Source organism: Theropithecus gelada, chromosome 9 (assembly GCF_003255815.1).
Source record: "Theropithecus gelada isolate Dixy chromosome 9, Tgel_1.0, whole genome shotgun sequence".
NCBI classification, from domain to species: domain Eukaryota; kingdom Metazoa; phylum Chordata; class Mammalia; order Primates; family Cercopithecidae; genus Theropithecus; species Theropithecus gelada.
The window spans coordinates 112,912,769-112,984,857 of NC_037677.1; the positions used below are offsets into that span (position 1 = coordinate 112,912,769).

Consider the following 72,089-nt stretch of genomic DNA (forward strand, 5'->3'; position numbering starts at 1 on the left):
ACAGAATTAACATTTACCTTATTTCACTTAATTTTAAATACATTCTAACAAGTTACTTTTTAAAGTTCAACCAATGTCAATTTTACATTCAGAAATAAAGTCAAATGTTTATTTTATTTAATTTTAAAAACATTCTAATAACAAATTACTTTTAAAAGTTCAACCAATGCCAATTTTACATTCAGAAATAAAGTCAAATGTTTATTATAATGTCAATATTTCAACCTACTAAAACTAAAAATATTTTAATTTTTGATTTAAAAAATCCCACGCAAAAGTCCCAAAGGTGCCTTTCATGTTTAAGCTTTAATTAGCAACCACTTTGGTCTCTGACACATATTGCGCAGATATTGAAGCGTTAATATTACTGCAGCTTGATTACAAAAGGCAATGATTAATTTTAAAGCAGACAAAAAAGATATGCCCTGATTACAAAGGAATGATTAAGGCGGAATGTCAGACATTGCACATTTATAGCAGTCTTTGCCATCGTCAAAGGATAAGACTTTGTAAAAGTTTATATTTAGAATCACAGTTACTTTGTACTTTATAATATTCAGTGTTTGCGCCTTGGATACTGGGCATCCCAACTCCAATTGGGCCTAAGACCTTTGGGGCTCACATGCCCAGGGCAAACCTGCCCACCACAGGATGGTCCCAATGAGCCGCCGTAGTTTAAGTTCTCACAGGTAAGACCCGCCCTGAAGCACTGCGTCTAGCCGTAGGGAAGGTTTTGGCCCTGGGTTTTCTTGGCACGTACCATTTTGTTGAAAGACAGAGCACCCTGAGGACATTATCCCTAAAATGAGAGCGGACTCGGATTGAAAGGTTAACTACAGAAATGGCTGCTGCCCAGACGCCCTCAAAAGCCAAGGCCTTGGCCGCCATTTTTATTTGCCGCCAAAGCCAAAAACAAACCCACGGAGGGACAGAGGCCTGGGTCAGGGGTTCCGCCTGGGAAAAAGGCAGACCTTGAAACTGCCCTCTTAGGGCGTGAAGGAGAAAAGCCGGGTTTGTAAACTGTAACGGGAACCAAAGGCTGAGGGCAGGAAGGGGCAGTCGCGGCCAGCGTTCCTAGACCCTCAGACCTCTCAGACCGCGTCCGGCGTCGGCCTCCATCTTCTCGCTGGGCTGGCAACAGAGAGTTAGAGACAGGTCTAGCTGGGAATAGTTCTAGAAGAAGCCATCTTCTTTATTCTGCTTTCCAGGATCCTCAGGGTTGGTTATAAAATATTTAAGGGCGAGAAAAGGATCGCAGGAGCCAGGCCTTGAGATGAGTTTGGAGTCCCTGTTTCAGCACATCATCTTCACCGAGCATCAGGCGGAGGAGAGTCGCCGTTTAATGCGAGAAGGTCGGGGTATTTCTGTTCTTTGCATGGGGCTTTTGTCTTCTGGTGCTGGGTGCTTGGAGGAGAAGGAAATCCCGAAGGCAGTGGTCAGAGCCGTTAGGGGAGCTTGCTTGCCATGCTGAGGGAAAGACAGCTGAAAGGTGGCTTGTCAGACGGCACCAAAATGGGGACTTTAGAAAGATTGATGTGTTTAAAGATTTAATTTTTATTACAGTGAGGTCGGAAATAACCAGATGTCGTGAAAAAATAAAGAAAGCAACGGAGGAGCTGAATGAAGAGAAAATCAAGCTGGAATCTAAGGTATGGAAATGTAGAGCATGCAAACTATCACTTGAAAAAGCCTGCCTTAACTTGACTTTTGGGGGATATTTCACTGTTTAACCAGTTGTCCTTCAAGTAGGAAGCACATTACTCTGTGCTGGCTGTTTTGGTTCCATGGTGCCTGGTGATGTTTAGAGTTCTGAATCCAGTGACACCTTCAGTTCTAATATGAATTTGCCCTAAATAAACTAAGGTAATGAAGAATTCATTGTCCATTTTGTGGGATGGTTAAGGTTTTGAAAGAGCAGAATGTCATTAGAAGAATCATTATTGTACTTATTTAATAAGTAGTTGGTACACTATATACATTTTGAATGATAAATAATTTGTGTGCTATGTTGATAGGACAATTGTATGTAAATTTCAAACAAGCCCCTGCCTTTCGTTTTAAAATTCTCTACCACATTTTAGACATGCCTTGCGTCCAGAGTATACCTTTTCCATTAGCGTTTCTTTTTCCTGCAGCGTTTGTAATGTTCTGTTATTGTAAAAAGAAGCAGGAGAGTCTAATGGCTTCTTGAAGGATGGGTAGAATTTTGAAGAGGCAAACAGAAGGAAGTAGCAGGAGAAAAGCATTCCAGACAGAGGGAGGAGGCAAATATGTGCAACGCATATTGGGAAAGGAATCTAGTCAAAGCCGAGGGCTGATACCTGGGAATAGCAGGAAACCATTGCAAGTTTCTGATCAGGGAGCAGTAGAAGTGGGTTTAGGTAGCCTAGCATGGTGGCGCATGCTTGTAGTTCCAGTTACTCAGGAGGCTAAGGTGAGAAGACAGTTGTTCAGTTTAATGCCAGCCTGGGCAACATAGCCAGACCCTGTCTTAAAAAAAAAAAAAAAAGGTAGCTTTAGGAGGATCTTTCTGAGCTCTGATTGGGAAGATGGGAATAGACAATTAGAAAGCTAAGAACGTTGTTTAAGTGTGCCACAGTGAAGGCCTCGCTATGGGTGGGGACAGAGTTATTCAAAAATATTTATTAAGTACCCAATGATGGACTAAACAAACACTATGTAATATGAAGTCTGTTTGCTTCAAATATGTCTATTTTAACTTATCACTGTGAGGAATTTTCAGTTTTTGGGACTGAAACAGAGAACATTTCTCCATCCGGCAAATTTCAGCTCTTCTTTGAGGTGTTGCTAAAACATCGCCAATAAAGCCTTCCCATAGACATCTTGGTAAAATTTTAAAATTAAACAATGATACATACTTGTATTTGTGTTTGTATACCCCACTATTGTGTGAGCAGCGTATCTGGAATTTTTTCCTTATCCATCTTTTATTCCCACTGCCTGTTATCTAACAGTATATAGTATACAGTAGTGTGTTGAATGAATTAATGAGTACTAATAGTTTGATAGATAATAAGGAGAGTCTTTTGAAATAGGATTTGTAACTTGTTCAGTGAGATCCTACCTGTTTTGCCTGTGAATAGCAGGTAAACTAGCTGCTACCAGCAATGCTGAAAGCTGGTGGTATGGGCAAAACACTAAGAATGTTATGGTGCAATTTTCTTTTTCTTGAAAAAGAATTAAGACACTTTCAGGATTGGTACCTAGAAGCTAATAGAAGTAATGGGCAAAATGGGCAAAACACTTACTGTATGCAGGGGCACTGTTCTAAATGCTTCTCCTGTTAACTCCTTTAATCCTAACGGCAATCTTATGATGAGACCCCATCATTATCCCCTTTTTATGAGTGAGGAAACTGAGAGGTAAATGACTTGTCCACGATATATAATTCAGAAACAAACTGCCATAATGAAAGTAACAATAACAGCATATTTTATTAAAGTAGATTTCTTAAGCTCATTTTAAACATTTTTCTTCGTGATATTCATGTATAATAATATATCTGAAGTTTTGTATCTTGTTTAGGTTGATATTTTTAAAATGTTGCTTGTACAAGTTTTTGTACAAAATGCACTTTTCCTGGATTGGTGAGGATATTGACCTGATATAACATATTTTTTAATGTTACTCTGTAGTATTTTCTTTGTTAGCAAAGTTTTGTCTGCAAATGGAAATATAATTCGTTGATATATACACATACATTAAAAAATGTTGATTCAGTTGTTTTTGCTAGAAAGAAGACAGAGAAAAGGCCTACCATTGTTTAGAAACATTTGTTGAACTTACTAATTAATATAGTTTCATAAGCATGCATTGCTTTTTAACCAGTTCATATATGTGGGTAATAATACATTTGTATCTTACTAATAAAATTAACATATGAGGGTTACTGTTCATACAATACTGATTTATAATTGAAAGAGTTTGATTTATATTATAGTCAAGATGGTATGTATATGTGCATAAAGATTTTAAAAGTGGAATCACAATTATAATGCAAATGACTAATGGGAAGAACTGAAGAACTAATTCTAAATTGATTTTTTGTTTCTTTTATTCTGAGTTAAATATATGTCTGCCAATGACAATGAAAATATATTTACTTGAATATTTGACTTGGCATTTATTGACCCATTTATCAAACAGTAGCAGCACAAGGAGAAGCTATTAATAGAACATAATTTGAATAGAGTAGTGCTTGTGCTATTGTACAGTGATACATTCAGAAAATTTGGGGGGCATTTATTTTGGATGTTGCTTCTGGTCAATAAATGCATTTTGGAAGTACAGTATTCATTTTTTTTCTTTTATGTAAAACCTGGATAGCATGTAATTAGAACTTGAATGATAGCATTTGCCTTGCAGGGCTCAATGAGTCTTTTAAAATATATGGTTGCAAAAATCTCAGGTTATATAGTATGAGTACTTTATGAATTGGACAGCTACACTATGCCTGGTTAGGTTTGGTAATATGAAAACAAAAAAATGAGAACATGCCCTGGATTTGCATTCGTGCTTACCAATACACATAAAATTTCTGATAGTTAAGGAGAAGTTGTATAGTATTGATGACAGGGCAAACCAAAATTAAGGACTCACAGAACATTGGTAGTTTCTTTTAAACGTCTAAAAGAGGTTCTTCTATTTTTAAAAATGGCATATAGTTAAAATTTTGACGTTTAGTTTTTATAAACATATTACATAAAACTCAATATAATGCCATATTCCCTTAACAGGGAGTAAATGGAGAAAAATCTGAGGTTATTTTGTGAATATTTTGTTTACTTTTTCTGTTTCCAGTTTTAACTTGTTGTGTAAACACCGTAACAATAATAAAAGAATATTTCATGAAATTTTAAAGGAAAATTGTATTGAAATAAAAAAGTAACTTAAGCTGGCCCCATTTGCTTCTACTTCTTAACCTCAGTATGTATGTGTTCTTTTTTTTTTAATTGGTAAAAGTTAGGAAACCTCCAGAACAGCAGGCAAAGTCATATCCTTTAGTACCGTATTACCTAGAGAAAGAACAAAATCACAGATTATTATCATTTATAATATTGAAATGGAGTTTTGTAATTGAAGTACTTTTTTCTTTCTTTAAACTTAATAAAAAAATTTAGATCCTACCTAAATTTAATTTTATTGTCGGCAGTTACTCATTCAACAGACATTCATTGAGCAACTGCTAAATCACAGTATGAATACTTGGCAAATAAATTATATAACATCTGTCTTCCTGAATTACAGGATTAACATCAAGCAACTTCAACTATATAAACCTAACTATAAACTCAAAATTTTTGATGTTCTCATTTAAAGAAAAAACTTGTTTCCATTTTCTCTATGAAATTCTATAGAGAAAGCCTTATCACGTTTGTCATGAGTAATTATCCAAAACTGGGAAATAGGCAAAAGAGGTCACTGAGTGTCCTTTGACTATTGTATTAGGCATTGTCCAGTAGCTCACCTGCCTCAGGACAGTCAGGTTTATAGGGGTGTGAACCTTAGTACTGGGCTGTTTATTTCTTGAATATGCCAATCATTCTTTGACCCCAAGGCCTTTGCACTAGCTGTTTCGTCTGCTTGAAATGCTGATTCCCTTAGCTGTTATTCTGTCATGCATGCTCGCTTCATTTAGATCTCTCCCGGTAGAATCATGTGGAACTTTTAGTGCTAACATTAGGACAGCCCCATGCAAATCTTGATGGTTGGTTAGCCTAAGTCTCTGCTCAGTTGTCACTTTAGAGTATTATTCTTAAAGTGTGATCTCTGAGTTTAAAGGGGTCCCCAAGACACTTTCAGGGAGTTTGTAAGGTCAAGCTATTTTTATGATAATACTATACAAAGGTACCATTTGCCATTTTCACTGTGCTAATGCACACATTGACAGTGCAAAAACAGTGGTGAGTAAAACTGTTAGCGCCTTAACACAAATCGAGGCAGTGGCACCAAACAGTACTAGTAGTCATTGTATTCATCACTGCCGTGCACCATCAGTAAGAAAAAAAAAACGCTAGTTTTACTTAATGCTTTGATTGAATTGTCAAAGATATTTTATTGAAACTGATCATTGAGTATATTCATTTTCAATATTGTGTACGATTACATGGGAAGTATACCTAAAGTACTTTTATATTCCAAAGTGCTACGATTGTCTCAAGGGAGAGCATGTGTGCAGTTGTTCGAGATGCAGTATGAGCTAACTATTCTTTTTCTGAAACATCATTTTTACTTAAATAATTGACAGTCAAGTTGTAGTTATTTAGATTTGGGTGTCTGGCAAAAATTTTCTCAAAAATAAATGAAATAAGCCTAAAATGTCAAGGCAAACATCTGACATTGTTCTTATTATTTTGCCAATGATAATATGCAAGCTTTCAAACAAAAATTAGAATTTTGGAGGATTCCTATCTATCTGTCACCATAAGCTTGGCAGCTTCCTGGTACTTAAAGATTTTTCTGGTGACTTGGTTAGTGATATTAATGAATATGAATGTTACTTTTGAAACAGTGTGTTTCAAAATGTTTCAGAATGTTACTTTTGAAAGCATATTATGAAATACATCAACATTTGGAGGATCTGCATAATTCAGGGAAGCAGTAAGTAATGCATAGTTACAAAACTGTGCATAGAGAAAAGGTAGACTCAAAGTGCAATCTAGACCAATGGATTTTATTATAACATAGAATGAAAAGTTCATTGAAATGGTTTCAGATTCCACATTGCAACTAACCTTTAAGGAGCTGCCACATGGGGAATTTTGATATAGTATCAAAGAAGAATATGCACAATCATTTCCAACTACGTATCTGTGCACTCCCTATTCTGCAATTGAAAAACATACTACAAAAGATTGAGTAGAAGTAGATATGAGAGTCCAGCTATCTTCTTTTTAAATTTTTAATTTGTTTTTATTTATTTATTTTTAAGAGACAGAGTGTCACTCTGTCACCCAGATTGGAGCTCCACGGCACAGTAACAGTTCACTGCAACCTCAAAATCCTGGTCTCAAGTGATCCTTCTGCTTCAGCCTCCTGAGTAGCTGGGACTACAGGCCTCTGCCACCCTACCTCGCTAATTAAAAAAAAATTATTTTCTAGAGACAGGGTCTTGCTATTTTGCCCAGTCTTGTCTTGAACTCTTGGCCTCAAGTGATCCTCCCACTTCGGTCTCTCAAAGTTCTGAAATTACAGGCGTGAACCACCAAACCTGGTCCCAGCTGTCTTCTATTAAGCCAGATGTTAATGAGATTTGTAAAAAATCTACGTGCAACTCCTTTTTCTAATTTGCTTTTGTTTTGGAAAGTCATTTTTAAATACAAATGTGGTATTTAAAATGCAATAGGATTATTGTTATTCTTAAATTAATGTTTAAAAATTTTTCAATTTTAATTTTGATACAGAAAATATTTCTAGATATAATTCATGAAAACAAACAAAAAGAAATTCTCAATAATGTTTTAGACTATGAAGAGGTCAAAAGACCAAAAATTTGAGTCCCCCTCTCTGTAGAGGCCCTTCCCTGACCTTCCTGTGTAAAATAGCATTACCATCTCTCCCTATCTCTATGCTGTGTAATACGTACCACCTCTTGGCATGTTTTATATTGATCTACTTATTATTTGTCTCCCTCCAGTGGAATGTAAGCTCCACAAGGGATAGAAATTAATCTATTTTGTTCACTGCTGTTATTCCCAGTATCTAGAACAGTGCCTGAATAATAGTAGGTATTAAACAGACATTTAGTGAATGAATAAATTAATTTAAAATTTTTATCATAGAATTCTATTTTCTGTTTTCCTCTGCCTTGAATTCTACTTGTTTGATTTGATGCCTTTCTTACATGGTGGTAGATTTTCTTATTAACTTTAAGAATTTATTGATTTTATTTTATTGAACCTATCTTTAGAAGAACTTATCTTTCGTGGCTGTTCGACCTATTCCTTTGATAGAAAAGATGTCCTTAAGAAGCAGTTTCACCCCTGCTGCCAGGGCCTCGCAAGTTTTCCCTGTTAAGGACCAGTTTTTAGCTCAGGATTTCTGCACTGTATGGATAAGAGATTTTGAATCTTACACCCATCCACAGATTAGGCTCAGGGTTCAGATTCACAGGATGTGAGTCCTTTTCCACTCACGGCTCAGTGGGATATAGCTCACTTATACGCTGCATCTCTAGGGCAATAGGTGGAGTTTTGCTATCCATCTTTCGTAACTGGCATAGATATTTCTCAATTCCTGACAGTACGGTGAGTCCAGCCCTGGCTCTCTTTGCCTGTGATTTTTGTTCTTATGTGGGCATTTAAAGCCTAATCCCTAATGCCTGTATCCTTTCTGAAAGATGCTCCTGTGGGCTTGAATTTTAACACACCATCCTTACCCTGAGCTGTCTCTTTGTTTCTTGCATGAAGATTTCCCTCTCTTCCTTTTTGTTTAGCTATGTAAATAATATTTTAAATGTAGTTAGATTTTATCTAGCATTTCTCTGTGTTTGGGGTAAAAAGTAAGTCCTTTCTACTTTCACTTTTACTGCCATATTAACCATAATTCTGCACTATAAAATTCTTCAATGCCTCACATTGTCATTCTTGAGTTCTTATTTTTTGTGTGTGTTTTGATGAGTCTATGTAATTGTTTAAGTAATTTTGTAGGAGGAATTTGTGAATAATAGATCTTCTAAGGTATTAATATCTGAAATTTCTGTTATCCTCACACTTGCATGAAAACTTGTCTATACAGAATTACTGAGTCAAACCTTTTTTTTTGCAACATTTTGTGGATCTAGCACTATCATATTCTGAAATTTGTTAATGCAGAAGTATTGAAGTCAACCTCATTTTTAAAAATCCTTTTTTAAGGTAACCTGTTAGGTTTCGTTTTCTTCCCTGATTGCTTTTATGATTTTAAACAATCTGTAATTCCAAATTTGATACAGATATATCTATTTTTTTTTTTTTTTTGGAACAAGGGTGAGCCTTCCATTTTAACCTCAGCTATTATTTCATAGATTTGTTTTCCTTCTTTTTTTTTTTTTTTTTCTGAGACGGAGTCTTGCTCTGGCACCCAGGCTGGAGTGCAGTGGCGCGATCTTGGCTCACTGCAAGTTCTGCCTCCCAGGTTCACACCATTCTCCTGCCTCAGCCTCCCGAGTAGCTGGGACTACAGGCACCCACCACCATGCCCAGCTAATACTTTTCTATTTTTAGTAGAGATGGGGTTTCACCGTGTTAGCCAGAATGGTCTCGATCTCCTGACTTTGTGATCTGCCCACCTCGGCCTCCCAAAGTACTGGGATTACAGGCATGAGCCACCGCGCCCGGCCACATAGAGTTTGTTTTCAATATACCTATTTCTTATAATTTAGAAGGTCTTTTTTCTCTTTTCTCTGAGTTGAGTCCTCCGAAGTCTGGGAAAACTTTGTATACTTTACATCCCTGATTCTATCTTTTGCAGTATTAGTTTAGTTATTTAATGCTCTCTGCAAATTTAAATCATGTGTTGTCTTCTCTTTTTTTAACACTTTAATTTTCTGCGTTTTAAAAAGTCTCAGCTTGTTTTGTTTTATCTTTTTCTGCTATGTCCTTCCTTGCTCTTGTTTACTAGTGGACATGTCTTTGTTTGCATCCTCTTAAGAACAGTAAGTAATTGATTACAATTTTTTTTTCATCCTGTACTCTTCACTGTAATCTTTTGGATAATTCTCCTTATCTCTTCTATTAACAGTGTTTTTCATAGGGTTCATGTTGTTATTCTGTGAGATTTGTTCAGACCTGCAATTTGCCCATAAATGCAATGTATAAATTGTTTTTCGTCCTGTTTTCATTTTCTTGAATACTGGAAGAATCAACTACTTTCTTAGAGCTAAAGCTGATTGACAAGCTGATGTGAGTACCCCCAGCCCAATTTCTAGTGTTGTTGTAGTATAGCTTTACTTGACTGAGATATGATTATTTCTTGCACATGTGCCAGGTTTTCTTATTTGTTGAGGAAGATGTATGGTTTAAAGAATGTGCGACATTGTGTAGTTCTTCCATTAAAAGAAGTGCATGAATAAACATGTTCTACCTCAGCATCCCTTTGTTTTATATCCTAAAATGTGTGGTGATAGGTAAGGTAAGGTACTGCCACCTGACTTGCCAAATACACAGAAGTTATGTTACTTTAAAGTTGCTCCCCAGGAAGAGTCTTTCAGATTAAAAAGTATTACAAAATGTTCTTGACCGGTCAGTATTTGTGCTTTGCTCATCTTTCCCTAATCAGATTACCCTTTCACTGAGATGGGCAGCTTTGGAGGAATAGGAGTTTTATTTGAGGAAAAGAGGAATAATAATTTTTGCAGTTTAGGGGTTATTTTGAAAAGAGTTGACTTTGGACTTTGGAACAAGAGGTGAGTTCTGAAAAGGTGAGTGGAAAGGATCAAAGGCAACTGGCGACAACAGTTGTGCCTGTGAGCTCATGCTGATAGGAAGACTTTCTCATGTAGGCTTTGCTGCATATATGGTCTCATGGATTGTTACTGCCTGAATTAATATTTCAAGATAAGTTGAAAGGCTGTATACCTTACTTCCCTTTGTTCAGATGAGTTCCATGATTTCAAATATAGTCTAATTTCTTCTGGTTAAAAATTCCTCCCAAAAGAGACAGAGGAAGGAAAGGGAGAGATGTGACCACCACAGTGAGCAAATGGATCAGATTATTACTCTAAAATATTCCTTTCATTCTGAGGTCCTGCTTCTCCCCATCTTTACTGAGATTTCTTGCTTATGTTCCTACTGGAAGAGTGGGTTTTATTCCTGCGAAATTCTGAGACCTTCTACCATTGTATTTGGTAAACATGCAGTAGATTACTTTTCAAAATTAAAATAGTTTTATTGTTTTAACTCTTTATAAAAGTAGTGTTTATTTATTGCAAATTATTCCAAAAATAGAAATTGGCAAAAAGCAGAGTGAAAATCACCTATAATTCCACCACACAGTTAACATTTTCATAGGCTTTCTTTCAAAATTGTTTAAATGCATTTATATTTTTCTTAAATAATTTGCTTTTTTCTATTTACTGTAACCTAGACATTTGAGCAAATATATATATATATATAAGCAATTTTAATTGCTGCATAGTATTCCATTATATGGTATACTATATTTAACTAATTTCCTAGTGATAAGTATTTACTATTGTATTAATAAATTACTATTTCTTTCTGTCATCATTGCAGTGATAATTGTATACGTACATCTTTGTGCACTTATCCTAGCTTTTTAGGGTGAAGCCTTAGAAATCAAATTGCTCTGTCAATGGGTCTGTAATTTTTAAGGCTTTGATTATTTTTAAATTGTCCTCCAGAAAAGTTGTTCCAATGTTATTCTCACAGTTTTACTACTCATACACTAGAAATTAATATGTTTTATAAATATAAAAATGACATCTTTTTAGTTTTAATTTGAATTTTTTAACTTAGTATTTTTAATTTGTATGTATATTTACCTATTTCTATCCTGTTCTAGTCTTTTCTGGTTGGCATCTAGCTTTTTATTACAGATATTCTTTCTTTATCATTTGTTGCAAACTTTATTATTTGTATCTTGGCTTTTTATGACATGATTTCTAGTAAAAGTTTAGAGTTTTGTGTTGCTAGAATTTTTAATGTTTTAGTTTCTGAATCCATTCTAGGCTTGGGAAAGCCTGTCCCATTGCAAGATTTTAAACAGTATCTTTTTCTAATACTTTTATAGTGGTTTTCTTTTTTTAAATATTTTAAAGAAAAATGTTGTCACCTGAGTAAATGTCACATGTTCCCCATTGATGAGACATACACTGTCTTTATGATACAGTGGTATGCCTGTGCATGTGTATGTCGATACTTGTATCTGTGTTATATATTCTATACTACTTTATTAATCTATTTGTTTTGGCACCAGTGTATTATTGGCTTAAATATATTAGCTTTAAAATATCTTTGACTCTCTGGAAGGGTAATTTCTTTTTCAGAATTTTCCTGATTCTTTTCGTGGTTTATATTTCTGGATAAATTTGAAAATCATTTTGTCAAATTAAAAAAGAACCAAAATCATTGGAATTTTCATTAAGATTGCACTAATTTCATGTTGTAATTTATGAAGAATTGATGTCTTTATAAGTCTGAGTCACATTTAAGAATATAACATATTTTGCTGTTTATTCCAATTTTCTTTTATGTTCCTCAGTAGAAGTTTTTCATACAGGTCTCAGATATTTCTTATTTGTGTATTTTGTCTTGGTTTTGCTGTCACGAATGGGATATTTTCCATGCTTTTTTCTGTTTGTTGTTGGTAACTAGAATAGATTTTGGTATTTATTTTGTTAATAGCTTCTTTACTAAACCCTTTTCTTATCTCTTCACAGTTTATCTATATATTTTCTTGGATTAATATATAATAATGGGGCCAGGTGCGGTGGCTAACACCTGTAATCCCAGCACCTTGAGAAGCCTAGGTGGGTGGATCACCTGAGGTCTGAGTTCGAGACCAGCCTGGCCAACATGGTGAAACCCTGTCTCTACTAAAAATAGAAAAATCAGCCAGGTATGGTGTGTGCCCCTGTAATCCCAGCTACCCTGGAGGCTGAGGCAGGAGAATTGCTTGAATCCATGAGGCAGAGGTTGCAGTGAGCCAAGATCGTGCCACTGCACTCCAGCCTGGGTGACAGAGTAAGACTCCATTTCAACAACAACAAAAATATTTATTTGTATATAATATTTAATATGTATAAATATATGTATTATAGTTTATATTATATATAATAGTATGTGGTATATATTATATGTGATATTATATATATTATATATGGTACATATGTAATAATAATAAGGCCACTGTGGCTGGAATGGGGCAAGTGAGGAGGTGACAGGAGAGGTGGCTGGAGAGGGAGTGAGGAGGTGAAAATCAGGTAAAGCCTTATAAGCCATTGTCAGGCGGTTATTTCCTTCCTTACTAACTATATTAGGATTACTATGTCATAGTAAGTTATTCTTTAAGCATTGCCTCTGTGATTTGGAAAAGTATGAAGAGAGATCTTTTTTATAAAAACCTTAATGTCTGCTATCAATACAATATTCATTAATGTACCTTAGTATTTAGAATGTCTTTTATCATATAGTCATAATAATGGTATATTTTTCCCAATTGTTGTGATTTTAGGAATGTGAAATTTTCTACATAACTCTTAGTTTTTTAAAATGTAAAGTTGCCTATTATGCTATGGGGCAGAGTATTTAATCAGCAAAATGTCAGTTCCTCAAGGCTGAGGTTATTTTTAACAACACCAACCACAACAAAGAGGACCTATGTACTTTGCTAGCTTGGACCCTAACATTAATTTTAAATCCTCAGTCATTTTCAATTTTTAAGTTCTCCTGGCAGAAAAATACCTAAAGGCACCCAGGCAGCAAGAGTAGTGAAAAGTCACAAATCATGGCTTTGCTGGAAACTGACCTAGTTGACCAGATAAGTCAGCTCACTGGGAAAACTATAAGTGCCATTAAAAAATCAAATATCCCAAGAGGAATAAAACAAGGAAAGGAAAAACAGTCTTTATTGCTGAGAGAAGCAGAATTAACCAGGGAGTTGGCACTACTGTAAATTAGAATTTCCCAAAACAGTAATATTTTCTGACAAAGCTTGGCTGTTTGATTCCAGATTCTAGAATATAACTTTTTTTTTTTTTTTCTCTTTTTAGACAGTTTCACTCACATTGCCCAGGCTGGAGTGCAATGGCACAATCTTGCCTCATTGCAACCTCTGCCTCCTGAGTTCAAGAGATTCTCCTGCCTCAGCCTCCTGAGTAGCTGGGATTACGGGTGCCCCCACCGACCTGGCTGATTTGTAGAGGGAGGTTTCACCATGTTGGCCAGGCTGGTCTCAAAACTCCTGACCAGGTGATCCGCCCGTCTCAGCCTCCCAAAGTGCTGGGATTAGAGGTGTGAGCCACCGCACCCGGCCTATCACTTTAAGGCTATATGCAAATATATTTTTTCATTTCTAGTAGGAGATTAGATAGAAATGAAAAAGAAAATTTTATCACTGTCATTAGGAACTTCCCACCCTTTTCTTTATATTGTCTGTATTCTTTTGGGATCTTAGTAGATAACTTAGGACACAGAAGCAATGGATTTTTAAGTTTTTATTTACTATAAAATAAATGGTTCAAGCTACATAGACATAAAATATGCCTTAGTTCAAACCTGACTCAGATATGTTTAGAAATATTTTTATATCACACTCTAACATTTTATGTATTATCTCCCCAACTCTGATCTCTACCCATTACCTTTATAACAAAAAAGAGGTAAGAGGATTTTCTGATGATTATTTATTCATCTTTTGATCCTATCAATACATTCAGGGTTATATTTGGAATATTTACTTAAATTTTACATATCAGTAGATTTAGTTTTCAAACACAGGAACATAAAAAATAAATCAGTTGGGACAACAATAAGAACAAAAAGAACCATCTGAAACATTCTACGAATAGGAGACTATGAAAAGCTCTTTTATTTCTGAAGAGTTAGTAACTTATACTTAACAAGGAGGAACTGGGCAGATTCAAGTTTTTTTTTTTTGTTTTCTTAGTTCCACTAAAATATAAAGGCAATGTATTAACAATATAGGCCTTATCTAGCTTCTGCAACCTTGATCTATTGATGTCCTTAACAATGGGAAGCAGTATATTATAGGCCTCTATTCTTGTCCTTCCTGACTTTAACTTTCCCAAACTCCTGCCGCTTTCTCCATCATTCTACTTCTCATACTTACCAAGACTTTTTGTATTAACATTTTTTAACCATAGATCCTATGTAAATTTGAAGATTAATGTACCATAATCTTTCTGTAATTATTGACTCTCTGGGCCTCTTTAGATCTGGATTAAAAGAGGCAAATATGGAAGTAAATGATAAAGACGGAAGGTAAGACAAAAAGGGAATGAAGAGGAGATAAACTAATACTAAAAATAAAAATAAGCAGAGAACTTAAAATGGATGATTTATATAAAATTTTAGGGAAGAGGAAAATTATGGCTATGCCCTTTTTATAAATCTTTAGAACAGCTGTCTACTTTTTAGTTTTTGGTATATAGATTTCATTTTTTAGGTAATGGTAAAATATTCTGGTTAAGTGCCAATATGTCACCTAGCTCTTCTTAATATTGGTTATTCTCCCTTTTAAGGAAGAAGATATGGGCTCAGTGGTAATTTAAGCTCTTAATCATTGATAGCTGAAACATAGCACCTTAATTTCTGAGTCCTTAACATAAGGCTTTTCTGAATTTGAATAATAGATTTGCTTAAGTCTGATTTAGAAATTTGTTAGTTTAATAAGTAATATTTTCCTGGTTTTTGAGTTCTAGGTTTGGCATAGGTCTTTTACAACAGACCAGTGGTATACATGGACTTACAATTCATGAATTGTGTTTCTAAAGGGCATCATACTTGAAATACCTTAGTAGATTAAACCTGCGTTTATCCAGCTCGTTATTTGGTCTTTAAAGCATTTTTTGTGGACATTCCTGGGCAATGTCCACAACAGTAACTCAGAGTTAGGTATATACTGCGAACACCCTTCTCAGTAAGCTCGGGTGGATCTAGGATTTGGTAATTTCCTTAAATGTTTATTAAACTTACATATTTTCAACTCATTATCACACCTTGAAGTCCCTTTTTAGCTCTAGAATTACCTTTTCATTACTTTGAAGTAGTTCTGACGTTTCCATGTTAACATCATGATTTAGAAGAAAGAAAGGCAGAAGACCTGGATTTTAATCCTGGATTTGCCTCTAATTAGTTATACAGCCTTTGTTAAGGTGTTTAACTTCTCTGGACCTCATTTTATTCTCATTTACTTAATAAGTATTAAATAGTCACGAAATATATTTTATTCTAAATAAATGTGGTGGATTTCAAGATCATACTGTAGTTTACCCTTGTTATAAATTTCTACATTATTTTATAGATTTGGACATACGTTTTCTAATTTCTGTCTTCTGAGACAGAAAATACTAACCACCCTATTATTCCTTCCCCTAATCTTTAAAATATGATCTCAGTTCCTTTGATTATGTGAATTGTACCTCTCTAATCTTTCTCTGTTGATGCCTTTCTTAAAATCGGGTTAATGAAAACAGTACCAAGTACTGAAGACATGGGCAGATGGGCTACGATCTTACATAAATGTAAGATCATATTTTCTGTTTTATTTCAGCTACTTTTTAAATGTCAATATTTCTAGGACGTTTTAGCCATAATATTTCAAACTGTCTCTTAAGCCAGCCCTTTTGCCTCTGGACTAGACTATTTCTAAGCTCTTTACTATTCAATATCTTCTGGGACAGAGATTTCACAACCTGTCTCTCACCTTGAGGAAGTTCTTATAACTACCATAAATCTTGCTTTCTGCAATTTAAGTTGAATTTATATCCTTTTTCTTTTCTCTATAGAGATGGGAACAGACCCAAACTGGAAATGATGCTTTCTTATGAGGGCTAGCACTGAACATAGTAGAAAAATTACAGTATTTCCAGTCCAGCATCATTTTTAGTTTTTATATATTAAAGCTTCCTGACTTCGTTTCAATATTCATCTCTCAGGAGATGTTATTTTTTAAGGTCCAAATGAAATAACAGTTGCATGTCTAACATTAATGTTTATTATACCCTTTGCTACTTAGAACCAAATGAAGTATTAAAATAAAAAATGAGTTCTCAAAACCCATTTGATATAACTATAATAATGGGACTGGGTTTTTGCCTCTGCTTTCTAGATTTTATCTTATTATTTTATTAGTCATATTATGTACATGATTTATTCATTCATATATTCCTTATAATCTGTGAAAATAGAAACTTGTTATTTAAAAACAAACAGTCTTAAAGCAGATTTCAATGTGTGTATTGAAAAAGTTTTAGTACCTAAGCTAAGAATTTTTCTAGGTATTGAGAGGAAAAAGAAAGCACATTCTCTGCCCTTGAGGAGCCTATAGTCTTATTGGGGGAAGAGATTATAAAATTGTAACTATAAAGTACTTACAAAATAATACAAGATAGTGTATATAAAATAAGATGTTTGATGCTGATTTTATTTTGCATTTTAAAGATTAATACAGAATATATTTTATACTAGACAAATCTGTTACCTAAGGCACTCTAAAATGTCTAATTAATTGTTTTATTCTGATTTCTATTTTTGTACTTCGAAGGTTCAACAGTTTTTTGAAAAATCCTTCCTCTTACAGCTTTTGAAAACTCATGAAAATGCCTTAGAAAAACAGTACAGTGAAATTACAAACCACAGGAATATGCTTCTTCAAACCTTTGTAAGTTTCCAGCCACCTAGAAAAATCTATTACACTAATTATGTAAAAAAGTTTTCAAATATACTTAAGTATGCTTTTAGAAAATTATCCATGTGCATATTAGCAGGTAGTCCTGCTCAGATACAGGAAAGTATTAAGTGCTATTTACAACCAGTTGGTAGAGTAATACAGTTTGAAAGAAGTGTATGGGCAGGGATGTAATATAGCAATTATTTGCAGTTGTAATAAGCACAAAAGAAACAGTGGAACTGATTTGAATTGCTCAAGCATTGAGACTTTGGATAAAATCCTTTTGAAAGGCAGAAAGTTTCACACTTTAGGCATATTTATGGATGTGGCTAAAAGGATGGATATTGTTAATATTTTTTTATTAACTCAGAGCCAACAGCCTGAGCAATAGTTTTGAATGACAGTGCCAATTTAGAAATATGACTTGTGATTAATTGACATTTTAAAGAAAATACATTTAAAGATATTAAAAATACATATCTGAAGTCAGAACCAACACTTGGTGGTTTGAAATGACATGGCCACTTTGAAAATGTGGCTTAAAATTGATTGACATAGCTTAGAAAAATATGGTGATGTTTAGATTCTAGCATTGTCAAAGAGTTTAGGTTTTTGCATTGTCCACAGTTTTTGAAAATTCTTATTTCTCCGCCATGTTGATACTTCATAAAATGTAAACTATTATTTAAAACTGATTTTGAAGTGAATATATAATTTTGCCTTCATCATGCACATTTTAAAAGGTTTTCTTGGCTATCCTTATTTGTTTGTTTGTTTGTTTTCCTGTAAGGCAGTAATTCCTTTAAGTGTAGATTTTAAATTTTTCAGTTTGGCCATTTAATTACTTTACTCTCCAGTTTTATGTTATAATTATAAAATGTAATATTATTCTGAATTTTAATACACAAATAACAGATATAATGATGAGTGGTAGGATATCTTACCTCAATAAATCTCCCCAAACTTTAAGGTTAAATCTTTCATCTGAAGATAGTTGTTACTATATAATAGCTTCAGTTTTTTATTAATATTACTATGAGAAAAAACATTTTTGCCATAATACCAGGAAGTATAATTATGTACTTTCATTGTTAATAATTCCAAAAGATTATATTTTAAATAATTCAGGAAAAATATTATTACAACTAACACCTATATTTGATCTTTTATTTATGTTTTTCAGGAGGCTATAAAGAAACAAATGATAGAGGAGGAAGACAAATTTTTTAAGGAAATTACAGACTTTAATAATGAGTATGAACTAACAAAGAAAAGAGAGCTTTTGATGAAAGAAACTGTCAAGATTGAAATATCTGACTTAGAAAACCAAGCAAACATTTTGAAAAGTGGTATGAATAAATATTATCACCTCATTTGTCTTGCATTAATGAAAATAATTTATTTTGAATGAATGAATTTTCCAAAAATTTAACTTTTTCATGAGCAAATTGGGTTACTGCATAGCGATTCTTTTACTTTAATTGATCTAATGAAGAATGTATCTTCTATTGTGAGCAGTTTCAAATGATTTAGAAGTAAATGTGACATGAGCATTTGGTCATTCATTTAATAAATAAATATCTATTATGTGATAGGCACTGTTCTAGGTCTTGAAGGTATAAAAGTAAACAGTGGAGGAAGAAAATATGTAAGCAGACATTTACAGCACATTGTGATGGAAGCTACAGTAGGGGTTAGGATTGGCGCCATAATCCTCCAACAATCCAGTATAAGCTAGGAAATAAGTTTACACAGTGGAGTGCAGAGAGTTTTATTTCAGGAACACTAGTGGTAAGGTTTGGGTCTGTGTCCCCAAGCAAATGTCATGTCAAATGGTAATCCTTAATGTTGGAGGTTGGGCCTGGTGGGAGGTGATTGACTCATGGGGACAGATTTCCCCTTTGGTGCTATTCTCAAAAGATTGAGTGAGTTATCATGAGATTTGGTTCTTTGGAAGCATGTAGCACCTCCTGCTTCTCTGTGTTCTTCCTACTCTGGCCATGTAAGATGTTCTTGCTTCCCCACCGCCTTCCACCATGATTTTAAGTTTTCTGAGGCCTCCCTAGCCATGCTTCCTCTGTAGCTTGCAGAACCATAAGCTAAGTAAATCTTTCTACTTCTTTTTTTTTTTTTTTTTATGAATTACCCAGTCTCAGGTAGTTCTTTATAGTAGTGCAAGAATGAACTAATATAACATACAACTAGTATGTGGGTTATTGCAGTCTTTGATGAGATCCTGAATAAAAGCAGTTGCCAAATAGGGAAAGTCAAGGATAAATCAGTTTTCAAACCTCAGAGATTCTATTATAGCGTTAGTTTAACATCTAGTATTTCCTCATCTAAACTAGGTTCAATTGCACATGAGGCTCCTTGGATGTAGTTCTTTATGTAACTCCTTGAGTACATGTCCTCTTGATCTGAAGACCTTAACCAAAGAAACAGTTGCCCTTCACATTCCCAATATACTATGGTGAGATAGGCATAGGATAATCACTAGCAATACTTCTGTTCAGAAAGCGGAAAAACTGGAGTCATTGTTACATAGCAATTCTGAAATTGAGCCAAGCAAGTACTGGACATTCTTTGATTAGGACTCAGTCATCCTCCCACCTGGGAATGATTCCCCATTACTCTTGGTACCACTCTTTGTGCTCCTATTTCCCTTCTCTTGTCATTCCTTTTTTTTTTTAATATACATATTAAATATATATATATAAAACATAGCTTGTGTTTTTATATATATATTAAATATATATATAAAAGATAGCTTGTGTTTGCAATTGTCCTTCTCTGCCTACTTCCATTCTGTAAAAGTTGGGTATCATTCTTTTTTTTACTGCCTCTGTCCATTTCAGTCCAAGCTCACTATGTTTATGTAAATACGGTTCTCTTAAAAACTTTGTGGGTCTCACATGAATCCTACTGAGGCTCATTTCATTAGGGAAAAGCCACAACTACAAATCTCTTTGAGATAAGCCCTTTTATACTTTGGCCTTCTGCTAAAACTACTGAGACAATATTCTTAAACTTCTTGGCCCTATATGGCTCTGTAGTTTGACTGAATGGCCCTATAGTTTGACTGAATGGTTCTCTGAGGCATCACCTTGGATTTTTCTGAGGTCTTAGGAAAGGGTTTTTAATTTACATGCTAGATTTAGTCTTTATGATTTCTTAAGAATATTGGATTTTTTCTTTACCCTCAAGACATTTCTTAGTCGTGAGAATGAAGGCAGGGAGGGCATCTTGTAGAAAAGCTACCAAAGTTGTTTATTTTAATTCCAAAACAACCATTAAGGAAATAATCCAAAAACAAATAGCTAAAAGGACAATATAGAAATTAGAAAGACAGCCTAAAATATACATTTAATCTGAAAGACAGTGGGAAAGGGAAAGAGAGGAACAAAAACACAGAGAACAGACAGAAAACTAATAGTAAAATGATACAGTTGAATCCATTTACAATAGTGCATCACTTTAATAATGGGGATATGTTCTGAGAAATGCATTCTTAGTCACTATCATCGTGTTAACATCATAGATTGTACTTATACAAACCTGGATGGGATGACCTATTACACACCTGGGCTATATGGTATAGCATATTGCTCCTAGGCTATAAGCCTGTACACAATGTTACTTATACTGTAGGCAGTTGGAACACAATGGCAAGTATTTGTCTACCTAAACATATATAAGTCTAGAAAAGGTACAGCAAAAATGCAGTATAAATGATTTTTTAAATCTCTGTAGGGCACCTTTATAGGGTATTTACCATGAATGGAGCTTGTAGAACTGGAAGTTGCTCTGGGCGAGCCAGTGAGTGAATGGTGTGTGAATGTAGAGGCTTAGAACATTACTGTACACTACTGTAAACTTTATAAACACTGTGTATTTAGGCTACACTAAATTTGTAGAAAGAATTTTTCTTCAAAAGTAAATTAACTTCAGCTTACTGTAACTTTTTTACTTTACAAACCTTTTATTATTTTTGACTTCTAATAACACTTAGTTTAAAACACATATTGTATGAATATATAAAAAATTTTTTCTTTATATCCTATTCTATAACTTTCTTCTATCTTAGAAATTATTTTTTTACTTAAAAAAAAAAAAACCTGAAACACAAACATGCACATTAAGCCTACACAGAGTCAGGATCATCAATATCACTGTCTTCGACCACTACATCTTGTCCCACTGGAAGGTCTTCAGGGACATGGAACTATTATCTCCTATGAGAACAATGCCTTTGTATATGGAAATACAAATGACTTACAAAAGTCAAAACAATTTTTAAAAGAATAAAATTTAAGGATTTATGTTCTGTGATTTCAAAATAGACTAAAATTCTATAGTAATCAAGGTAACATGTCACTGCCTTAAAAACAGGCATATAAATAGCTGGAACAGAAGAGAGTCCAGAAATAGAAATGCATGTTGTCAACTGGTTTTCAACAAAGATGGAAAGGCAGTTCAGTGGGAAAAGGAAAGTCTTTCCAATAAGTGGTGCTAGAAGAATTGGACATCCGTTCCAAAACAATGATCCTTAACTCTTCACACCATATTGTAAATTAACTCAAATTAGGCATACACCTAAACACAAAAGCTAAAATTATGAATTTCCTAGAAGAAAACATAGGAGAAAATCTTTTCCATCTTGGAATAGGCAATGATTTCTTAGATGGGACACAAGAATCATGAACCGTAAAAAGAAAAACAGACACTTAAGAAAATTAGAAGACAAACAACAGTCTTGGAGAGAATATTTGCACTAATATATCTTCCAATGTACTGTTACCCAGAACATAATGAACTCTAACAACTTAAAAAACAAGAAGGGCAAAAAGCCAATTATAAAAGGGAAAAAAGTTGAACTTCACAATAGAGTACTAATGACCAATGAACATGTGAAAAGATAACATCTTTAGTCATTTGGAAAATACAAATTAAAACGGCAGTGATATATCACTGTATATCCACTTAATTAAAGTTAAAAAGACTGACCATACCAAATGCTGATGAGAATGTGGAGCATCTGATACTCATATGGCAGTGATGGGAATGTAAAATGAATGGTACAATCACTTTAGAAAATTGTTTTGCAGTTTCTTAACAAGCTAAATGTATATTTACCAAACAACCCAGCCACTCCACAATGAGATACTCCAGAGAAATGAAACCTATATCCTAACATTTTTACAGTTTCATTCACAGTAGTCAAAACCTGAACATAACTTAAATGTCCATTAAGAAGTGAATGGTTTGGGAGGCTGAGGCGGGCAGATCACAAGGTCAGGAGTTCAAGACCAGCCTCGCCAACATAGTGAAACCCTGTCTCTACTAAAACTAAAAAAAAATTAGCCAGGCATGGTGGCAGGTGCCTGTAATCCCAGCTACTCGGGAGGCTGAGGCAGGAGAATGGTATGAACCTGGGAGGCAGAGGTTGCAGTGAGCCAAGATCGTTCCATTGCACTCCAGCCTGGGCGACAGAGTCAGACTCCATCTCAAAAAAGAAAAAAAAAAAAAACCCAGAAGTGAATGGTTAAAATTGACATACCTGTGGAACGAAATACTTGGCAGTAAAAATGACTAATTCTACTGGCACACTACGTGGACCCATTTCAAAATAATATGGTGATTAAAAGGAGCTAGACACATGCAAACTAATCTACAGTAATAGCAAGCGGAACAGTGGTTGCCTGGGTCAAAATGGATGAATGTGAAGGGTCACAAAGAATCTTTGGGGTTGATAGAAAGGTACAGTTCCTTGCTTGTGGGCATTTCATAGGTGTCAGTGACTGTCAAAAGTCATGAAATTGTATGCTCTAAATGAATATACTTTATGTAAGTTATTCCTCTATAAAATTAAGAAAAAAAAGTCCCTGATATCACAAATACTATAGGAGCCCTCTAGTTTGGTTCCCTTTTTCCAGAAATACGGATTTATTTTAAAAGATTTGTTTTCAGAGTACCTGATATTGTTGGTTTTTTATTCTTTCAGAAAGTCTGTTTCTAGATATTTCATAACATTTTCATATAAAACTTTAATCTCCTTAATAGCAGGGACTTTATTTTGATTAATGTGCTGGCCCCAACAATATGAATGAGATAATAATAAATCGATGACTGCTTCAAAAGGAGAAGCACAAGATGATATGAGAACACATATAAGTAGACTTAAAACTGGCTAGGAAGTTAAGGAAGATTTCCCTGAACAAGTTGCCTTCAGACTGAGGTCTGAAGAATGATACTGATTAGCCAAGTGAGAGATTTGAGTATAGATGTCAGTTAGATAGTTGTAATTTAAGTCAAGAGCTCAGAGATAGTTCTGGGCTAGAGCTATTACATTTTGGGACTCACCTAGAGAGAATTTATTGAAAGAAAATGGACAGTACACTGCAGAACCTCAGGATTTTCAAAAACGTGAGTGAAGAGTCTAAGAAAGCTTCATGAAAGATGGGCGGGAGCTGACGTTACCTAGAGAGAGAGTATTTGAAGGCATGATCAGCCCATGTTGATTGCTGCTGAACTATCAACTAGAATAAGGACTAAGAAGCAGCAATCGGAAGTCACTGGTGGCCTTCAGGAAAAGGAGCAGATTGAGATAATAAGCAGGGCAAAAGACAAATTATAAGGAGTTGAGCAGAAGGAAGAGCAGAAATGGGATATCTATTAATAAAATTCATTATATTAATAGATTACCATTGGAAAAGCTTGTGATTGTTTTAAAAAAGGCGATGTAGGGGGAAGGAGGGAAAAATGGTGGAGGAGAGGTGAAGGGAGAGGAAGGAGAGAGAGCGAGCTTCAAACTGGCATCATGATTAACAGTGAAACTCTAGAAGTATTTCCATAACAGTAATAAGGGAGGGTATCCAATATCATCACTGTTATATAACAGTGTTCTAAAAGTATCAGACTATAAAATTAGATACACAGTAAATATTGGAAAACAAAGACAAAATTGCCATTAGTTGAAGCTGATATAACTTGATTTCACTGGGTTTTGTATGTGTAGTTGTATCCTCTACCATTCTTCCCTCCCTCCCACTACATCTCCTTTTTGAGACGTTCGTATTTCCAACTGTCATCTATTAATGTAATGAATTTTATTTAGATATATCCTATCACTAACCTTACTTAGCTGTGCACTCTTAGTCTTCTAATGTATTACTAAATTTTATTTGATAATATCTTCTTTAAGATTTTGCATCAGTATATGTGAGATTAATCTTTGTGTGTATATTATGTTGATTTCACAAAAAGCATACTGAAGCTTGCTTCTTTCTCTGCTTGGAAAAATGCACATACTATAATTACCTATTCCTTCAAAGTTCAAAAAAATTAACCTATGAAACTGTTTGTGGCAACTCTTCTTGGTGGTGGTGGTGGTGGTGGTGGTGGTGGTGGTGGTGGTGGTGGTGGAGAAATAAGTTGTTCAAATTTTAAGCAGATATTAGAGCTGTTGACTTCCCAGAGCAGTTTAGCTTCCATTTGTCTTCTTACCTGTCAGTGTTTGCTCTTCCATTCCCACTTCTAATTTGTGCCACATCTGTTATTTTCTGACACTTGACTTTTCTCCTCTTTCTTCCTTCATTCTGACCTTGCCCACTGAGCTTTTAGCCCACAACTGTGATTATTAGTCAGCCAGTTTCATTGGTTTTGAATAATCTCCATTTTTAACTTCATAGCTATTTTTATATTAATACTATTTTCTGCTACTCAGTAGTTTTTCCCACTGCCAGATGTTATCTTTGATTTACTATTTTTTAACTACAGGATTAGTGCCTGTTCTTACTCCTTGAGGTTGCCAAAATGTGAACATCCATTTTTTATGAAGATATTAATACTGTACTATTGTATTAAGCCTCTTAGGTTATGTTCTGTTTAAATATGGCAAACCAAGCTTTTCAACCTGTTTCGCCATCCCTGCAGCATCTCCACCTTCCAGCCTCACCCAGCAGCTTCTTTGTGCTAAAGGCATGCTGCCCTCTTTTGTGTTCCTAGATTGTACCCTGCTTCCTCCTGCCTCAGGACCGTTGACTGTGTTCTATTTGGAATACTTTTTTAATCCTTTATCTAGTTTATGGGTTCCCAACCCCTGGGCCAGTACTGGTCCATGGCCTGTTACAAAGCAAGCCACATAGCAGGAGGTGAGTGGTGGGTGAGTGAGCAAAGCTTCATCTGTATTTACAGCAACTCCCCATCACTCACATTACCACCTGAGCTCTGCCTCCTGTCAGATCAGCAGTGGCATTAGATTCTTGAGCATAAACCCTCTCATGAACTGTGCATGTGAGGAATGTAGGTTGCATGCTCCTTATGATAATCTAATGGCTGATGATTTGCCAGTGTCTCCCATCACCCCCAGATGGGACGGTCTAGTTGCAGTGAAACAAGCTCAGGGATCCCACTGATTCTACATTATGGTGAGTTGTGTGATTATTTCATTATAGATTATAATATAATAAAAATAGAAATAAAGTGAACAATAATGTAATGCAATTGAATCATCCTGAAGCCACCCCCTCCCCTTCTCCCAGTCCATGGAAAAATTGTCTTCCACAAAAACAGTCCCTGGTGCCAAAAAAGGTTGGGGACTGGTGATCTAGTTAACTTCGTCATTCTGATCTCATCTCAAATGATACATCCTCAGGAAATACTTCTGTGATACTCCACCCTCCCACTTCCATATTAGGTCAGCTCCTCTGGTTATATTCTCTCATTGCCCTCTGTGCTTTTTCTTCAAAGCATTGTAATTACACACTTGTATGATTATTCCTGTCTGTTTCTTCCACTAAAGTATAAACTTTCACAGAGAGAGGAACTACATTTGCTTACAAATGTATTTCTGAAATGTGCTTAGTTTATTCACTCATTCGGTAATACTTGTGCACTGCTTGTGTATCAGGCATTTTTATAGGACCTGGTGTTACTGTAGTGACCAAGAAAAGAAGAAAAAAATTCCCTGCCCTTGTCCAGTATGAGAGATGGAAGAAAGAGAGGGAGAGGAGAAAAATAAGGGAGGGAAGAGGGATGGATAGATAAGGGGTGGGGTGCAGTGGGGTGTGTGGTACAGTTTTACATAGATGTCCAGGAAAAGCCTCATTGATAAGGCAAGTTTTGAATAAGACCTGAAAGAGGTAATAGAATAAACCAAGTGAATACCTGGGGGAAGAGCATTTCACAGAGAAGGAATATCTGATGCAAATCACCTGAAGGGAGATTGTGCCTAATCGTTTTTGAGGAAAGGCAGAGCCTAAGACATTTAGAGTAAAAAGAGAGGTCATGAGATCAGAGAGGTGACAGGAATCCAGATATTTTAAAACCTTGTGGGTCATTCTAAAGACTTTAACTGAAGTGAGATCAGAAGCCATTGGAGGACTCAAGCAGAGGAGCGAAGGGTCTCACATTTGAATAGGATTACTTTGACTGCTATTGAGAACACACTTAAGGGAGGTAAAAGCAGAAACAGAAACCTAGAAAACGGTGGCCATAATCCAGTTGAGAGATGATGAGTAGCTGGATCAGGGATGCAGCATAGAAGTGGTAAGTGGTATTCAGGTTCGAAATATGTTTTGAAGGTAGCAAGCAGGATTTCAAGACGCACTTGATGTGGAACATGAGAGAAAGAAGTGTTAAGGCTGACTTTAAGGTTTTTGACCTGAGAAACTAGAAAGGTGGAATAATTGATATTCAATATATCTGTTTGTAAAATGACTGAATATTTATTTTAAACATCTGGTAATTCATAGATAAAAGTTCATCACTTTTGGCTTCGAAATAATGTTGGTCATAATGTTTTTCTCAAAATGTTCCTCTTACTCGTTTCTCCCAGTTGTTGAATTCATTTTTCTTAGATGTGAGATAAGCAATATATGACACTTTTTCCTTGCTTGGCAATATCCTTTAATGATTGGCAATGTACATATGAGAAAAACAACTTACATGTTAAAATATGTAAATTAATTTTGATTGTCTTAGTTGGTTTAATATTCATAACCATAAAAGCTAGCTGTTGATTAGAACGTTGTGGGTTTTAGGCCGTGGAAGAAATTAAAACGTGATTACCACATCAATTATACCTAAATAAAGCTGTAAATAAAAATAACAACAAAATAATAGTGAGACAATAAACAAGTGGGAAAAAAGTTATCAGCACACAGTGTTTATTCTTTTCTGTTCTGTAAGCCTCATAAGAAATTGGCATATTTGTTTTATTTTTTTCTTTAAAGGGTTAGTCTTTAGACTTACCTTTTTCATTTAGCCTAAAGTGTCAGGATTAAGAAAAATATATTTCAGAAACATTTAAATCCAGTATTTCTCCATTATTCTTGCCTAAGTTTTAGAAAGATATTTTTGTCATAGAATGTCTGATAAATCGATTAATAATGAATAAAATATTGTATCTTTTTTAATCTGTTGAATATTGTGTTATGGTATTCTGGATTCCCTCTATTAAATATTAGTGTGTAGTTATATTTATATTTTAAACTTTTGTTTATTAAGGGAGCAGAAGCATAAATGTGAATGTATTTTCTTTTCATTGAATTGTCCACTTTCAGTTACCTATACTAGTGGACAAAAACATTGTGAATAATCAAAAATATTTAAAGTCAATTAAATGATTTATTTTAGTGTTGTTCAACATGCTTTCTTGAGCATCTACTGTATATACTACATCAGGCACTGTACAGAAATTGGGATTTAAAGTTGAATGAGGCATAGTTCCTGTTTTCAGGGAGCTTGTGATCTAATGTGGAAGAGAGACAAGTAAAAGGATAATTTAAATATTATGTGGAGAACTTTTACTTATCGTCATGAGGAATAATTTTATGGAATTTTCCCTTCTGTTATAACTAAAAGACTGAAGAAAATAATATGAAAAATTACTTTTAGATATTGAGGACAAGAGAGTACAGGAGCATGATCCCTGAGAGAAGGGAAACAAATGAGGTAAGCCCTAATTGTGCAAGCCTTCTCACTGGATACAGTTTTTGGATAGTAGCACTGGGAGGAGGAACTTAAGCAATGCAAAATGGTCTGAGTTGTGGAAACAAAGACTGGAATTTAGGGAGGCCAAGTTAGCTAGAATTTTCAGGACAATGTACTTGAGAGGACAGATCTACACAGAGAAAAAGCTCCGGAAGTCTGGATTGAGATCCTCTTGAGTCTTTGGATGTACTTGAACCTGCGTATACAGATGGGAAACTCCACTGAGCTGAGTAAAGAAAAACTACTGGGGAGCAATAAGGTGGACAATTCTAAGAGCTCATATGGGAATGGAAGACATTCATGTTCCATCTTGTCATAATAGAAATATTTCGTTAAACAGAAGAGCTCTGCCTTAATAGCAGGATTAAATTAAATTAAATATTCTTCTAGACCTACCCTAAAAAACTCTTATAAACAAGACTTGCACATGACCCATAAGTAGCTTACATCAACATCCTTTATGGGAAGATAACAAAACTCATTTAACAAAATAGTAAACACAATGTCTGGTATACAGTCAAAAATTACTAGACATGTAAAAAAGCCACAAATTATAACTCAGAGCAAGGAGGAAATTTGTTCAATAGTAACATACCTAGAAATGATATAGATGATGCAATTAGAAGGAAAAATAATTAAAACTTCTAGAAATATTCTAAATGTACTCAAGGACGTGAGCATAATGAGGAACTAAATGGAAGATATAAAAATAACCAAAGACACAGAAGAAACATTTGACAAAATTCAATAACTTTCATAATAAAACCACTCAGTAAACTAGGGATAGAAGGAACTTTCGTCAACCTGATAGATGGCATCTATAGAAAAACCCACAGCTGATGTCGTTCTTAAAGACAATGGAATGAATGTTTCACCTCTAAGATCAGGAACAAGACAAGGATATCTACTCTTACAACTTCTAATCAACATTATAGTGGGGGGTTTTAGGCAGAGCAATTAGGAATCAAAAAAGAAAAAAAAATCCATGTTGGAAAGGAAGAGGTAAAACTATCTCTATTCAAAGATAACATGATCTTGTATATAGAAACCATAAGGAATCTACTGGAAAACTATTAGAGCTAATAAACAAGGCCAGGCACGGTGACTCATGCCTGTAATCCCAGCACTTTGGGAGACCGAGGTGGGTGGATCACTAGGTCAGGAGATTGAGACCATCCTGGCTAACCTAGTGAAATCCCATCTCTACTAAAAATACAAAAATTAGCCAGGCGTGGTGGCGGGCACCTGTAGTCCCAGCTAGTCAGGAGGCTGAGGCAGGAGAATGGCATGAACCTGGGAGGTGGAGCTTGCAGTGAGCCAAGATCACGCCACTGCACTCCAGCCTGGGCAACAGAGTGAGACTCTGTCTCCAAAAAAAAAAGAATGAATGTGTACATCCACCTCATACCATACACAAAAATTAACTCAAAATGGACCAGACACCTAAATGTAAGAGCTAAAAATGAAAAACTCTTACAAGAAAATACAGGTGTAACTTTTCATGAGCTTGGATTAGGGAATGGTTTATTTTAGATATGCACAAGCAATAAAGTATAGATAAATTGGACTTCATTAAAGTTAAAAACTCTTGTGTTTCAAAGGATACTATCAAGGAAGTAAAAAGACGACCACAAAATGGGAGAAAATATTTGCAAATCATATAGAAGGGACTTGTATCCAGAACGTACTAAAAACTCTTATAACTTAATAAAAAGATAACCCAATTTAAAAATGGACAAAGGAATTTAATAGACATTTCCCAAAAAAGCTATACAAAGCCCCTTCCGGTAGGGGCTTGTCTTCCAGGACAGTATGTGGAGGAGAAAGACAGTGGCATTGATAATCCTGACCTTGTGTGGGCCTACCCTAATTATATGTGTTTGAGTCTTATTTACAACAAAGTTTAAAAAGAAAACAATATTTTTATACAACTGTATGACATATTTTTTTGAGCAACATGAAAAGTTGCTCACATTATTAGTTATGAGGGAAAGGCAAATCAGGACCGCAGTGAGATCCCACTAGTGTGACTATAATAAAGGTGGACAGTAATAGTGTTGGCAAGAATATGGAGAAATTGGAGAAATGTAAAATGATGCAACTGCTTTGGAAACAGTTTGGCCATTTCTCAAAGCGTTAAACCTAGAGTTACTATCTGATTCAGTGATTCCACTTCTAGGTATTTAAGACAATTGCAAACATGTCCACACAAGACCTTGTACAGTCGTGCACCACATAACGGCATTTCAGTCAATAAAAGACCATGTATGACAGTGGTGCAATAAGATTATAATGGAGCTGAAAAAATTCCTATTGCCTAGTGACATTGTGGCACAACATATTACATGTTTTTGTGATTGTAGTGTAAACAAACCTATTGTGCTGCCAGTCATATAAAAGTATAGCACATACAATTATGAACAGCACATAATACTTGATAAAGATAATAAATTACTGTGTTATTGGTTTATGTATTATTATACTTTTTATAATTATTTGAGTATATTCCTCCTACTTATTAAAAAAACGTTAACTGTAAAACAGCCTCAGGCAGGTCCTGTAAGAATTATTCTAGAAGGCATCGTTATCGTAGAAGATGACAGCTCCGGGCCAGGTTTGGTGGCTCATGACTGTAATCCAAGCACTTTGGGAGGCCAAGGCTGGCAGATTGCCTGAACTCAGGAGTTCGAGACCAGCCTGGGCAACATGGTGAAACCCCATTTCTACTAAAATACAAAAAATTAGCCAGGCATAGTGGCATGCACCTGTACTCCCAGCTACTTGGAAGGCCAAGGCAGGAGAGTTGCTTGAACCCAGGAGGCGGAGGTTGCAGTGAGCCGAGATCGTGCCACTGCACTCCAGCCTGGGTGACAGAGTGAGACTCCATGTCAAAAAAAGAATAATAATAATAAATAAAAGAAAATGACAGCCCCATGTTATTGCCCCCGAGGACCTTCCCGTAGGGGCTTGTCTTCCAAGACAAGATGATGTGGAGGTGAAAGATAGTGGTATTGATGATCCTGACCTTGTGTTGGCCTAAGCTAATTGTGTGTATTTGTGTCTTAGTTTTTTACAAAACAAAAGTTTCAGAAGTAAGAAATACTATATTTTACACCTGTACTGTGTATTTGTTTTAAGCTAAGTGTTATTACAAGTCAGAATGTTTTTAAAAAGTTTCTTTAAAAAGTTAAAGTGAAAGTTAATGTATTATTGAAAAAAGAAAAATATTTTTAAAGTAGTGTAGCCTAAGCATAGTGTTGGTAAAGTCTAGGGCAGTGTACAGTAATGTCGTGGGCCTGTGCATTCACTCACCACTCACTTATTGACTCACTCAAAGCAACTTCCAGTACTACAAGCTCCATTCATGGTAAGTATCTTACACAGGAGTACCATTTTTTATCTTTTATACTGTATTTGTGCTGTACCTTTTCTAGGCTTAGATATGTTTAGATACACAAATGCTTATTACTGTGTTCCAGTCACCTCTAGTGTTCAGTACAGTAACATGCTGTATAGGTTTGTAACCTAGGAGCAATAGGCTATACAGTATAGCCTATGTGTGTAGTAGGCTATCCCATCTTAAGTGTGTGTGAGTACACTTGATGATGTTCTCACAACAACATAATCACCTAAGGACTTACTTCTCAGAACATGTCCCTGTTGTCAGACAACACATGGCTGTACATGAATGCTCATAGCATTATTCATTGTAGCGAAAAAGTGGAAACAACCCAAATGTCAATCACCTAAGGAATCCAAAAACAAAACATGGGCATATCTATGCAGTGGAATTATATTCAGGCATCAAATAAATGAAACACTGACGCATGCTACAAAAGGGTAGACCTTGCAATCATTATGCTAAGTGATAGAAGCCAGATGCAAAAGACCACATATTGTATGATTCCATTATTGTGAAATGTCCAGAATAGGCAAATCTGTATAGACAGAAAATAGATTGGTGGTTGCCTAGGGCTGGCAGAGCTAGGGGAAATTTGGAGTGACTGCTAACAGGTATGGGGTTTCTTTGGTGGGGGGAGTGAAATGTTCCAAAATTATATAATGGCAATTGGATGCACATATCTGTGAAAATACTAAATCCCAATGAGTTGTACACTTTAAAAGGATGAATTATGTGGTATGTGAATTATATCAATAAAAATTGTTTGTAAAAGGAACCAAAGGGGCTCTAAAAGTTAGAAAATACAATATCTGGGCCAGATGCAGTGGCTCACACCTGTAATCCCAGCACTTTGGGAGGCCAAGGCAGGCAGAACACGAGGTCAGGAGTTCGAGACCAGCCTGGCCAACATGGTGAAACCACATGCCTATAAAAATACAAAAATTAGCCAGACGTGGTGGCGAGCACCTGTAATCCCAGCTACTTAGGAGGCTGTGGCAGGACAACTGCCTGAACCCGGGAGGCAAAGGTTGCAGTGAGCCGAGATAGTGCCACTGCACTCCAGCCTGGGCAACAGAGCAAGACTCCATCTCAGAAAAAAAGAAAAGAAAGAGAAAGGAAGGGGGGAGGAGGAGGGGGGAGGGAGGGAGGGAGGGAGGAAGGAAGGAAGGAAGGAAGGAAGGAAGGAAGGAAGGAAGGAAGGAAGGAAGGAAGGAAGGAAAGAAAGAAGGAAGGAAGGAAATCAATTTGATATGAAAAATTTCCTGGAAGAGATTAAGGGCAGATCAGAGGCTGCAGAAGAAGAGACCAGTGAATTTACAGATAACTTAAAAAATTGAAACACAGAGGGAAACAAAAGGCTTCAAAAAACTACAAAGTCCTCAGAGACATGTGGAACAATATAAAAGAATCTAATAAATGTGTAAGTGGAGTTCCAGAAATTATGGCAGAAGAGAAATAATATTTGAAAATTTAGGAGATGAGTCTTAAAGGATGAATTGGGATTTGTCATGAGAATAAAGGGAGCAAGGGCATTTTAGGTAGAATAAACAATATTAGCAATATTGTGAAAGCTTGTAGCCATATTGTGAGTACTATGCAATGTCATTTTAAATGTGTTTTAGTTATGAAGGATAATTTTCTTATTTGGAACTTTATTTCACTAAGTGATACTACATATTTTGAATTCTCTTTTGGTAGACTAACCATCTGCTAACTTTTTTGTATCCAGCTGGTGATTAATAAGTTCTGGTCAGTTTCTTAAAAAGAGTTACTAGTTGGCCAGGGGAAGCTAGTTGGGGCTTAAAATTAACCATACGCTGCTTAGATTTTTACTACATGAGAAAATGTTAATAATTGCTGACATGTAAGGCAAAGCCTAAATGCTTAAAATAGATTTTTTGCATTTGTTTATTTTTCTATTTCTTTTTAGAGTTTTTAGGATTGATTTTTTTCTATTTCTGTGAAGAATACCATTGGAATTTTCATGAGGATTGCATTGACTCTGTATATTACTTTGGGTAGTATGGATATTTTAACAATGTTAATTCTTCCAATCCATAGACATGAATATCTTTTCACTTATTTGTGTTGCCTTCACTTTCTTTCATCTATGTTTTATAGATTTTAGTGTACAGGTCTTTTACTTTCTTGGTTAAATTTATTTCTAAGTATTTTATTTTTGATGCTTTTGTATCTGTTTCTAGAAATGAAGTCAATGGAACATGATAGTAGCCAGCTAAATGAACTTCAAAAACAAAAGAGTGAATTGATACAAGAGTTGTTTACTCTCCAAAGAAAACTTAAAGGTATTACCTTCATGAGTTAGCTTATTTTGCTGATAAATATAGTTATATACACATGGTAAGGGCATATTATTCTTTTAAAATATATTAACCTGTTGTGATATAGTGCCATTATTGGTACTAAAAAAGAAATAGATAAAACAGTCATCAGTGTGAGATCTGGTATTTTTAATGTTGCAAATCTTTTAAAGATCTTTTTTGTGCATGTAATTGCTATATTAACGTAGAAAATAAAAATCATTAGTATATAAATTTTATATGCAAGCACCAAAATATGTTTAATTTTCAAAAGATTGCAACTATTTTTTAATTTGTTTAGTTTTTGAAGATGAAAAGAATGAATCTATTTGTACTACCAAATATCTAGAGGCAGAAAAAATAAAAATCAATGAAAAGCCTCAAAATGATGCAGAATGCTTAAGGTAAGAGTTTCCTATTATATTTTGGCATAAATCAGGTAATTTTTCAAGTTAAATAGATTTCAGTATAAAGCTAAGTGCATCAATTATTAATTTAAAGTTCCAGGTGAAGACATTATTTTTTTCTCTGTGTATTCTGACGCATGCTAATAAGGAAACACTTCAGGGGCTAGAAAGTGCTACACATAAGTTCATGACGCATTGGGTTGATGATTGATAATAGTGAAATTAATTTTACCTTTTCTTGAGACTCAGTATTTTTCACATCCCAAGAGATAAGACAACTCTCCTTTCTGTTATTCCTAACTTTTGGCGGCAAATGATTGAAATTACTTTTCATCTTTCTAGATTCCAGCGGTGTGAGGAAATCAGACTGCTATTTTACTTGACATTTATTTCTCTGGTTTTGTTCTTAAAAAGTGAAAATGTATTTTCTGTATGAATTATTTAGATGATTTTTGTGCATTTAGATAATAAATGTATGATATTTGAAATGACATAGTCATAAACACAAGGAGAAAAGACCTCAAGTTTTAAAATTTGACTCTCATTAATTAACAATTTAGTGTTACCTTTGCTGGCTTAATTTTAAAGAAGTTCCTGTACTTTCTAGGTTTCATATAAGAAAAGAAACCTCATTACTGGATCTATGAAGAAGCAAAAGAAGGCTTCTTTCACATAAATTGTATAGGAAATATGTCCACTAGAGCCGAACAAATGCTTCATATTAGCAGTGTATTACCTTAGGCAATAATTTTAGTAGATTGTGAGAAAATATTTGCAATTTAATTTTATATTAAGTTTTATAAGCATAAACTATCAATCTCTTGGGTGATATGTGTGATACAAAATGGGTTTCAATAATGACAATCTGCTTATTGATTTTTTTTGCACTTTTAAAAATGATGATGCCCACTGGTATCATTAAAGTTAGTAGTGTGAGGGCTTCCAATCTGAACTCCAGTTTTGCGGGTTTATCACTCAGTCATAAAAATGTGCTCTGGGTTAAAATTAAACACACAAAGTCTGTTAGAGAATGCTTTTTCCTTCACAAATGACGACTTAGGAAATTTGGATAGAAAGAAGTATCAGTGCATGTATTTAGTCCATTAATTGCATTTTAGCAGTTATTAAATTAAATGCCAATATTTATGAATTCCTACTTTTCATTCATTGATATGTGTACTTAGTTTCCCAATTAGCATGTTTCATAAGTTTTCCCAAGTGTGAAGAGTGAAGTCAAAGTACTGAGTATAAATATTTTAGGAAAGAAGACTATCAGTCTTACAATTAATGCAATAACAAGAAACTAATGATGTCAAAAAACAGTAGGACATTCAGCTTCATCATGAAGGCCAAAATTAAGTTGACTTTGTTAGTGAATTTTGGGATAGAATAGTCTTTTTCATCTCTGTGTTCAAATGTATATGGAATTCCATAATAGTTGCATTTCTCTTAATTTCTCAGGTTTGACTTCTAATGGAGTAGATGTTATTTTTATAGCAGGATTTCTCAAACTTTGTCTTGTTGACATTTTAGACCAGATTATTCTTTGTTGTCGGGGGCTGTTCTATGCATTGTGAGATGTTTAGTAGCAACCCTGTCCTCTACCCGCTAGATGCAGTAGCACTCTGCATTCACCAGTTGTGGCAACCAAAAAAGTCTCCAGACATTGCAAAATGTCCGCTGGGGGAGGGGGTGGCAAAGTACCCCCAACCTGAGAACCAGCTTTATTTTAAGGTTATTATGACTTCTATGTTCATTAACTTTAACCAGTAAGACAGCAATTACAGAGGAAATCTGTAATATTAGTTAATCTCTATGAGCTTATTGTTTCCAGTTTTAATAATTAGACAACTTTAATATATGTTTTATTTTGTATATATTGAAATTCTTTTATAATGATTATGGTTCATATTTTAAAGCTTAGTATGCCATGTTCAGGTTATTTGTTGGACTCTATCTTGATGTTATCCATTAGTATTAGTGTAGAGAACCAGTGTTTCACAGTTTAGTGGTCTCTGCTTTAGGTAACCTCTGCATTCACAATGGTTTAATGGTTCACATTCAGAATGATTTAATAGTCTCTGCTTTAGATAATCTGTCTTTATTTATAAGTATCAAGATGTTTGTTTATTTAAAAATTCTGTTTTGAAGAGTAAATGTGTAACACACATTTAAGCAGCTAACTTACAGAATATTGCTATGATTAACACTTAAGCCATAGGTTAGGTTAATTCATCAGAAACCTCCCAAAGAGGTGTGACTGATTGATTATGACTGATCTGTTTTTTTTCATATAGTGTAGGGAGAACAGAAATAATAAAGATCAGAGTCTTAAGAGGCAGTAAGCATAGTGGTTAAACCCTTTTGAATCCCAGGTCTCCCTCCACTTCTGGTTCATCTTTCTTTCAGTCTTTGCATCTTGCACAGTCCAGGGCACATGGTGTTCAATAAATATTTGTTCCGGTAATTGAGTCTACATATAATTGAATTTTCACTACGAAAAGATTAAAGTTCTTCTTCATATATTTTCAGTGTTATTTGCAAAGACATGATATATTCCAACCACTGGGATAGTGCCACTTTCGAAGGGATTGTTTTCACTCCTATGTTTTTCTTCAATGTGGAAAAAGCTTTACAAGTTTAATCATGCTTAGTCCCTCATTCTCTTATCCTAATGTGGAGAGGAGTGACACAGTCTGATCGGTGAATTTGGAAAGGCAAACTGGAAAATGTGGAGCCCAGCCCCTTTCTTTTCCCTGTCTCTTTGGAATGTGGCCTGCCTCAGAGAGCTTGTTTTCCCACTCTGCTTCTCCATCTCTTAAGTTTTATCGTTGCTGGACTCCACAAGAGAAAGCCTGTGGGGTCCACTGCTACCTTTAATGGTGTGAGTTAAGTTAGTCTAACATTGGGGTTTGATATTAGCAAACCCTTTCCTATATATTTAAGCCACATTTTCCAGTGTCTGCTATATCAGTAATAAATGTGGAATTTTTGCATGCTTTCTGCCTTTCTTATTTTTTGATTGGGCAGATTTCAGGCAGGAAAGAAGAGTGTTATATATTAGGCCTCTGTAAACCCCCAAACCTATTATTCTTATTATTATTATTTGCGACAAAGTCTTGCTGTGTATCCTAGAGCAAGGGATTACAGGTATGCACCACCACACCTGACTAATTTTTGTATTTTTAGTAAAGACAGAGTTTCACCATGTTGGCCAGACTGGTCTCGAACTCCTGACCTCAAGTGATACACCTGCCTCGGCCTCCCAAAGTGTTAAGATTATAGGCGTGAGCCACCGTGCCTGGCCATAAACCTATTATTTTTTATTATTACCCAACACCAGGGTTACCAAAATGCACAGTTCTTCATCATGATTTTTTTTTTATTTACTCCAAATTATAGCATAACAGACAACTTTAAACATTTCAGGAATTTTCTTTCACCACAAAACTTCTTTCTAGAATGCTTGTATATCTTGTATTACTGATATTTGTGTTTGTTTAATGCAATTAGGAAGCTTGTTTTGGGAATAAATCTGCATAGGCAACAGCATGAGATTTTCTTTCTGAGCACTTAAAGGTAGTGTGGTTTTGTTTCAGCACCACAAGACAGGGCAACAACAAAAAAAAGAAAATAAAAAAAAATAGTATGGTTTGTGAAGAGCATGTTTGCAATGTAAGCTGCACAAAAGTTAATATACCCCTGCTACAAGAGACTCTAAATGCATTAATGTCATGTGGTAAAGCAGTGCAGTGACCTCTTCAGTGAAAAAGTCATCTAGTTAAGTTGGTTATAGAGGTCACACTGTTGGTCCTTAGACTTGTAAGAAGGCATAAACTCAGTATGGTATTAACATGTTTTCAAACTCTTTCAAGGATACATAGATAAATATGTATGTTTACACATGTATATATTTTTTATTTTACAAAATATATATATATTTAAATTATGAGAATAGCCTATGTTGATTGAATAAAAATTTAAACACTCCAAAGATATGAAGTGTCAAAATCTCCCTTTTCATACCCTTGCTCTGACACCCCTAAGTGTGACCACTGTTAAAAGTTTGATGTGTATACTGTCAGAATTTATTTCATGTACATAGATATGTCTGTGTGTGTTTAGCAAAAATGGGATTATGGATCACACTTACTGGTCTGCAGTTTGCTTGATTATTTATCAAAATGTAAACGTTTTCATTTTAGTTTGTACTAATCTTCATTCTTTTTAATGCTATTATATGGAGATGCCATATTTATATAACCAGTCTCTCATTAATGGATGTACAAGATAGTTTCTAAATATTCATAATTAGGCACACTTTTATAAATGTATCCTTAAATACTTGCAAGAGTCTTTCTGTAACATTATTTAGAATAAGCAGCATTTAGTAGAGTAATATGAATTGTTATCCAGGCTCCATTTGTAAAATAGTCTACATTATCTTTGCTCTTTGTTTTCAACAACAAAAAAGCTCAAAGTAGACATGAGTAACAAGATCTCAGTTCTACAGTGTCTTCAAAATATTAGTCAAATAGTTGTGTATCTGTGCCCTACCTGTATTATCTCCAACTTTTTTAACATTTATAAAATATGAGAATCCCCATTTAATTCCAGGATTATTTTTTAGCTCTATATTTTGCTGAATATTTCTGTTGACTCTGCATCTTTTCTGGTAAAACTTCATCATTTATTCACTAACAGAAGTGTCTCTGCAGCATTGATTATGTAGCCTTCAAGCTAATGAGATCCCCTGTTTTGTGAATCCTTGGCACATACTATAGTTATTAAGCTTCAAAACAAATACAGAGGAAATTTTTATGGTAGACTCAATTGATTATTTTAAAAGTTATATTCTGATATAAATGGAACTTTTCCCCTAAATTGTGAAATAATTTTATGATACAAGCCATACAAAATGTTACAGTGATTATTTTCTAAATTCATTGGTATCTTTAATATCATACAGATTTCTTTTTTCATTTTCTTGTGTTTGTCTTTATAAATCAACCCCTTTTGGTGTGGGTTTGGGAAGATGACAGAAAATATGTGGTAAAAGGAGATGCCTACCCCAACCAACACAGGATTCGGAGGAAGGGAGATGCTGGCAGGACCGCTTCCTCTTCTAGCCATTTTTCCACAGATTCCTCTGGTCTAGCCTTACACACCTGTGAAGGCTCTTACCTATCGGCTGGTGGCCTGGACTGAAGGACAGCAGAATTAGAAAACTGATAATTCTACTATCACACATTCAACTTTTATACCCACTTTCAGAATAAATTATATATGAAATTGGATTACTGATAGTACTTTAAAAAGAGTAATTTTGTGTTTAAATGCCACTAAAATAATTTTATACGAATTAATATAGAGATAGAGAAATAATATGTAAAAAGTCAATCCATGGAAAAACCAGTGGAAAGTAGAAAGAAGTACTTATTAAACCTCTAGTGTGATTAAGAAAACCAAAAAGGACAAGATTAATAAATTTAACATATAAGATTTAAAATTTCAGCTGGACGCAGTGACTCACACCTGTAATCACAGCACTTGGGAGGCCGAGGCAGGTGGATCACGAGGTCAGGAGATCAAAACCATCCGGGCTAACACAGTGAAACTCCGTCTCTACTAAAAATACAAAAAATTAGCCGGACGTGGTGGTGGGCACCTGTAGTCCCACGTACTCGGGAGGCTGAGGCAGGAGAATGGCGAGAACCCGGGAGGCAGAGTTCACAGTGAGCCAAGATGGTGCCACTGCACTCCCGCCTGGGCAACAGAGCGCGACTCTGTCTCAAAAGAAAAAAAAAAAAATTAGCTGGGGGCGGATACCTGTAATCCCAGCTACTTAGGAGACTGAGGCAGGAGAATCTCTTGAACCCAGGAGGCGGAGGTTGCAATGAGGAGAGATCACGCCATTGCACTCCAGCCTGGGCGACAGGAGCAAGACTCAGTCTCAATAATAATAATAATAATAATAATAATAATAAAAGATTTAAAGTTTCATGTGTCAATAAAAGTCATCAAGATTAAATGGTAAACTTAAATAAAATTATAGTCATTATGATAAAGGATAACAGCTTGTTAAAAAAATCAACTGATAAAAATCCATTAGAAAACGTTAAAGTAATGGTTCTTTATCCATGCATTTATCAAACATGCATTAAACACCACTGTACAATATGCTAGTTGCTGGGGATACCAAAATGAGTAAGACAATGTAATTGAGCTATATGATTAATGAAATGCAAATTAAAACCACTAAATATTATTTATTCTGTCAGTTTTTGAAAGACCAAATGATCATAATCAAAACTGGCAGGTGTGTGCTACAGAGATGACTTATACATGGCTGGTAGCAGTATACATGCTTAGATGTATTTGGAATGAAATTTAATACATACAAATTATTATAAGCATCTTAAAATGCTTATGCCATTTGACCCAATGATTCCTTTTATGAGCTCTATTCTAAGGAAGACAATGCTAAGTACAGAAGAAGCTTTATGCTCACAAAGGTGTTCATAGTGATGTTATTTATGGTAAAAAAAAAAAAAAAAAAAAAGGAACAACTGAAATGCCCTCCTATAAGAAATGATTATTGTTAATTAATGGTGTAACCACTGGGATTACTACATATTTATCTTAAATAGTATTAATTGGTATGCAATTAATATTTAAGTGGGGGAAATCTATAGAATAGCATTGAGCACATACACAAATACACACACAAAAGCAAAACTAGGAAGCCAAATTGTATAATCACTTCTATGAAAACTAGAGACTGCAATGAAATATACGTAAATTTTAACAGTATTGCATTTGAGCACTAGGACTTTGGGTAAAATCTGTCCTTTCTACTTTAAATAGTAGTGTGTACAATTCTGTAGCTAAAATGAGTATGTTGTTAGTTAAGGGTTTTCTATATCTCTGAGAGGTAACTGAAAAAAAATTATAATCATGCAGGAAATTATAAAAATACATGGAACACAAGTTTTTCTAAACTAATTAGCAACGTTGGCCTATCATGGTCATTATTTGATGACTCAGAGAAAGGTGACAATAACCAGCGCAAAGTGCCCTTAGTTCGGTGAGTGAGGGAAGTCCTTCTTGACTCCTGTAGGCAATCAGTCTATGCACTGAAGCGTGAGATCTACTTACCATTATATTGCTTTGGCTAGCTGCAAATGTATTAATATTCATGCTATTATCATCTGGCCTCTTTTGAAGCTAGCAACAGCAATCTTTTCTTTAAGTGCAGATCTAAATTCTACAGCTTGATTATATGCTAAATCGGGAAATACTTCCTATAATTTGCTCTGAATGCCCTCCTTAATTTCAGCAGTCTCTCATTCTTATTTTTAGTTAACTAAATGGGTGAGTGGTCACCACCTAATTCTGATAGGCATGAGAAGTCACACAGAACCTGTAGTCCGTTTGAACTGAAGAGGTGGATGAGCACGTGTTGATGGAATGGTGGGAATATCTCTACCATTTTATTTGAAAAATAAATTTATTAAAATGAAGGCTTATGTACATTTCAATAGCAGCATCCATAGTGTATTGTAACTCTCCATTTAATTTTCCACTTACTCTTTAAAAATATTTATTACAAGGGTTTTTATACATGTGTAAATATCTGATGCTTAAAATTAGTTACTTGTTATCTTTCCTTATTAAGCATTCCTTTAGATTTCTCATTTACTATTAAATTCCTAAAAGTTCAGACAGAACACAATGAACTTCAATATACATATGTGCTGCATAGTGATATTTCAGTCAGCAGCATATCACATATCTAACAGTGGTCCCATAAGATTATAAGACTGCAGTTTTTATTCCACCTTTTCTATGTTTAGATACACATATACTTGCCATTGTGTTCCAGTTGCCTACAGTATTCAGTACAGTAACATGCGGTACAGGTTTGTAACCTATGAGCATAAGCTATACCCTATAGCCTAGGTGTCTGGTGTGCTATCCAATCTAGGTTTGTGTAAGTTCCCTCTATGATGTTTATACAATGACAAAATCACCAACTATGCATTTCTCACAATATATTCCTGTTGTTTAGCGATTGTGACTGAATAGGGTATTTCACCATCCACCCTTATTATAAATATTATGTTTTTATTCCCCAGTGGTCTTCAAAATAATATATGTAAACTATATGTAATTTCTAAAGTATACTAATATAATGAGCGCCTGTGAACTAAATATGAGCTAAATATGAGCTAAAAATGATCGTCCGTGAAATAAACTAGAATATTACCAATAACTTGCATTAGCTATGGCTTCTTCTTTATCCCATACTCCCTTCATTACCCCAGATATAGTTGATGTCCTATATTGTATTTCATTTTCTTGTGCATGTCGTTCAATAATGTGATTCATTATATAATTTGAATTATTGTGTATGTATACTTTTCTTTATTGTATTATATAACTTTAGTTTACAGCGTGCATTTATCATCTGTATATACATGCACAATCTATTGGTTATTTTTATTTGTTTTTGAGTTGTGTAAAAATTATACTATCTGGGACTTGTATTTTATTCAACGTTTTTTCTAAGATTTACCCACGTTGGTGAGTGTAGATGTGTGCCCAGAGCTGTGTACATGCTGCTGTGTACGTGCTGGTGCACATATGCAAGAGTTGTTCCAGGATAGATGCCTGTTGGAATTGCTGAGTGTAGGGCATGTGAATGTTGAACTTCACGAGATGATGACAGACTATTTTCGAGTGTGATTAAGCCAGTTTATATTTTCATTAGCACATTATGAAATTTCCTGTTGATCTCCTCCCTTGTCAATGCTTTTTAAAGACTTTTTAGTTTTTGCCAATCTTGTGGACATAAGATGGTATTTCATGGTCTCTAATGGCCTTGCCCTGACTACGTATGTGATCGAGCATCTTTTGTGTTTGTTTATGACCCATGCATCTTTTTTTCTGGAAAGTAACTCTTATTTCTCTACTAGATTGTTTGAGTAATTTGTCTTTTTCCTATTAATTTCCAGAAGTTTTAAATATTTGGTCTTTCAATAGTTGTGAATTTTGCCTGGTAACGAATTAAAAATATCTTCTCCAAGTTGATGGGGTTTTGTTGTTTGCTTTAGGCTGTTCTAGTTGAAGAGTTCCTACTTTCGCTGTGGTTGACATTTTTAATCATTTTTTATAGTTAGCGTTTTTGTTTCTTGGTTAACAATATTCTATTGTATATTTCAAAATAGCCACAAGAGAGGATTTTGAATGTTCTCATGATAAAGTAATGATAAATGTATGAGGTGATGGCGATATGCAAAATACCCTGATTTGACTGTTTTACATTGTATACATGTATCGAAACATCATACTGTATCCCAAAAATATGTGCAATTATTATGTCAATTAAAAACAAAATTAGAGGCTGGGCACGGTGGCTCATGCCCATAATCCCAGCAGTTTGGGAGGCCGAGACAGGTGGATCATGAGGTCAGGAGATCGAGACCATCCTGGTTAACACAGTGAAACCCCATCTCTACTAAAAATACAAAAAAATTAGCTGGGCGTGGTGGCAGGCGTCTGTAGTCCCAGCTACTGGGGAGGCTGAGGCAGGAGAATGGTGTGAACCCAGGAAGTGGAGCTTGCTACCTGGGCGACAGAGCGAGATTCTGTCTCAAAAAAAAAAAAAAAAAAAATTAGAAAATTAACAAACAGGAAATTTAACATTGGTACAGTACTGTTACCTAATAGTCTATATTAGTATTTCCTCTGTTATCTTAATAGTGTTCATTGTAGTTACTTTTCTTCTTTCTTTTTCACTTCTTTTCTGTCTCTTTCTTGTCTTCTTTCCCTTCCTCCTCTCTCTCTCCTTCTTATACCTGGGAACCAATTGAGGATTACAAATTATGTTTTCTTCTAAGCTCTTTTATTCAAGAACAATTCCTCTCCTTTCATTAAGTTGACACTTTTTCTGAGGTGTCAAGGCTGGTTGTTCTATACAATGTTCTTCAATTTGTACTTATTTGTTCCTTTGAGATTATATGCAAGTTAAATTTTTTTGGCAAGAATATCATGTAAGTGATATTGTGTCTTTTTCAGAGCGTTATATCAGGAGGCACATAATGTCAGTTAGTTTCATTTTTGGTAATGCTAAGTTTGATCCCTTAGTTGAGATTGTGTCTGCCAGATTTCTCTGGTGAGAAAGCACTATTTTTCCATTGGTAGTGCTAAGTAATATATAGGATGACCCTTTGATACCTTGTACATATCCTTTCCCCAATAACCCTTCTCTCTATCATTTATTATCCACTAATGATTCCTCCTTGAATCAGTTATTACAATGGTGACTGCAAAATGGTAATTTCTACTCATGGCATTCTTTATTTATTTATTTATTGGTAAAATTCTTTTAAAAAGAGGTTTCCTTTTCCCCTCCTTCCCCCACCCTTTTTATTTCTCCTTTTAAAAAAATTATGTACTCATGCACCTTTTAAAGTTACATGTGTAACTGTAACATTACTGTTATTATTATTTTTGATACCCCAATTGTCCCAAGTTTGGCCAGAGGCAATCCCTCTGAAATTGATTTCTGCGTGATTTTTTAAAAACCACTTTCTTTCTGGTGCAAGAAGGGGTTCCAGGCTCTTCTTATACAGACCTCCCTCAATCCTGGAACCAATTATTTTTGTCAAGAAGCCCTATTATCTTTGAGTTGGGAATAGTATTTAGAAACTCTGACCACCGTACTAGATGTGCTCATTGCTATTGGATGTCATTGCTTCTAAGCAATTTAAGTGGACACAACTAAAATTACCATTTTTAAATGGTAAATTTACACAGTCTCCTCCAACTCAAATCCACAATGACTGATTTTTCTTCTCCTCCCTCCATTCTGTGTGTGTATCTTCTTTCTAGTTAAAACTCTGGTTCTCAATTATATCAATGTAATTATTAATATCCTGACTCCTACAAATATCACAAAATAATTTTAGAATTACTAGCCATGTGCCCCCACTAACAACAAGCCTACTAAATAAAATATGAGATTCCTCTGTAATTCTTAGTGCCTTCCTACACATCCCACTGAGGGTGTATAGACTATTGTGTTCAAAAAATCACTTTAATTCTTTTTTATTTTTTCCTGTGATTACAAATTTGAAATGCAGTTAGGTTTATGCTTTTCTATTTGTGTTTAACTCAAGTGTTCTTTTCATCTAACTTTAGGGCTCTTTTTCTCAGCTTTATTGATTGAATTTTATTTGATAAATAAGTAAAACATCAGCATAATTCAAGAGCAAAAGTATATAAAGAGATACGTCCAGAGACGTTTCATTCCATTCTCTATCCTGCTGCATTTTCACTCACTGCTGTAGGTTACCGTTTTGGCTAGTTTTTGATTCATCCTTCCTGTGTTTCTTTTTCCAAAAATAAACCGATATTTAATAATATATTCTCATATCCCTTTCTCTTTCACAAACGTCAACACATTGTATATAGTCTTTTGTATCTTTCTGTTTTTTATTTAACAATATATCCTGTAATTCATTTATAATAGTTAAAAGAGATTATCTTCACTTTTATAGCTATATAATACTTCATTGTAATAGATGTACTACAGTTTATGCAACCAGACACATTGTTTCCAATATTTTGTGATTACAAATAATGCTGCAATAAGTAATCTTGTGTATATGTTGTTTTGTATTTATACAGCATCTTACTGGATATGGAGTGGCAGTGTCAAAGGGAAAATGCAAATGTAGTTTTGTTGGATCTTGCCACATTCTCCTCCATTGAGGTCTTACCATTTGAATTTCCTCTAGCAATGTTTGAGCACAATTTTTTCCCATAATCTTGCCGAAAGCGTTTGTTGTCATGTTTTTGAAGTTTTGCCAGTGTGATAGATGAGAAACAATATTCCCATGTAGTATATTTGCAGCTCTTTATTATGAGTGAATTTGAGTGTTTCTTTATGCCTTTAAGGACTATTTGTAAAAATTTTTTTAACTACCTCTGTATGATTTTTTCCTATTTTTCTATCAGGCTTTTGGCCTTTTTTTGTCCCTGATTAGAAAATTTATTTATATATTATGGAGGTTAGTCCTTTATCTGTGACATATGTGGCAAATATTTTCTTATGGCTTGTCATTTATCTTTGAACTTTACTTATGGTGGTTTTTGCTACACAACCTTTTAAACATAATTGAATTTAATACTCTTTTCTTTTATTGCATTTGTGTTTTGAGCCATAGTTTAAAAGTCTTTACCTACACCCAGTTTATCAAATAATTTATTGATGCTTTCACTTTGACCTTCTATGGTTTCATTTTTTACATTTAAATCTTTGATCCGTTTCTAGGGTATTCTTATATATGCTGTGTAATGTAGATCCAATTTTAGCTTTGGCAATCCATTTACATCCATTTGCAAATGACTATCCAGTTTTCTCAACCCAATTTAATGAAAAGTCTATCTGTTTTTCCCAGTGGTTTGAGGTGTCACCTCTATTATCTACTATATTTCCATTTATACTTGACTCTATCTGCCTTCTACTATATCCCACTGTTCTATTTATATGCCAGTATTGCACTGTTTTAATTATAAAAGATAAATAGTAGGATTTAGTGGTTGGTGGGGCTAGTCACTCCTTTTTGTTTTTTCTTTCTCAGGGCTTTTCTAAAAAGAAAAATGTTAAAGAACCTTACTTGAATGTTTATTTTTTCCATATAAACTTTAGGATCAATTTGCCTAGCACCAAGGAAAAAATTTGTATTTTTATCAGGATCATATTCAGTCTGATATAATGTAGAAATAATTAACATTTTTATGATGTCCTATGAAACAAAAAGTCATGTTAGTTATTATTGATGAAAATTAAGGCTATGTTTGTATGCTAATTTTATATCTTGTCACCTTACTAAATTATTTTATTTGAATTGCTTTCTTTCATTGATATTTTTGAGTTTTCAGTTATATTGTCATATTACCTGAAAATTAAAATAACTTTATTTTGTCTCTCAAACTATTGTGCCTCTAATTATTTTCTCTAGACTAATTTTAATGGCCAGTTCTTCCAACTTAATACTAAAAAGTAATAAAGGTAATGGGCATCGTTATTCCTGACCTTAAAGAGATTGACTCTAGTGTTTCCCCAGTAATAAGATGCTTACTTTGGGATTGACATATGTATTTTTTTATTGGGTAAAAACATATCTATTCATTCTAATTTTATTGAAAGTTTTTTTAATCAGGAATAAGTTTTAATATTTTAAACACCCTTTCAGCACCTCTGAAGATAATCATATTATTTTTCCCTTGGAAATATTAATATGGCCAATTATATTAATGAATTTCTAATATTTAACCATACATTAATTCCTGGAACAAATCCTAATAGATCTCAGTATATTATTTACTTAATGTGGTATTGGATTCTTTTTACTAATATTTTATTTATAATTTTTGCATTAGTATTCATAGACATGTGCATGTGTGTGTATATGTATTCACTAACTTGATCAAGTTTGGTATCAATGTTATGCATGCTTCAGGAAAAGAAATTCACTGTTTTCCTTGTATCTTTATATTTTAGATCAATTTATATAGTTTTTGGATTATCTGGTGTCTCAAAGTAGTTTTGCTTTTTGTTCATAATACCATTTTTAAAAAACTTCATCAGCAAAACAGAACAAAAACTTTCATTTCAGATATGGTTATTGGGTGAGAAATAGACAAATTTGCAGGGGCTGTGACATTTAAAGACAAGGAGGAATCAAGAAATGGAAACGAAAAGCACTGGAAAGACAAAAAGAACATCATTAAACCACAAAACACCACAACTGTCTCTCCCCAAAAGATAAGAGAGCCATTGATTGAAACAAACTTCTTCCGCCCTGCAGAGGCCATTACTTTCAACTGTGAGGCCTCCGACCTTTTCTCAGTGTTTCCCCACACGGGGAAGGACTTTCACTTTCTGAAGGTCATTTAATCTGTATTTCATCACCCTTAGGCACCCTTTTTCGGTTCTTCTCTCTACCATTGAATTGTTACTTAACTCTTTCTGCGTTGGTGTAGGCTTCAGAGCTGAAGTTGGATGTTTATTTCCCTACTTACATGTAATTTCAAGTTTTGCAAAATCCTCTATTTCCTTCTTAGCTTGTATACATAACTTATAGGTGGTTTTATTTGGTTTTGGTATTGAGAGGTCTTTTTACATTATTTTTCCTTTTGGAAACTTAAAAATTTTTAATTAAAAAATTTTAAATTAAAAAATTTAATTGTTATTTTATAAGAACTTTGACTTCTGTCATTGCCTTTTTAAAAACTTACATACAGTAAATTTACCTTTTAGTATACAGTGAATTGGCAAAAATATTCAGTTATGTAGCCACCACTGTAATCAAGATATAGAATACTTTGATGACCCCAGAATGTACCCTCCTGCCTATTTATACTCAGTGCCTGCGTTCCAGCCCCAGCCCCGATCTGTTTTCCTAGTTTTGCTTTTTCCAATATGTCATACAAATGGAATAATATGCTATGTATCCTCTTCAGTCTGGCTTTTTAGGTTTAGCATAATGTATTTGAGATTATATTGTTTCATATGTCAGAAATAATGTTAGAGAATTCTACAAAAATAATGAAATACTTTAGAGCACAGATACAAGAAGCTCAGAGAGCCCCAAGCAGCATTAAAGAAAAAAGGCAAACATCTATACACATCACATTCGAACCTCTGAAAAACAAAGATAAAGAGAAAATCTGGAAGGAAGGCAGAAGGAGAAAAGACAAAAAGACACATTATATATACAAAGGAATGAAGATAATAAATATAGAAGACTTCTCATCAGAAATCATGCAAACCAAAAGACAAGGGAATGACATCCTAAAGAGTGAAAGTAAGAGCTGCCAGTTCAGAATTGTCAGTGAAATCTCCTTCACAAATGGAGGCAAATAGAGATATTTTTAGACAAACTCAAGTTGATTGAATTTCTTGCCAATGGACTACATTACAAAAAAGGGCTGTGTAAGTTTTTCAGAAAGAAGGACTATACCAGATAGAAATTTGGAGCTATGCAAAGAAATAATAAAACTTCAGAAATGGTTCAAATAGGCCGGGCATGGTGGCTCACACCTCTCATCCCTGTACTTTGAGAGGCTGAAGTGGGCAGATAGCTTGAGCTCAGGAGTTCGAGCTCCGGAGTTTGAGAACACCCTAGGCAACATAGAGAGACCCCATCTCTACTTAAAAATAAATAAATTAATTAAAGATAATGAAGGTAAATATAAAATTGAAAATGAAAAGGTAAATATAAAGGCCCCTTTTTCACTTTTAATTGATGTAACAAATAAATGATAAAAGCAAAAAGGAATATATTTTAGGTTTATAGCATATGTAAAAAGAAAAATGTGTGATGGTGACCGAACAAAAAATGGGAGGGAGAAATTGGAAATAAACTGTTTTAAGTTTCTTATCCTGTAAGTGTAGCAAGTGTTATTTTATTTTTATTTTTTTGAGGCAGAGTCTCTCTTTGTCGCCCAGACTGGAGTGCAGTGGCATGACCTTGGCTCACTGCAACCTCCGCCTGTGGGGTTCAAGCTATTCTCATGCCTCAGCCACCTTAGTAGCTGGGATTACAGGCATGTGCCACCACACCCGGCTAATTTTTGAATTTTTAGTAGAGACGGGTTTTCCCCATGTTGGCCAGGTCAGTCTTGAACTCCTGGCTTCAAGTGATCTGCCCACCTTGGCCTCCCAAAGTCCTGATATTACAGGCATGAGCCACTGTGGTCCGGCCAAGTAAAGCAGTGTTATACTATTTGAAAGTATACAGCAATAAAGTGAAGATGTGTGTTAACCCAAATGCAAGCATTACAACTTTTAAAAAATACAGTAGTCCCCCCTTATTTGCAGTTTCTTTCCGCAGTTCCAGTTACCCACATTCACCCATGGTTCCAAAATATTAAATGAAAAATTTCATAAATAAACAATTCTAAATTGCACACCATTCTGAGTAGCATGATGAACTCCTGTGCAGTTCTGCTCCATTCTGCCCTGGACGTAAATCATGCCTTTGTCCAGTGTATCTGCACTGTATATGCTACCTGCATGCTAGTCACTTCGTAGCCATCTGAGTTATCATATCGACTGTTGTGCAATCACAGTCTTTGTGGTAACCCTTATTGCACTTAATGATGGGCCCAAATCACAGGAGTAGTGATGCTGGCAATGCATATATGCCCAAAAGAAGGTGTAAAGTGCTTCCTGTAAGTGAAAAGATGAAAGTTTTTGACTTAATAAGGAAAGGAAAAAAACTGTATGCTGAGGTTGCTAAGATCTACAGTGCAATAAGATATCTTGAGAGAAAGAGACTACATTCATATAGCTTTTAGTACAGTATATTGTCACAATTGTTCTATTTTATTATTAGGTATTGTTAATAATCCCTTTCTGTGCCTAATTTATAAATTACAGTTTATCGTAGGTATATATGTATAGGCAAAATCATAGCATATAGAGGGTTCAGTACTGTCTACAGTTTCAGGTGTCCACTGAGAGTATTGGAGCATGTAGCCCCCATGGATAAAGGGGGACTACAGTAAGTATAAATAATAAGTCAATAGAGGAGATAAAATGCAATTATTAAAAAAATCCAAAAGCAGGTAGAAAGAGAGGGAATGAAAAGAGCAAAGCACAGATAGAACAAATAGAAAATGATTAGAAAAATCTTATATTTTAAATTCAGCCATATGAATAACTATAGTAAATGAAAATGGTCTAAATATACCAAGTAAAAGATTATTACATTAGATAAAAGAGTAAGACACAAATATATGGTTTCCACAAGAAACCCACTTTAAATATAAAGATGTAGATAGGTTAAAAAAGAATGGAAAGCAATATCCTGTGCTAGTGGTCTGGAAGTTGTAGTTTCTTCATATCCTTATCAACACCTGATATTGCCTATCTTTCATTTTAGTTATTCTGGTGAATGTTTAATGGTATTTCCTTATGCTTTTCTTTGTATTTCCTGGATTTAGAATGAAATTTAATACCATTTCCTATTTTTATTAGCCATTGGACATTTTATTTTGTGAATAATCTGTAGTTTTCTGAATAACCTGGGTGTAATCTATTGCTTCGTGTCTCTGCTTTTACTTTATAATGGCTTTCCTTGTTGGGTGCTTCATGAAATTTTGCTGCAAACTCATTGTTCTCAATCTATGAGAGGCCTGTGGGTCTAAATTAGTTAAGGTTTCCTTTAGAGAATATTTTCTTATTATTATTATACTTTTAGGTTCTGGGGTACATGTGCAGAACATGCAGGTTTGTTATATAGGTATACACGTGCCATGGTGGTTTGCTGCATCCATCAACCCGTCATCTACATTAGGTGTTTCCCCTAATGCTGTCTCTCCCCTAGCCCCCCAACCCCTGACAGGCCCTGGTGTGTGATGTTTGCCTCCCTGTGTCCACGTGTTCTCATTGTTCAGCTCCCACTTGTGGGTGAGAACATGTGGTGTTTGGCTTTCTGTTCTTGTGCTAGTGTGCTGAGAATGATGGTTTCCAGCTTCATCCATGTCCCTGCAAAGGACATGAACTCATCCCAGCTGACAAAGGGCTAATATCCAGAATCTATAAAGAACTTAAATTTAGAAGAAAGAAACAACCCCATCAAAAAGTGGGCCAAGGATATGAACAGATACTTCTCAAAAGAAGACATTTATGCAGCCAAGAAACATATGAAAAAAAGCTCATTATCACTGGTCATTACAGAAATGCAAATCAAAACCACAACGGGATACTATCTCACACCAGTTAGAATGGTGATCATTAAAAGTCAGGAAACAGATGCTGGAGAGGATGTGGAGAAATAGGAACACTTTTACACTGTCAGTGGGAGTGTAAATTAGTTCAACCATTGTGGAAGACAGTATGGCGATTCCTCAAGGATCTAGAACTAGAAATACCATTTGACCCAGCAATCCCATTACTGGGTATATACTCAAAGGATTATAAATGATTATAAATAATTCTGTTATAAGGACACATCACACATATGTTTATTGCGGCACTCTTCACAATAGCAAAGACTTGGAACCAACCCAAATGCCCATCAATGATAGGCTGGATAAAGAAAATGTGTCACATATACACCATGGAATACTGTGCAGTCATAGAGATTTTTCTTTTGCATTTGCTGGTATCCAGGAAATGCCACTGATCTTACAACTCCTTCCGCTTCCCCTTGAGGGTCAGGGCTCAGCAAAGGTTCAAGTCGATCTATATTTCTCACCTTGTTGCTGGCCCAGGAGTTGCTTAGGTTTGGGAGAGCAATGTTCCTCATATCTCCTCTCAGGGCAGCTTTAACCTCCTAGCTGCCCAGTTCCAGCCTCTAGCTTTGTACCTCTTCAATCACAGCTCCTAGCTTTTATGTTTTTCTTTTCAGGAAAAAACGTTAGTCATAATGGCAAAAATGGAAGACTTATTTTTACTATTTTCCACATTAAATACAGGCATAAAATAATTTTTTAAAAATTCCTCAAAGTCCATGCTGATTTGGCAATAAATTTCCAGAGCACATTTGTACTCATCAAACTTGTATGATATTAGTACAATTGTTGACTCTTTGTTTAAACTTATTGTTTCTATTGCCTATCGGAGCTGCTTTGAAGGGACCAGAATATACCACCCTGAAATTATGCCACATTTTCTTAAGGATTATCTTGGCAATTGATATTCAATAAATACAGGAAAAATTATCTACCCTTTTAGGCTCTATCTGCTTAAAAGTAAGACATGAGAAGGGTGACACTCTAATACCAGGGAGAGAGGAATTACTGTTACCATTGAAGACAGAGCCAATACCAAGATGAGTATGCATAAATAGATTTTAATAAAAATAGCCCTTATCTTCCATTACTACACCCATATATTTCCATATAGTGTAGTTCCTTTAAAAGTCTGATAAAAAAGAAAAACCAAAGATACAAAAAAAATCAGTATAAACATTTAATTGGATTTTTCTAGAATCATTTCAAAGTTAATTTCTTACAGTCATAATTCAGAGGAGACTGCCTTATGTTGGTTCAAGCCCCTTAGATTGTTTGCTATGAATCTCCTATTTTTTGGGAAACTGACCCATTTTCAAGATAGATCACATGGCACCTAGCTCCAGAAACTCCATTTTGGTTTGATCATGTCAAACGACAGTCTCTTGTAAACTTTACCAACTCCAAACCCTCTTTCCTTCATTAAGAGGGTAATAAACCTGAATCTAACCTCTTCAGTTCTAACCAACCTTTTCTTTTGTGATTCCCAATGCATGTTAATAAAATGTATGTGCTTTTTCATGTTAAAAAATTCAAAATATTCAAAAAATTAAAGACTTAATTGGAGAAAGGAAACTTAATTGGGGAAAAGAAAGATGTTGCTTTCTCACTCCCAAATTAAGGTATATTTTAATTATGCATGTATATTATGAAGTTATAGTTTAATTTTACATCAAGAAGAAAGCTCAAGGGTCATTTTTTTTCCTACACTTAAAAGTTTTCAGGTGAGGTTCAGAGAAGCTAAATGTTTCAACTAAGCTTATTCAGTTTGCTAGTGGCCAGGACTCAAACAGATGTTAAGACATAGTACTATATATTTGCTATCCACCAGCTCATGTTGCTCTTTTAGTTATGATAAAATTATTAAATGTCAGCTGGGCGTGGTGGCTCATGCTTGTAATCCCAGCACTTTGGGAGGTTCAGGCAGGTGGATCACTTGAGGTCAGGAGTTCAAGACTAGCCTAGCCAACATGGCAAAACCCCATCTCTACTAAAAGTACAAAAATTAGCTGAGTGTGGTGGCAGGTGCCTGTAATCCTAGCTACTCGGGAGGCTGAGGCAGGAGAATTGCTTGAACCCAGGAGGCAGAGGTTGCAGTGAGTAGAGGTCACACCACTGTACTCCAGTGTGGATGACAGAGCGAGACTCCATCTCAAAAAACAACAACAACAAAAATATTAAATGTCTATTAGTCTACCTTAATTTCTTTATGAAAATTTTTACCACAAAATTTTATATAGTCTTCATGGAATTATAGACAATTAAAATATGCAAATTATTTAGTCTTGAAATTCTGATTATAGAAGCTATAAGCTTGTCCCTCTCTGTACAGTAATAAAATTACAGTTTATTATTAAACTAATAGGTGAAATTTTCTTTTAAAATAGACTTAAAAAAGAATTAGAACTTTATAAGGAAGATGACATGGAAAGTGTTTATGAAGCTCTCCAAACAGAAATAGAATTTTTAGAGTTGGTAAGTTATCATTGATTGTTTAACTTTTGTTCAGCATTTTTTTACCTACTGGTAAGACTGGTTTTACTGGTGTACAAATCACTGAACTAGTGTTTCATCCCGCTGCAAAAAACAAAAAAGCAGTAATGAAGATAACTAAGATCAGGATATAAATCTATGAAGTGTTTTGAGTTCCTCCAGAGTTAGGTGCTACACGAAGCAAATTATATTCAAAGAGAATATGTATGATTTCAAACTAAGTTAAAAAAACTTCAGATCTGACCTCATAACATTTCCTTGACTGAAACTGTTATTAGAGGATTAATGCACTGAAGGAAATTTAACTATCATAATGCCTTAAAAGCTTTTTGTTTTTGATAGGCATAAATTATACTTTTATTATATTTGATCCTAAAACTTTCTTATTGCATATTTGTATGATCTCAAAAACCTTGAATTCAATTATTGGAAACGTATTTTCAGATTGTGTAGGAGCACTTTAAATTGCTTTAACCTCTTACTTTGGTTGTTTATAAAATGAACACAGTATTTGCTATACTCTATTTTAGTGAAAGGCACGAATAGCTTTAAACTGTCTTAAAATGTAAACCTGCACGTTATGCACATGTACCCTACAACTTAAAGTATAATAATAATAAATAAATTTAAAAAAAAAATGTAGTTTTAATTTGATACATTGCATGTTGTTACGTGTTTATTTTATGTAACCATTTTCTTGTTCAAAAATGTTTCAATAAGTTATGTTCGAATTTATATTTTTTATAGAAGCATTCAAAAATATAATTAAGAAATGCCCAGAATTTACTGTCATATTAAATTTAGGTACATTTTATGTAGTTCTTTTATTAAGAATTTACTTTTCCTCGTGAGTAATTACTATGTTTTCTTTTCAGACATTGGCACAGAAATATCTTCAGGAAAGCAAATAACTTACAGAGAATTGATCAGCCATCTGAGATTTGATCAGAATATCTTAGAATCAAATCTTAGTGATACATATGTGAATGGTACATGTTACAACAGATCCTTGTGGAAAATATGAGGTTTAAAATATTCAAATTGTTAATATCTAGAAATGGTGTGTTAGCCCTTTAAGGTAATTTTTGTCTTGTTACTCAAATTTTAAGAGTTCTTCTGTGGTTTGATTTTGTTTCTAAAAGGAAGGAAAAGGAGAAGAAGTAGATACCGTGCTCCCAGGCTTCTTATATGCCCCTGAACCTCAAGCTGTCCTATTCTTTCTAATCTATATGATTTGGTTTGGATCTGTGTCCACGCCCAAATCTCACGTTGAATTGTGATCCCCACTGTTGGAGGTGGGCCCTAATAGGAAGTGACTGGATCACGGAGGTGGGTTTCTCATGAATAGCTTAGCACCATTCTTCTTGGTACTGTCCTTGCCATAGTGAGTGAGTTCTCCTGAGATCTGGTTATTAGTGTATAGCACTTAATCCACTTTGCTTCTGCTGCCACCATATGAGATGTCTCACACCTGCTTTGCCTTCAGTCATGATTGGAAACTTCCTGAGGCCTCTCTAAAAGTAGAAGTCAGTATGCTTCCTGTACAGCCTGCGGAACCATGGGACAAATAAACCTGCGTTCTTTATAAATCACCCAGTCTCAGGTATTTCTTCATAGCAATGCAAGAACGGACTGATACACTATACTTTTCATTTTTTTGTTGTAGCTTACCTTGGGTCCAATGAAACACACATAGGAAGAAACATTCAGTTTATTGGCCCAGTTATGTTGGTGCCTCTTCCACTAACAAAGGTGCTTGCTTTCATTGTAATTCTTCTCTAATCATAAAATGTCTGTTGACAGTTCCTCTGAGGACCTTCATGTGTTAAAGTTTTCCTACTTTTCACTGTGTGCCCATAAAGTCTGGGGCACCTGAAGCCATTTTCTGGTTAATGCCAATGTTGGTTATAAGGAAACAAATTATCCATGGGGATATGAATCCCCAGTGGATAATGAGGTATATAATCTCCTTAACAGCCATCAGGATTCATTTTCTCTGGTCGCCTGAAACACTGCAACTGAAAACAGTGTAGTAGTTAGTGTTAGATCATACTTAGTGTTGCTACCAAATTTCCAACATCACTTATCTTTCTGCTGTTACCATTTCTGACTAGACAGAAAGTCTGTTGTCTAAAAGTGTATTGACTGATATAAGAATAGCTACTCCTGAAGTCATTATATGAAAAAGATACTTGCACATGCATGTTTATAGCAGCACAATTCGCAATTGCAAAAATGTGGAACCAGCCCATCAGTCAACAAGAGGATAAAGAAACTGTGGAATATATATATATATATATATATATATATATGATGGAATACTACTCAGCCTAAAAAGGAATGAATTAATGCCATTCACAATGACCTGGATGAGACTGGAGAATATTATTCTAAGTGAAGTAACTCAGGAATGGAAAACCAAGCACGGTATGTTCTCACTCATAAGTGGGAGCTAAGCTATGAGAATGCAAAGGCATAAGAGTAACACAATGGACTTTGGGGACTCGGGGAAAGAGTAGGAAGGGGGTGAGGGATAAAAGCCTACAAATTGGGTGCAGTGTATACTGCTTAGGTGATGGGTGCACCAAAATCTCACAAATCACCACTGAAGAACTTATGTAACCAAATACCACCTGTTCCCCAATAACCTCTGGAAATTTTTAAAAATCACAAATAAAAATAAAAGTGTATTGCAACAATTCAACAAGGCCCTAGATTGGAGTAGGTTAGGGAAAGGAAGAAAACTTACTTGGGGATATATTTCAAAATACTGAGGGCTAATGTTAGAACCATGCTTTCTTTTGTGGTTGTAGTTGAATTCATTTATCTATTAATGTTAAGGTAGAATACTTAGGTTTATCTAAATCTCAGAGCAGAGCCTCAGCAAGTCTTATTTCAGAGCAAGTCTTATTTAGACATAGCTTTTTTTGTATATGTTAACACCCTCATTTTTCAGAAATTAGCAAAGTTGAAACACTCTCCTTCAGGATATATAGCAATTGCCATGTGTTTAAATAATTTGCAATTTTCAAAGGTAATTTCTAATTTTATTTTTTTAATATTGAAATTAGTAATCAATTATTTTTGCTTAGGAAGAAAAAAATGAATGGTGGCAGAGAATTGCAATCTATTTTATATGCAAATACAGAGTGGGAAATGGTTATTGGGATTTGTCATGACCTCAGTTCTGTCTTATTTTAGTCTGTTTGTCTACCCTCATTCTAAGTCCTGTGAATCTCTATTGTTATATATATTTAATATGCAGAATTTACACATAAAGCCTTGTCCACTTACCAGTAATTTTTGCCCATTATTGGTTTCGTAGCTAAAATATTAATGCGAACTAGAGATCGGGCACCTATTTCAATTACTAACACAATGGCATATATGCAGAATAAACTGCTACCGATACAACTGTTCTTTCACATGTGTGTCATATAGAATATCTAGATTAAATATTCAGTAACAGAATCAGTATTCAAATGCATTGAATTTGAGAATAAAACTGAAGGTTCAGTACATTTATTATTTTAAAATGCTTAAAATGCATAATTTAAGATTTAAACTCATTTTCGTATAATCAAATAATTATTTTAGCACTGCATAGTAGAGTAATAGAAAGCAGTATCCGTATGATACCAGCCAAAATAACTGAACTATTAGAATCAATGTAATTAAAGGAACAAGTTGTCTGAAACAAAGGAAATACAGCAATCGATAGAAATCACAGTGTGTGAAACTAAACTGCACATCAAGATAAAATATTAGGAGTAGATTAAGTCTTTTTTTAGGTTTTTTTTTAAAGAATTAGTCATAAAACTCATGAGTAGGAAAATTAACTGAACTTATCTGGGTAAAAATATGTCTCAGACTGAATTCAGTTACTCTGGAAGTAAGACTTTGGCTATACAGAAAGGCAATTTTTCAACGAATGTCCATTCATTAAGTAAAGTCATTAAATTTTCCGTATACTTAACTATGATCAAAATGCAAACTAACCCAAAGTAACACTGATACTGCTCTGAGGTTTGTGGCTTGCCACCATAGTTCTTTAATGTAACTCAAGTTTTTTGAGAAGCAACTTTCTAACTCTCAGTACTCCACTGAGGATAATATTAAAATGTATAGATAGTTTGCTGCAAAATTTTCTGCTGATTAATGGAGCTATTACGCTAAGGGAAAAACAGCGACAAAATCATAGGATGTGGAGCATGACCACTGGCCTAGAAATTCCTTTCTTCCTTCCCTGGCCTAATTATTGAAATGGGAGGAAAAGTAAAGAAAAGCTTTAAGGTATTTACGGTCAGAATGATTTCTATTCTATCATTGTTTTGTCAATAGTAGTAGTTTCTTTTTTAAAATAAACAAACAAACAAACAAAAATTGCCTGCCTGCCTTTTTTTTCTTGGAACTTGAAAAACCGTGATGAGATTCTGAAAAAGCTAAGGTAAGGTAGAGGTCGTTGTATTTATAATGAATTGGAATCTAGAAATGCCTTAAAACAGAATCAATTGGGATTAGTAATTTTTTGCAGAATGGAAATTATGCTGTGAAAAATCCACTGAGTCCATTACCAGAAGGGCAAGCAGTAATTTAGCTGGGTAGCTCCAGATGGACAGACAGCATGCACTGGACAGGCCCTGTTCAAAACTCCTGTGGAGGACAAAGTCCCTTTCTATTTTATACCAATCAATCATACATAACTGTGTCACACTATAATGAATAAATCATTTATTTGCAGCCCAGGAAACAGTAGCAGTTCAGTGACATGATTAGAAATAAATATGAGACTATTTTAATGCCGGGTGTATCAGGGTAAGGTGTTCTGTGATTCAAGTATTTATAGTATAAAATTTGAAATTTAAAAGCTGTTTAATGTACTAAAAAGTATTTTAACATTTGAAGCTGATCTATTTTAGGTGAACTTTTATGTTTCTTTTTTGACCCCTCTTCTCTCCTTTTGTCATCCGGAAAAACTTTAGTAAAAGAAATGTTTGCCTCTCAGAATCTAGTTCAGAACATTTTCTGTCAAGGGAATTTTTTTCAGGATGTGAACTAAAAATAAAAAATATTTTTTGTCATTAGCCCGAAGCAGGGATTACATCTTGGGGTTTTGTGGCTCTTTTATCTTAAGACAATAGATTTTTTTAAATGTAAGAATGAAAAGGATGAAGTTATCTTTGAAAACATTTGAGGTTGGAATGTATAGTCAGTTTCTGTTGTGCTTTCTAAACATTATATTTTCAAGTTAAGTAAGTTTCTTCTTGGTTTGCTAATGGTCAAATCATCATAGCAGTAAAGAAGCTTTATTTGTTATTTTACTGACACTTGGCAAAAGACTAATATCAAGACAGCATTGACTGCTACACGAGGGAAATCAAGTAATAACTTTCCCCTGCTTTAAAAGGGAGAAACAGGATTTTATCTGTTTGTTGTTAATTATATGTAGATCACATTTATCAAACATGAGGAAAAAAATTTGCAGGGCAATGCTTATTGTAGAACATATACTTTGATTAGAGGAAACAAACAAAAAAAAGCCATGACTGATGGTAAAGTGCTCTCCCAGCTGCTGCTATGAAAAGTATCAAGAGCAAAGCAGTCAGAATTGAATGCTGATTTAAACAACTGCTTTTGATACAGAGTGAATTTGTCTTTAAAAGGCCTTTATGAAATAAACAGCACTAGAATTCAAATGTCTGGGAAAATAAAGAGTAGGTGAATATGTGAAATTAATAACAATGTCTGATATAAGTACCTGTTCCAAACAAGGCCCATTGATTGAGTGGGAGAATGATTTTATTTTTATCTTACAACCAGAAGAACTGCACTACTTGAATAATTCTAAGTTAATTATTTTCATACTTGTAATAAATTGTCATTCTAATTAGTTGGTAAATAAAACCTTGTTAAAATCCTCTTAATCTACATTTAATAGATGCAAATACAGCTACTAATGATATTTCTGGATATGGCTTTGTGATTACTGAGAGAAAGTATTTACAAATTTAAGCCACCATTAAGTGATGTGGTTGTTGAAACAGTTTTGTAGACGAAGAAGCTCCTGATTGGGAATGGGTGACCTGAGGGTAGTCCTAGGGTCAGCATAATGTCAGCTTTACAATCTGGAGCCAATTAACATTAGTAAAATATCAAGATTATATTTATAGAAGTCTTTTTATTCAATAAAATCCAAGCTCTTTGTCAAGATTCTAGTTGTAGACCAATCAGATATGCCATTTTTAGAGGGGGAACTGAGGTTTTGATTGATGATCTGATTTGTGTGAGGTCACATAGAGCAGAGGGCCTCTTAATTTACAGTTTAATTGCTTGGGTTTCATTTCTAACATAGCTTAAATATGTATTGCTTTTGAAAACTTGCTTACAATAAAATCTTACACAACAGGTAAATATTAGAAGATAAGAGAAATTTAAGAAATATTTAAATCACCCTTTGGTACCAGAAAACATTGATTAATCAGAATCAGCAAATATGAATCTTTAATTAATAAGAATATCTTTCTACACTCCTTGAGAAGAAAGGGGCACATCAGAATAAAACAGACTCAAATCAAGTGTTATTGAAAATTCACCTTCTGGCTATCTCTTGAAAGTAACACCTATTCATCCTGCTTTATTACACTTTCTACAGATGTGTGTGTTTGTTTGTTTGTTTCCAGCACTACCCTGTGGTCATTGATATTTAAAGTGATAATCTGAGGAATGGCACCTTTTTACAATATCAAATAATAAAGGTTATATTCATTCTTCAGTACTTGCTAAGGCGGGTACTGAAGACTAATAGAAAACATCCAGAAAGATCAACATGTAAAAGAATCTCTGATTAACCTGAACTTAGCGCTCTTGCTCATTTCCTTTCTCCTTGTATTCTTCTTTCTATCCATTCTTTCATCCGTCTCTCCATCCATCCTGGCTCATGCCTACCTCTCGACACTCATGCCATACCCGCTCTCCTCCTTGTAGACTCATCTCCAGTCATACAGATCTTTCTGCCCCCCAAATAGGCCCAACTTGTTCTGGTCTTAAGATCATTTCATGAGCTATGTTCCCTCTGCCTTGATCGCTCCACCTCCTGATCTCTGTATGGTTGTCAGCTTCTGTCATTCAAATGTCAAGTGAAATGTCACCTCCTCAGAGAGGCTTTCCTTTAAACAATCAATGTAAAGTAGTCATGCAGTCACACTATCACATATCCTAGTTATAAATTCTCTTCATACTTCTTATAATTTCTGACATCTTTCTTGTTTTTCTTTTCTACTCATCACCACTAACACAGAAGTTCCATGAAAGCAGGATATTCTTTATCTTGCACATCGCTTATCCCTTAGAGCCTGGAACAGTGTGTGGTATATGGGAAGTGTCCAATAAATATGTGTTGAAATATGACTTGAATTAACTTGTTCATTTAACCTACATTTATTGCTTAAGGATTTAAGTATAAATTATTGATTCTCTAGTTAAAGAAACTGGATTCATTTATCGTTGTTTATCTTTCTTGGGCAAATTACCCTGTCTTATTTCTTACTCTTTCTGAGCGTGTTTACTTAGCTGAAAAATGGTAGTTATGTTTGCTAATTTTGGAACCTCTCTATGTTGAACAAACAATAAAAACATTGGAAATAAACCAGAAGCAAGTAATGATCCCACATCCCATCATAGAAAAGTTTGTAGGTCTCTCAATGGTCACTTACAGCTTTCTATTATCAAACTGTTGATTGGCAGATAATGGTTATGAATGCTAACTTTCCACCACCTGCTAGAATAGGAAGTGAAAATTGTAAGTTACTTGCAAGCTATGAATGTGCGTTAGAGTACCTTAAAAGCATTATCTCTCCATGGTAACAGAAAATTTTGAAATGTGTTTTCTTCTGTGATTTATTCAGTCTTTCTGGTCTGAAATACAAAGTGTAAGCAATCCTGTTTTTAATTCAGCATCATAGGTAGAAAAATATATGAGTGCCATCTTGTGGATTTCTCTGGTACCACACTGAAGAGATTGACAAATCCTTATAAAAATGTGACCCACCCTTCCTTCCTTCCTCCCCTCCTTCCTTCCTTCCTTCCTCCCCTCCTTCCTTCCTTCCTTCCCTCCTTCCTTCCCTCCTTCCTTCCTTTCTCTCTCCCTCCCTCCTTCCCTTCTCCTGTCCTTCCTCCCTCCGTTTCTTCCTTCATTTATGTAAATATAAAATTTAAATAATTGTACATAGTTTTCAATTGTTCAAATCTATGTACATATATAATTTTTAAATATGTATATGATGCTAATTTTCAAATTAATATCACATGCATCCTAGAGAAATATAGTGTAAGGGATCTAAAAATGAAATGTTTGTAATATTACAGTAGTTTCCTCTTTTGATAACCTTAAAGGAGCCTAATTGATTTAATCAATACCTTTCCTTTATTTTTGAATAAAAACTATAAGTAATAGACTTTCAGTTTGTTTTTAAGTGTTAGTCTTCAATTTTCAAAGATTCATTCGTGAGCTATTGGTCCATCAAATGAAGTGAAGTCACTCTACTTAGGATCTTTGATAGGTGATTTGCCACTCAGCTTTATCACAAGATATTTGTTCCCTTTAAAACTGTATTTAAAAATTTCCATCTCTTTATCACTTAACATCTGCGGAATTCATATTGTTTCCTGAGTTAAGTGGCTGAATTATTTCCTAGGGCAATTATGTTGATGAAGGGAAATTGGGACTCTGTTTACTCTAAGAATTCCTAGTCATTGGATAATTGACAGTACTTCATCTGTTCAACCCATCGGCAAATCCTGTTGTTTCTGCTTTCAAAATCGGTGCAGAATCTGGGACTTCTCATCGTGTCGTGAACCACCACCCTGGGGTAGGCCCTCTGATACTTCCTGTCTTCCTTTTCTGCTTTAGTTTTCTTCTTAGTACTTATTACTTCCATCTTATTTATCAGTTTGGTCATATTTGCTGTCTGTCTTTCAGACGAGAATGTAAGATTCACGAGGGCAGGGATTTTTGTATCTTTTTCATTGCTGTATCCCTAGTGCCTAGAACAGTGCCTTACCCATAGTATGTGCTCAAAGAGTTCATTTCTTAAATGAATAGTTTATCTTTGAGTGATTTTCCTCTTTCTCAAATAAAATATTTTAAACTATATTAGTAAGAACATACTCTTGGTGCTTTTATGAACTCTATAATGTCCAAATAAGTAAAATCTTTTTATATTTACCCTGTTTGATTATGGCCCGCTATATTTTAAGGTGAAAAATGAGCATCTACTAAACAGGATATCATGATAATTGTGATATGGGACCAAAGGTGACTAAGACATGGTTCTTGTGCTTATGGAACATTCCGTTATTCTTCCTGAAGACTGTTAAGAAATTGCAAAATGACAGAACAATTCAGACACAGAGTACTAGATTTATTCTTCAGTGAAGCCAGAGGTGGGATTAGTTTTGTTGCATTTGGCTTCATGTTTCCAAAGGGCATCAGTTAAACTTGGCAGTGATTCTGGAGAAGTTGTGTGTGTTTTCTGACATGTGAACACTATGTACCTATTAGTACATGTATGTTTGTAACTAGAGAGTCCAAATTCAGAATTCCATCCTTGAGTCTCTCATGCTAGGTGCTGTATATAAATCATCTCGTATGTTCATCCTTAACCTAAAAGATGGGAATATTGATGACTACTTTGTAGCCAAGGAAACAGAGGTCGTAAGGCTAAGAAACTACCAAGATAATACACTGTCAGTTTCAAAGTAGATTTGAAACTAGGATTATCTGAACTCAGTACTCTCTAATATATGCTATATTTCCCAATTCAGAATACCTAGGGACTGATTTCTCTGGGTTTAGAAATGCAATGAAAGTTCATTTCTTTCACAGATGTAAAGAAAAGTTTGCTAGGTACTAGGGATGTTTAATCTCCATTCTTCCCAAGTGAAGGCCACTGCTTACTCCTTCCTATCAGGAAGGTGTAAATAATTGGAATGGGAATATCCATCTTTCCTGTTTTACACACATAGTGCCAAGTGTCTCCTGGTACCACCAGGCAAATTCATCATGCCTTCTGTGCCCCGCAGAACTGTTTCAGAATGTGCATTGTAGTATTATCCAGCGGTGGTACAATTATTAATCTCCTCTGGATTGTGAACTATAGGGAGCAAGAATTCTCATTTATCTTTGCATTTCTAGTCTATATCAAAATGCCTTGTACATAGCAGGTACCCAATAAATGTAGAAGACTCCATGAATATGATTCCCTTACACATCATATACTTAATGGGTTGAACAGGTTTTCTAGACTGGCCTGGAACCTAATTATTTTCAATACCCCTGGTGAGAGGAGGTATATTCTAAGATTTAAATAACCTAACTCCCATTAACTTTTGAAGACCAAGGGCCTGCCTTTATTTCTTCTTCAAATGCTTGTTCTGGCGATTTCCACTCCCTTCTTAAATTCAAATTTGCACTCAATACAACCATTTGCTGTTTGAGATTCACAGTAGCATCTTGATAGTGTTAAAAGGGGAAATGGAAATACTAGTGTGAGAACATTTCAAAAGGAACGGAAGAAGAGTCTAGAAAGAATAGCTGATGGCAGATGGCCAGAATGAAATAATTAATACACACATTTAGGTCATCTTATGAAAGGATGCTTTGGTTAACTCCACCCTGCAACTGCAGAAAGAAGCTGACTTGGCTAAAACAACACTATGGTGATGTGTGCTAAATGGATTATATCCTTGTTTAATTCAGTTTTAATTTCTGTTTTCTAAAACCTCATTAGATTCAACTGAGAATATGAGACTATACTTATTTGAAATAGTAGAAAACTGAATCAGTTTTTGTTCTAAGAAAAAAGTGTGATGACTTTATTTTTATTTGAACTCTTAAGTGAATAGGCTCAACTATTCACTTAGTTCAGTGAATAACTTGCTTTAAAGAGTAAGATAAGACCAACAATAAATTTATGAATACATATGTTTGGCTGAGGGTATTAGTTTCCTATTGCTGCTATGACAAGTTATCACAAACCTAGTGGCTTAAAACAACACATGTTATCTTACACTTCTGAAGGCTAGAAGTCTGAGGTAGGTCTCACTGGGCTACAAGCAAGGTGTTCTCAGGGCTGGATTCCTTCTGGAAGCTCTAGGGTAGAATCTGTATCTTGCCTTTCCCAGCTTCTGCAGGCTACAAGCACTCTTTAATGCTCCTTCATGCATTTCCAGAGCTGAGTCTGCCCATGTTTCATCTTTCTGATTCTTTATCTTCTGCCTCCCTCTTCCACTTACAAGGACCCTTGTAATTATCGAGCCCACCCAGCTAATCCAGGACACTCTCTCCATCTCTAGGTCAGCTGATGAGCAACAGTAATTCCACCTGCAACTTTAATTTCATTGCCATGCAATATAACATATTTGTAGTTTTGGAGATTAGGATGTAGACATCTTTGGAAGAGGCATGAGGAGGGAGGGGGAGGAGGAAGGAGGAGGAAGAGGAGGAGGAGGGAGTGGAGGAGGAAGAAGGAAGAAGGGGAAAGAAGGAGGAGGAGGAAAGAGGAGGAGGAGGAAAGAGGAGGAGGAAGAAGAAGGAGGAGGGAGGAGGACAAAGGAGGAGGAGAAGAAGCGAGGAGAAAGGAGAAGAGAGGAGGAAGAGGAAGGAGTAGGAGGAAGGAGAAAGGAAGAGGAGGAGGAAGAGAAAGGAGGAACAAGAAGAAGGAGAAGGGGGAGCAGAAGGAGAAGAGGGAGCAGAAGGAGAAGGAAGGAGAAGAGGAGGAAGAGGAGAAGAAGAAGGGGAAGGAGGAAAAAAGGAGGAGGAGGAAAAGAAGAAGGAGAAGGAAGGAGAAGAGGAGGAGGAAAGAAGTTGTCCATATCTGTAAAAAGCTTAGATTGTATTATGAAATCCTCTTGAGTTTTGCATTCAAAGTTAATATATTTATTTGCTCTTGCTTCACCTTATTCAAAATGATCATATGGTGGCTTTCGAATGAGGCAGACATACAATTCTATTCTGGCTCTGCCTTTCCTGTGTGGCCTTGGGCTGGTTACTTAACTCTTGGATTTCAGTTTTCTAATGGCTAACAAAAAAAATAAAATAAAATTACACCCATTGTGTTGGGCTGTAACAGCTGTTGCATAATTCTGAAGGTGTACATATGCTCGGTGAATCATGACCATTTTAATTATTGTTGGGCAAAGACAGTATGGAATAGATAAAGTACCTTAGCATACTATTAGCTTTTTAGTGTTGCACTTTGTATACAAAATGAACTTACTAGTTCATGTACTTTGATTTCTTGCTTTGAATCACCAGAATTTCATATGTGTGGCTTGTTTCCGAGACCCATGATATACTTGGCTGTGGTGGAGGTGCAGTCTTCAGCTGTGAAACAGAGTTTCCTATGCAAACATAATTGGCATATTTTGCCAAGCATAAAACAACTGAACTGACCAGCCTAGAGGAACTTTTAGAAATGGTTCAATTTTCTTTCAAGACAATCCTATTTGTTTTATACTCTGAGATATAATCAGAATCTGGGAACATGGGTTCTTGGAAACTAGATGCTCTTCTAAATTCTAGTTGAAGGTGGCAGAAATCTTTACCTCAACTCCTTTCCTCAAAGCCCACTATGGTAGTAAAATTATTTCATTTTAAAGACCTAAAGTGCAAAGAGAAAATGATATAGAGGAGTTGATAGCGATACAATTTTGAAAGCTGAGTAGTAGAGGGATGAATGGGGAATGACTTAGCAAACTTAAAAAAGTGGATCCCAGGCAGGGCGCAGTGACTTACACCTGTAATCGCAGCACTTTGGGAGGCCGAGGTGGGCGGATCACAAGGTCAGGAGATTGAGACCATCCTGGGTAACATGGTGAAACCCTGTCTCTACTAAAAATATAAAAAATAAGCCAGGCATGGTGGCGGGCGCCTGTAGTCCCAGCTACTTGGGAGGCTGAGGCAGAAGAATGGCATGAACCTGGGAGGCGGAGTTTGCAGTGAGCCGAGATTGCACCTCTGCATTCCAGCCTGGGCGACAGAGTGAGATTCTGTCTCAAAAAAAAAAAAAAAAAAAAAAAAAGTGAATCCCAAACTGGCAGAGGGAAAAAGAAAAAAACATTTTGATTTGCCCCTATAGAACCCTGAAAATTACAGGAATTGGCAGTACTAGAACCTCTAGAAGTAGAAGTAAAGATGAAGATGGGAATGAAGACTAAGGGACTGGTTGGATGTGAATTTAAGAAACATTCAGGCCAGGCAAGATGGCTCACACCTGTAATCCCAGCACTTTGGGAGGCCGAGGCAGGTGGATAACGAGGTCAGGAGTTCAAGACCAGCTGGCCAAGATGGTGAAACCCCGTCTCTACTAAATATACAAAAAATTAGCCGGGCATGGTGGCACGCACCTGTAATCCCAGCTACTCCGGAGGCTGAGGCAGAGAATTGCTTAAACCTGGAGGTGCGAAGGTTGCAGTGAGCCAAGATCGTGCCACTGCACTCCAGCCTGGGCGACAGAGCGAGACTGTCTCGAAAAAATAAAAATAAACATTCAGATCCTCAGGCCCTATTCCCCACTCCAGCTGGGGAACAGCCTCTTCCTAACCTTGGCAGAAGATTTTATGTTTATTTTCCATAGAATATAAAACAGAAGGTCTCTGGACAGAGAACAGCAGGTACTGCTGAGGATGGTAAGAAAATAGAGAAATTAAGAAAAATTTATATTCTGAATGTTGCAATCCCAACTGTACTCAGGTCTCATTTGGGGCAATCACATTTATATCCTCAAGGCCTCTCAAATTAGTATCATCTAGGAACTAGTTAGAAATGCAAATTTTAGGGCCTTATCCAAGACCTACGGAATCAGAAACTCTATGGGTAGGGCCCAGCAATCTGTTTTAACAAGCCCTGCAGACATACCCTTCTCTGAAGAGGCTCACAAGCTGAAAAGAAACGACTTATGAAAAGGGAGTTTTCAATGAAACAGTCCAGCCAGAGTGAAGCCCAGAACTGACAAGTATCATCCATGTGGAACTTCTCACTTAGCCTCATTCTTAAATAGAGGCAGTCAACATTGATAAGGCATGCCTTTAGCATGAAGAAGACCTATCCAAAAGAAAAGGGGGGGGTGGGGGAAGCAACTTAGAAGAAAGACATTTTGCAGGGAAATTAAAACTTTGGAAAAACAATCATTGATGTCCTCAGAAGGATAACAGAAAGTACTTGCCATTATAGGTTGTTAATAAACTAAAATATGTTAGTAGAAGTTTTTTTAAAAATCCGTAAAAGACTTAAAAAGTTGAGGGAATCTCCCACAAAGTAGAGCAAAAAGACAAGAGTAAAAATCGGAGAAAAAGATAAAAAGAATTAGCTCATTCTGCCCAATGTTTGAATAATACTAGTTTAGAAAGAGATAGCAGAAAAAGCAGAGAAGAGAACATTTTCGAGAATTAAAGGACAGAGGTTTTTAGACTCAGAAAAACCATTAAGGACCCAGTGGCACTGATGCATTTGTCCTCTGTCCAAGTGACATCATCACACAATTTTAGAATGTGGAAGACAATGGGAAAAGTTCCTTCGTCCGCCTTTCAGAGCATGTGATGGGGATGTGACTCGCTTCTTCAGTGCCCCACTGCTCAAACCTCTAGAAGAGCATACAGATGGGCAGGCTGTGGGGCTCTGACCCCATGGCATTGTCTAGGGGTGAATGTTTACAGCTGAAGCCCCAGTGGGCGTGTGTTACACGTTGCTCTTTTAGTTTAACTGTCCATAGGCAACTTGTGTTAACCAGCTCAATCATACCCTCTACCTTGCCGCAAGGACAGAGGACTTTCCGTATCCCAGGTTCTTGCCTCGGTGTACCAGAAGAATCGGATCACATCGGGGCTTGGAGAATGAGTGCAAGGTTTTATTGAGTGGGATTAGCTCTCAGCAGATGGGGGAGACAGAGGGAGATGGTTTTCCCCTAGAGTCGGACTGCTCAGCGTCTGGACTCTCTCTGACTGCCCCAGCCAAACTGCATTGCTCTCCTGGTCAGTGGCCTGCAGGAGTCTGTCTGTGTGCTCTTCTGCTGGTGTGCTCCCCTGGACGTCCTCTCCACATCCAGCCGCTTGTGTCTTCTTCAGACGATGTATTCCCCTTGATATCCAGCCACTTGTGTGTCTGCCTGCTAGGATCTCGGGGGCTTTTATGGGCACAGGATGGGGGCGTGGCAGGCCAGTGGAGGTCTTGGGAAATGCAACATTTGGGCAGGAAAACAAAAATGCCTGTCCTCACTTAGGTCCGTGGGCACAGGCTGGGAAGTGGAGCCCTATCCAGGGACCACGCCCTTCCCTTCCCCTTCCGTATCATTTAAGGGACCATGCCTTTCCCAGCACTTCACTTCTGTATCAATAAGATCCTATAAGCTTCTGAAAGTAGGTCACCTCTAAAGGATCAGGAATCAGAATAGCTTTGGTCTTTCCAATAGCAGTACTTGGATGAGCAGTCCAACAATTGGTTTACCAATTCACAAGGGAGGTGATGAGAATCTCCTAGATATGGGGCAGATAAATCCCAGGATCATAGCTTGGCACCAGGCCTAGAGAGCAACCAATCCAAACAAGAGCAGCTTCAAGGGAGACGTTTTTGAGAAGGTAAAATAGCTAGAATACATGATATGTTTGAACTATTGAGAGGAATTTTGAACAATTGGGATAGCGTTTTGGTATGAGTCTGTTATAAGTACATAGCAAACTAAGGAAATGAAAAATAAATAAATAAGAATATCAACTCCAGAGGAAACAAAAAGTTGTGCAAGGAAAGAAAAGTAATCCTAATATTAGGATGGCTCAGCTGCTAATTTTTTTGATACCGAACCAGGTTCTTCCTTCCTGTGCACAGTAAGTCAATCACTGTGATGACAGGTTTGCAAAAGAAAGTATTTTAATCACAAGGCTGCTGAGCAAGGAGATAGAAGAACAAATTTCAAATCTGCCTCCCTGAAAATAGGGCTTGGGGGGACTTATGGGATAAAGGAGTGGTGTAAAGCGTTGGGAAAGGTGCTTAGCGGGTAGGAAAGGTAAGGTAGTCGGGGTTCTGCACAAGTGTAATCTAGCTACATGGCTCTTTATAATGGCATATCAGCATGATCAGAGGGAGGAGTTTCCGGCATCAAAAGGTCACTCTTCTTTAGGCACCCTCGCAGGTCCAATTGGAGGGTTGGTAGTCGCAACTGGTTTGAACCGGACAAGAGCTGCCCCCTAGTTCCTGAAAACAACTTTAAGCAACCATTACTATAGTGACCCACAGTCAGAGCTGTTATCTATAAGGAAGCTAGTGGGAGATTAGTTAGGTTTTACTTGGCTACATGACTTTTAGCTATCTAGGTTTTAAGATCAACTAGAAGTAAGCACTTAAAAGCAAGCAAGGCAGGTTAAGTTTGGCGGACTTAATCAGGTTAGCCCCCGATTTCGTTTTCATCATCATAATATTGCACACTGACTATGGATTTAACTAAAAGCATAACACTATATTGGAAAGATAGAGTTGCATGAGAGGTGTGTGTGATGGTGGCATATGTTTTATGGGAAAGGAAACTAAATTCTTATCTTTCATAATGGGAAATTAGTAGATAATGCCAAAACTGAAAAAAATAAGTAGTAGCGTGAGCATGCTATTTAGTGACATGAAGACAAATTTAAATATAAACAGGTAAAGGGTTGAAATTATTGCTTGGGAGTAGGGGTGATGGAGAGAAAAGGGGAGTAGAAAAGGAGGTACTGATAGTGTTCATTAATACAAATAATCTGTGTAGAACTCTTTTTGGAATGTTTGCTGGTTTATTAGCAATAACTTTAAACATGACATAAAAAGCAGGTCCTCATTTTAATATAAATCCAGCGGTATGTTAGTAAACCATCTCTTGGAGCAAGGAGTCAGGGGAAGTCGTTATTTGTAATGTGTTACAAAGACTCCTGCCATGGCCAGTTTCAAGCTAACAGTGGTTTAATAGCTGGATCGCAAGGTTCCAAGAGACATGAGTATGGAACTTTAGTTGTGTCCCTACTCCCATGCCTGGAGGAAATAATTTAAAGTCATTTTTTTCCTGACTAGTTGCTATACCCATTATCTTCATGTTCCTGGAATTTGTGATACAAAGAATAAGATATAGGCGATGAATAGCTTGTGTTACTTTAATGTGAATTTCTGGTAAACCATTTTGGAACTGCCTCTTTTTTCCCTTTAAAAGTCTACTTGTAGGCTGGGCACAGTGGCTCACTCCTATAACCCCAGTACTTTGGGAAGCTGAG

The 72,089-nt window shown here is 35.4% G+C and overlaps 1 protein-coding gene across 1 annotated transcript; it reads left to right on the forward strand.

Moving 5' to 3' along the window:
* Nucleotides 1–688: 688 nt before the first annotated feature.
* CCDC172 (coiled-coil domain containing 172) lies at nucleotides 689–56,393 on the forward strand. Its single transcript, XM_025397443.1, has 9 exons — nucleotides 689–874; nucleotides 1,209–1,352; nucleotides 1,564–1,649; nucleotides 17,248–17,364; nucleotides 18,557–18,722; nucleotides 33,973–34,074; nucleotides 34,391–34,493; nucleotides 54,698–54,785; nucleotides 55,679–56,393. The coding sequence occupies exons 2-9, from the start codon at nucleotides 1,274–1,276 to the stop codon at nucleotides 55,712–55,714; spliced, it is 777 nt and encodes a 258-aa protein (XP_025253228.1). The 5' UTR covers nucleotides 689–874; nucleotides 1,209–1,273; the 3' UTR covers nucleotides 55,715–56,393.
* The last annotated feature ends 15,696 nt before the right edge of the window (nucleotides 56,394–72,089 follow it).

What these genes read in the sequence shown, in the direction of transcription:
- CCDC172 (XM_025397443.1), top strand. Translation starts at nt 1,274, where the DNA reads ATGAGTTTGGAGTCCCTGTTTCAGCACATCATCTTCACCGAGCATCAG. An exon ending in AAATCAAGCTGGAATCTAAG is followed by an intron (nt 1,650 to 17,247) that starts GTATGGAAATGT and finishes TGTACTTCGAAG; the next exon opens with GTTCAACAGTTTTTTGAAAA. An exon ending in AATGATGCAGAATGCTTAAG is followed by an intron (nt 34,494 to 54,697) that starts GTAAGAGTTTCC and finishes CTTTTAAAATAG; the next exon opens with ACTTAAAAAAGAATTAGAAC.